We start from the raw sequence: 72089 nt of genomic DNA, 5'->3' as shown, positions 1-72089 counted from the left end.
ACCATTGAACCCCGTTGGTGCTTTGATTTTATTTTTATTTTATTTTTGGTAATCAACTACTTTGATTGTATTTAATAAAAAAACCACGAGGACAACATCTAGTCGGAGATGATGGAAGATAAGAAAGACAATGTGTAGCGCCCGATTCCTAGTATGTATTATAAATATGAATTTTTACATTTTTACTCTGGGACTCGGCGAGTTGGAGACCCCAACTCGTCGGGTCGAGGTGAAACTTAGGCACAGGTGGAAGGACCTACTCGCCGAGTCAGATGCCTCGACTCTACGAGTAGGTCTGTCTGGATGAAACCCTAATTTTAAGGGTTTGCACCCTACTTAAACACCCTAACTAGCTTCCTTTACAGCCTCCAGCACCCTCAGACCATCCTCACGAAACCCTAATCGATTTTTTAGAGTTCTTGAGCTCTTTGTGCCATTTTGTGTATGTTAGAAGCTTGAGAAGAAAGAGAAGGTTTGGGAGATCAAGAGAAGGCAAGTAGATCCAGAAGTTTTGGCACATTTCCAGCTTACTTAAGGTAAAAAGCTTCAACCTTGACCATTATCTCTTAGATCTCTAGTTAGGGGAAGTTTCTACCTTTACTAAGCTTTAGTAGAGCCATTTTCGGGATTTTGTGGTTGTAAGGGGGTATAACTTCAGATCTTGAACCATTGAGGGTTCCCATGGCATAAAGGTGCCAACTTTATGGCCATGGGAGTCCCATGCACCTTGTGGGCCTTATTTTTAGGTCTTTTGAGCTCGAAGACCCATGCATGGACGTAAAGTTTGTGACTTTACGTGTAATACGGACACTAGGAGGTTAGATATGTGTTCTGGATGCTTTAAGGCCGAATGAAATTGACTGAATAGTTTTGGACATGGAGGGACTCGACGAGTCGCTCACGCGACTCGGCGAGTCAGGTCGTAGTTTCCCCCAAACCTCTTGTGATAATGAGCAATTTGTTGACTTGGAAGAAGACTCAGCCAGTTGTGTTTGTTTATGGACTTGAAGATCATGGGACTCGGTGAGTTTAAGAACAAACTCGACGAGTTCAAGACTAAGTCCCAACTACATGAAGAAGAACTCGACGAGTTCATGGAGAACTCAGCGAGTCTAGGACTAAAAGTGTCAACTTGCATGAAGAGGGACTCAACGTCCCAACTAGCATGAAGACGGACTCGACAAGTTAAAGGATAAACTCGCTAAGTCATGTGCAAAGGGTCCCGAATCTGTAGGAAGGACAAATCGACGAGTTCTTAAAAGACTCGACGAGTAGGATCGAAACTTGTAGCATTTGTGGATTATGGAACTTGATGAGTTGGTGGACCAACTCGGCGAGTCGAGTCAACCAGATGTTGACTTTGACCAAGGTGTTGACCTACACTTTGACTTTGACTTGAGTTGACCCTTAAAAAGGGTTAAAAGCTTGAAGTGGTAATTAAGGAAGGTTGTTATGTGTAGGAGTTTAGAGGAGTTGACCCCGATATCGAGGATAGTTCAGACACAACATGAAATTGAGGTGAATTACCATCCCATAGAAGTGGGTCGAAGGCACCAATGTCAGCCCACTAGTAGTTTATTATAGTTAAGACAATTGTATGCATGATAATTGTCTGGTATGTCACTATATGTTATGAGTTATGTGTTAACATGTCATGATGATATGTGATAGTACTAGTAGGGGTGGTTAGACCCTAGTACCGGTTGTAAGGACCAACAGGGTAGGTCGGGCACCCCAGATAGGCCTAACAATATGTTTATGTTATGTTATTATGTGGTAGTAGTAGGGGTGAAATAGTCCCCGTAGCCGGTTGAGTTAAACTGGAGAGCAGGTCGACACCCCAGATTTGCCAGACAGGGTAGGTCGGCACCCCATAATTGTCGGACAAGGTAGGTCGGCACCCCAGAATTACCAGACAGGGTAGGTCGGGCACCCCAGAATTTCCTGGTAGTATGCTTGTTATGTGGTATGCGGTATGATGGGGGAACTCACTATGCTTCGTGCTTACAGTTTTCAGTTTTGTTTCAGGTACCTCTTCAGTGAAGGAGAAAGAGCTGGCGCGGTAGCTACGCATCACACACATACAGGATTTCCGCACTATGATGTTCTCGGGATTGTACTCTGACGATATTACTATATGTATGATATGGTTTTGAGACATGTAATTATGTTTTTTACAAAAGGATGTTAATTAGTGATGTTTTATTATGAATGTTTTATAAACCGCTTTATTAAAATGAAATTTTTGGTCTTGAAATTTAGCATGTTACACAATGAGAGCAATTTTGGTAGTGACATGAGAGAGGTGAAGTGGCTGCCAAAGATGATGAGTGGTGGTTTTTCTGATGTGATGTGGTGGTTGATGTTTGATGGTGGGAGATAACGACGGTAGACAAACTTAGTAGTAAGAAAATAAAAATAAGAAATTGTAAATATAGTCTTTTTACATACACATACCGGTTAGTTATCAATGAAATGATCCAAAAGGACCAACAATAAAATACTTTGAGAAACCATAAGAACCATCGATCGATGTCCTCAACGTGATACATTTTGCAAACCATATAGAACAATAGTAAAATTCTATCATTTATAAATAAAGCTTAAACCATGTTTACCTCTAACTTATATTAACCTAACAAATTTAGGTTTTTGTGTTTAATAGGTTTTCTATTACATAAGGAATCGTCGTTACCTCAAAATAAATACAATAATATTGTTTTACGGTATCTAATTAGAATTGTATTTTCCAAACTACAAAAGAAACTAAATGTGTGCAACTGAATTAACATGTTTTTTTTGAATCGTAAACAGATCCAAAATATTTTTACGAAGATTTTCCAAAAATATGAGGTCTACGGTGACTCTATTAATGAACTAAAGTGACAAAATGAAATTCAGCAACAATTAAGGGTTAAAGTTGTATATTCCATATAGTACGAGGCCTTTGCATGTATTATGTTTTTGACGTTGATGCCACCGACAAACGGCGAATTTATGATATTCCACAAACTCTTGGGATGCAAGTTTTGACCCCCTTTATTTCTATTATTTTTTCCTTTAATAACCGTGAACACGTATTTCTTACAAACAAGTCATTTGTTGGGAATCTGTTATAGCTCCATGTGGAATATATGGAAAGCAAGGAACGATTTAATCTTCAAAAAGAACCGGCTATCACCCATCAAAATTGCTGATATAATTAAATCGGTGGTGTTCTTGTGGGTAAAAAACAGAAACAATAGAGGAGATCTGTTAATAAGGAGAATGGCCACGATGCCTTTTCTTGGTGTATGATCTATTTTTTGTTTCCACTCTTTTTGTTTTTTTTTCTTCTTTGTATCTCTTCCCTGTCTAGCAGCTTGCTAGCAGGGGTTCTTCCTTTTATTTTATATATAATATATTGACTGGTGCAAAAAAAAAAAAAAAATCATTTGCTTAAACAATTATATTTCTTAATTCTTCTTTTCTACCACTAAATCATATTTTAAATTAAGTTTTTCATGCGCATGAGTGGATTATTAAACTCAGAGAAATCGTAACTAATGTTTTAAGTTCAAGTTTATTCATTATTTTTTATTTAAAATATTACAATTGTATTTTTCATGTTGATCATGATACTAAATAATAAAGATGGTGATATCTTCACTTGTTTTTTTTTTTTTTTTTTTTTTTTTATCTTTTTCTTTTAGTTTTTGAATAATAAAGTGGGTGATAAAGTTCTACTTGATTATGATATTTGGTGTGCATTTTACTACATTGCAACAAATACTTATTATGAGAAAAAAAAAATCGTCTTTAAGTTTGATTGAAAAGATGGCTTAATTAATTGCAATTATGTTTGACGCTTTGCCATCATATTAAGATTCATCATTTCTTCTTTTAACATAGAATGTTTAAGACTTCAACAAATAATCACTTATAATTTTGGAAACCTATTTTCTCCATTTATTTATAAAAGCATTTTTGTAGTAATTACAAGAAGTCCCATGTTTATAGTCATCAACGTTTTTGATCTCTAATTTTTTTTTAACACTTATAATGCTTTTTTTTCTTCTTATGATTTTCTATCCTCCCATTGTTGGAGATTATTAGCATCAAGTACATAACGCATAGGTTTTTGGAAAAATCAAAAGTTGATGTACCTAAGTGCACATGCAACTTAGAATTATATTTTACTATTATAGCAACGTGCTTTTAAAAAAAAATATTACTAACCTCACTTTCACTTGTTTGTGATCTCGTGTATGCGAGTTTGTTGCAAGATGAAGGATCCAAAAGAGAACCCCTCTAATGGAACCAATCCCACATACCAAATAACAGAAGAAAGAACCCACAAATTAGGGTTTATTCGAAAAAATAAGAACCCTAAAGAGGGGATGAGATTTCGAATTTAGAGATGGAAAGATAGAGTACGGACGATTTTGAGAGATGGAATAATAGGCTCTAGGTTTACCCTACCCGTTTATTTATAGGTAGTTGAATCTCATATGGATATAAACTCTAGGGTTTATCCTTATCTTATTCAATTTTGCTTTATCCCTATCCAAAGGATCTAGAAACCATCCACCTCTATGCATTCAGAGGTTTTAGAATATTCCAATGAATCCTTATGATTAATTAATACTCAATATCTTTAATTAATTAAATCCTTCTAATTAATTTATTAATTCCTCAATAAATTAGCACATTATTAATCTTCATTTTCTTATGTTATTTGGATAATGAGATCAATTTAAAAAGACTTTGTTATTATTAAAAATATTATCAAAACAGTTAATAACCATGAACACCATTTCCAACACCCATATGTATAATGAATGTCATGTCTTTCTAATTTTTAAAGCTTTTTTTACTTGTTTTGAACTTATACTAATATCCTTCCTAATAAATAAATAAAAATTCGCCATATGTCAACTTTCATTGATTTGATGATATGACGTTTTGTGGTTTTTTTTTTATTTTATTAATTTCCATATTATATTTAAAAATAATAAATGTAATAATAAATGCATATCAATTTCATTAATTGACTTCTTTTTAATTTAAAATTTTTCTAAATTAAAGTTTCATTAGTTTCTTTTATTTATTTATCTAACTTATTTGTTTAAATTAAAAGAAAAACAAACAATTTAATTTTAATAATTAATATTTTTCAATTTTTTTATAAATTTAAATTTCTCAAATGTTTAGAATTTCATATTTTTTTCTTTAAAATAAACTAATATAATATATAAATCTTACACCTAATTAATTAATATAAGACCCACCTCATTCTTTCCACCCACACCTGTCCTTTTTATGAAATTTTCGTCTCTATCTCTCACATTTCTCTCAAGTTGTGTCACTAGAAAATGAAATAAATCACCCTTTCCGTCTACATTGCAGTATCAGAAAGATGATTAGTTTTTAATCTTGGTTGGTACTAGAAACATTAAAAAGCGCCAACATTACTTTTATTTCTCAAATTATCTAGTCATGCTATGCTTTTCAACTAGACCCCGTTTTACTAATTAACTCTGCTCGAAACAAACTCTTAACCTAGATTGAAAAGTTGCATTACATTCATTACAAGTACTACTAGTAGTTTTTAATACTTGTAATAAGCTTGAAAGCACCAAAATATATGATTTTATGTTTACAAAAAATACAATCCAAATTAAGAACCGATTCGATGTTTTGTAAGCTTGTTATTTGTGTTTATTCATAAAAAATTAAGGATTCTATAAATCAACTAACTTTACTATAAATGGAACTAATTCAAGTTGTTATTCATCAACTAACTTTGGCTAAATTACACATGCTTGGACAAAAAGTTGCATTTTTTTGGCAATGTCATCTTAAATACGGGACCCAAACACTCTACTAGATCGATGAATGAAGAGATGAGACTAACTTATAACAAACAAAAATCCAAAGATTTACTGAAAACAAATTCTCGACATATTGGACACTCAAAAGTAAATGAAAGACGCCTTCTGCTGGCGTGTACATTACTACAGATGATGAACATGGAAAATACGCACGAAAATGATATGAAATGAAAGTATAGGAGGTATTTAGGTAATTACCCTCTCCCCGATTTATCCTTTCGATGCCATTGTCTTCTCATTGCCACCTCCATGATGGCATGATCCGTATCAGTATCACCCCAATTTAACATAAGAAAACACTACAACCTGTAACCTAATTTGTTAAAATTAATCACATATAAACTACTCAAAAGAGATCACTTCATTGATATCATCAGAATTACAAAAGTAAAACTTCTTAATATCATCATTTAGACTGGAATTCCTAGCAACATAAGTGCAGAAATTACATCAATTACTAAAAGCTAAACTGCTTCTACTATTTAAACTGAAACTACTGACTACATAAGAGCAGAAACTACATCAATTACTGAAATAGAAAGTAAGAAGTGGCTAACTAAGTGCTAGTAGGGTGATCATCGTTATCAACGTTTAAAAGAAAACCTCCTGGTCGCATACAACCGTTTCCCACAAACTTCTTATTCTTGTAGATCATGGCTTTTCCCGATTCAAAGCTAACTGCAAACCCTTCCTCAACGAATCGTCCAACCGATACGAAGCAGTTGATAAACGAAGGAATGTGAACAACGTCCTTGAGGGTTACCGTTTGGCCGGAGGTGAACCTCAGTCTCACCGATCCAATTCCAGATACATTAACTTTGCTATTATCTAACTGTGACACATGCTTTCCGGTGACCGGACGATAGTCAACGAACTTGTCTCTAGAGTTGCATACATGCACTGAAGCCCCGGTGGAGAAAACCCATCCTTGGGTAATTGGTTCTCCTACCAGCTGAGCGTATGATACGAAACCAATCTCTTCTGATGACTTTTTGGCCATTTGTCGAGATGAAGAAGAAGCGAAACGAAGACGAATAACGGGAAACCAAAGCAACGGCGCTGCAAACAAGGGATTATTTTATTAGATTTTAGAAAGTTTTTTTTGGACTGGCGACACCCCTATATTTATACTGGCAACTCTTGTAAGTTGTAACCCCACTTGTAGGCCCAGCCCACAAGCGATAAAAATAAATTTTAGAAATTAGAACCGCTAATTTGGTTGGTGATTTGGAAACGAAACGATCGCCGCGTTTTCTGCGATTGTAACGCTTATTTTTTAAATGATGAGGTTGCTTTTAATGCTTACAAAATCGTAGGTATTTTCGACCTCCGGTCTGATTTTTGTCGGGAAAAAAAAACGAAAAAAATAAAATAGAAGGGTGGGTTTCACAACTGTGTACAAGCAGTTAATGTATTTGTAATCATTTACTTTGTTTATTATTATTATTATTATTATTATTATTTTTTGATTGTAGCTTCTACACTATGAAATATAAGAGCATTGGATTGATTTTTATTCTAAAAAAACAAAATAAATAAAAAAATAAAAAAAGCAATCCGTAGGTTTTTGGAGCCAAATAGTAGTCAAAACAACAAAAATAAATAAATAAAATAAACTTAAAACAATAGGTTTTTGGTACAAAATAATAGGTTTTTCAAAAATTATTCTTTGGAAAACTATATGTTTTAAAATACCTACGATCTTATAATGGAAAATAAAAAATCAAAAAATTCAAAAAAATAAAATAAAAAATTTATACAAAGAGCCAAAACCATAGTCAACCTTACTATGAATTTTGATATATTTATCATTTCTTCTTTTTAATAATCCGATTATTTAAAAAACCTAGTCGATTATTATGCCCTCATTTATATTTAGAATGAAATTTAATTTTCACTTTATACACAGGCTTATTGTTAATACTTAATTTTTGTTTTTAATTTGTGTTGACACATCGTTTTAATACTTCGCTTTTAGCAGATTTTAATTTTTAGTCCATTGAAATTTAATCGTGGAAGAGTACTATTTTTCTTCATCCGATATTGCGTTTTATTGTTCTTTTTGTCAGAATAAGGTTTAGAAATATTAACAGTTATAGTTTTTAAAACTACAAAAGTTATAAACTATTGATGTGATTTTATTATAGGTTAATATTAGAAAATATACTAAGTTTACATTAAAATTTTAATCTTATATTATGTTTTTTTTTTTATAATTTGACATTTTATTTTTCAATTTGTTAAAATTCCAACAACTTGACCGGTCAACATGATTATCTGTTGATCTTGCATGCTGACATTACATGTTCACGTGTCAAAATTAATTTTTTCTCACAAAAGATACCAAGTTTTCATTTTTTTTCAATTTTGACACTAAGTTTATTTATTTATTTTTTTTAATTTTGACACTTTATTTATTTATTTTTTGTTCCAAAACAAATATTATTTTTTTAATTTTGTTCAATGTTGATAATTTTCAATTTGAAACCGTATAAATATTTTCTGTTATATTTTAAACTGTATAAATATATTTTTTATTTAAAAACCATATTTTTATATAAATAAAATGTTTTTTTTTTTGCATTCAAAGCATAATGTTATGTATAAATATATATTAGTTATATCATAAGAACCAAACTAACAATAAGCTTCAAATAAGAATAACAAATTTTATCAATTATCACATTTGAAATATTATTTATTTTATTTTTTGTTGTAGATTTTACACATATTTTTATTTACAATTATACAATTCTATTAGGTATATATTGATGTTGCATCTAACATTTGTTTGAAGCATTGAAAAAGAGGTGGAAAATATAAAACAAAATATCAAAATTTAATGAGGTCGGATTACTCCCTTTCAACTACTTAGGTGGTCTGATCAATGCCATCAAGAATCAGTTATTTATTAATGGAATAACCGGTTACCCATTACTATTTTTATGGAGACTTTCTCAAAATAAACTCTCGTTGATCATAAATTTAGCTCAAGGTGGAGCCATGGTTAGTTCCACAATCTATCCTATTTATTTTGAAAATGAAGAAGATCTTGATCACTTATTTTTGGAATGCCCCTCAGTTTTAAAAATTTAGGAACGGGTCTTTAGTTGGTGTGATTTAGGTGGGATGCGAGTTAAAAGCTTTCGTTTGGGTTCTTTTCTTATTGTGTATGTACAATGTGATGCGAGTTAAAAGCTCTCTTTGTTTGTCACATGTTTGACCTAACATGATTTTCGCTATGTGTGGAATGCTTTCCCTTGAAATTGGGGTTGGGTTAAGTAGCTTTTGATATATGCCACGATGTCTACAACATGAATACATTGAAAAAAGTTAACTGTTATTTTGATTCTCATTGTTGCTCATGAGCCTTCGATTTTCCTATTTTCTTTTACCGAGTAGTCTCGGGATGTTGTGGTATTTCGTTGCTGCTTTGTGTATGTATTAGTAAAGTTAGTGAAAGATTTTGGTGGGTTTGGTCTCATTTATAGACTTGGTATGCTTTTTGGTATGTTTTTTTTTTTTTTTTTTTTTTTTTTTTTTGCTATTGTTAGAACTTCATCATAAATTCTTTTCACAATTCGTTGGTCCTGATGGAGTTTTTAATTTGTTATTATGATGGTTCCTTTCTTTAAAAGTTTGGAGGTTTCTGAATTTTCTGTTTTCTTCGCAATTTTGGGTTGCTAGTGATGCTGGTCTTACTTCATTGCTATTGTGGGTTCTAGTTCTTTAGTATATGGCGCTTGTTTGTTTTATGTATTCTTGCTAGTTCCCTGCTAACATTTTCTTTTATTAAAAAATTTCCATTATATAAAAAATATAATCCATTAAAAAAATTCATTTTTAAAATTATATATATTCAGTTGATACTTTTTTATTTCTATCATAAAGAAAGACCCGAAAATTTGTAAGATTATGTTTTATAGAAAACTTGTTTTTACGACAAAAATACTCTGTCAAATTGAGTAATGAATTCACAAATATGAATTTTCGCTGTTGTGACTTTTAACTGACTTTTTTTTCTATAAAAATCACAAGGTTTAAGAGTTTTTTTATAGGGAAAGTTGCAAAAAAGTCGTTATATTACTACAAAATTTCGATTTTGACATCCAGTTTTTTTTCGCAATTATGTCACTATATTTACAATTTTGTTGCAATATCAACCAAACGATCGGTTCTACATGTTCTCCCGATAATCACTTTTCCCGAATTGCAATAAAGTCACTATGTTTACCAAAATTACGATTTTAACACCATGTTTTTTCTCAAGTATGTCGATATATTTACAATTTTGTTGCAATATCAACCAAATGACCATACAAATGACATGCCAAAATTGTGACGTGGAAGCCACATCACACCATCAATCAAGCATTGCGTGTACAAAAGAAAAAAAAATCATTCTAACACATGGTCGCGACACGACGAGACAAAAAAATTTCCCTATAAAAGAGGAATGGTAACGGAGTGGGTTCGAGGCGGGGCATGGTTTTCCAAACCCGCCCCGATATCTTTCGGGTATCTTATCGGGGCTTCCCATCGGGTTTTGGATTTTCTAGTTGGGCTTCGGGTATCTTATCGGGTTACAACAATTTATAGAGAAATCTTTATTCCGTCGTAGGGAAATACATGTTCTAGCCTTTGTTTTAAATTAAAAATATGACGCATAACTTTAATAAAATAAAATGGATGTTGTTGTATTACAAATTATTTGATTTTAGTTTAGTGTAATACGTCAACATATAAAAAACGATCAGTCAAACCAGATTGTTAATAATTAAAATGTAACATCCCAATTTTCCAATAAAAATTTTCATTTTTAAATAACCCAAAACATTTCCAAAAGATATAAAATTCCAAACACATTTGTTTTCAAAATCCATAATAACCGATAAATTATTTATAAAATCAGAGTGTCCAAAAAGAAACACTAGAGAGTGCATGTCGCGCCATCTCATCAAGCTCTTGCCCTTAGATCCTCAAGCACCTGAAACAACCAATGAACTGTAAACTAATGTTTAGTGAGATCCCCGAAGCATACCCCACACCATCCACATAATCACATAGGTCATATTAGCTATATCAGCCACATATAGCACATAAGTCTTGCATACAAACATATTAGGATGCCATGGAAACTCTTCAAGGTCTTACACCGAGTGCCACTGGAACCCCTACGTGGTCTAAACCCACTGTTATGGGAACCCCTACATGGTCTTAACTACCTGCCATGGGAACCCTAACATGGTCTTCACTAATTGCCATGGGAACCCCATATGGTCTTAGCTAACCAAAGAAATATCATGCAAGCTAAATAGAAACATACTAGGATGCCATGAAAACCCTCCACGATCTTACATCAAATACCATGGGAACCACCACATGGTCTTAATCTACTGCCACGGGAACCCCTGGGGTCTCCCATGCAAATGTCATTACCAACATAACACATAACCAACTAACAATCCATATATCAAATAATGGGTCGGCCTTGGTGCCATCGACCCATTGGTATGGTGAGAAGACTCACCTCTCAAGAAATGTTGAACCGGTAAAAATCAAATCCCAACTTACAACTCCGAACTCAACCGCCTACAACCACTTTGCAATTAACTTGAACAAAAACTTGAATTAAAAAAAAATACCCTTAACGTCAAACTTGGTCAACTCTAGTCCAATTCAAATTCAATAGTCAAGGTCAACAGTCCATGTTGACCCAACTTGTCGAGTGTACTTGCTGACTCGATGAGTTCCTTCAGTTCTCAGCAAAATCGGAAAAAACTCTAGTCAATTCGTTGAGTCATTACAGCAACTCGTCAAGTTTGAGCAATGTCTAGAAGATTGGGGAAACCATGGGCCAACTCACCGAGTTGGAGAGGTAACTCGTCGAGTTTTCCCAATCTTAACTCATTCCGCCACTTTCTACGCGAGTATAGAGCTCTAAACTATATATTTGATCCTCTAGTGCTGAGAGACCATGTAAAGTTGTTGAGTTTACGTCCATGCATGGTATTAAGGGGGCTAAAACACTCAGTCCTAACTTATTAAGGGATTTAGGGCATGAAGGAGGGCCAAGACTAGATAAAGATGGCAACTTTAAGTCAAAATAGGCCATGAGATGTCCAGATCTGAAGTCATAGCTTCATGACATGCTCAAATCCAAGAATGACCCCAAGATAGGTTAGAAATGACCATATACTTTCATAGGAGAAGATCTAAGCAATAAAAGGTCAAGGTATCGACTTTATACCTTAAAATGGTTGGCACAACAGAGTAAACACCAGATCTACAACCTCTCTCTTTAGCTATGCACCAACCACTTCAAGCTTCTTCACATAAACACCAAAAAGGTACTCCTTAAGCTCTCACACACTCAAAATGGTAGGAAAAGCACGAACTAGGGTTTCTATGGACAAAGGGGACGATAAAGGCCTTTAAATAGGGTGCAAACCCTGAAAATTAGTGTTTTCCTTTCCAGTGTATACTCGTCGAGTTGGGGCTCCCCAACTCGTCGAGTTGAGTCCTTAAACTCGCGTTCAAATGAATCTCTACATGATGAGTTGGAGCTCACCAACTTGTAGGGTTCCAGCCCAAAAACCCTAAAATATTGAGAAATAATTAATACCTAGATCAAGCATTGCATAAAAAGATTGTCCATAGTTAATATTTTATCTTTGAATGCATGCAGTTAATATCAAAAGGATTCGAACATATATATATATATATATATATATATATATATATATATATATATATATATATATATATAATCGAGGCAGGGTGAGTCGGGGCAAAGATAACCCACTTACTGCCTCGAACCCGATAAAAAACTCGATAATGACTCGTTACCCGACTATATAAAGAAGGTCATCCTTCCTCATTTCTTTCCACCAATTCTTCAAACTCTCTCTTTCCCTCTTGAGATTTTGTTCCATCGTGTTTTGATGTCTTGTTCTATAACCCGGTTGGTAATCCAATTGGCGAAGCTCTGGAGATTTTAGAAGGATAACTAAGGAAACGAAGTAAAGATCGAAGTTCTGCTCACGACTATTTGAACCTCATTAATCTGAGTACACTTACTCTTATCTAACTTACTTAATGTTTCAAAATATTTAGGTAAATTAGTCTACTCTTGTAACTCTATTCTGACAGTCCTCACATTTTAAGATACAAATGACATATATTGTCACACATGGTATAGTGAGATAACTCACCTAAATATTCTTGAAACAACTAAGTAGGTTAGATAAGAGTAAGTGCAACTTACTCAATTTGATGAGGTCTGAATAGTTCCGAGCAAAACTTCGAGGTTTACTTCCTTTCCTTAGTTATCCTTTCGAAACCTCAATAACTTCGCTAACTACATTACATAACGAGAAGTCAAATCATGAGGAACCGGAATCGAGAGAGGGAGAGAGAGAGAGAGAGAGAGAGAGAGAGAGTTGAAAGAATTGGTAGAAAAAAATGAGGAGGGTTGACCCTCCTTTTTATGGAGGTTTTTGCCTCGTCGCGTCACGCCTTATAGAAGGCCACACCACAACCATGAGTCAGACTGACTTTCTTTCGTGTACACAATGTTAGACGCGTGGAGTCACGTATATTATTTAATAAAATGTGATGCAACACATAGAGGTGTGATGTGACTTCCACGTCACAACATTGTTATGTCATTTATTTGGTAATGTGTTAGATTGACGGTAACCGATCATTTGGTTGATATTGCAACAAAATTATAAATATAAGGATATAATTGAGAAAATATCCCAGTGTCAAAATCGCAATTGTTGTAAACATAGTAATTTTATTGCAATTCGAGAAAAGTGGTTACCGGGAGAATAGAATAACCGGTCATTTGTTTGATATTGCAACAAAAATATAATGATATAATTACGAAAAAAACTTAGATGTCGAATTCGAAATTTTATGGTAATATTGTGACTTTTTTGCAATTTGCCATTTTTTATATACCAGATAGAATGCATGAGCATAAACATGAGCATGGCCGATGACACGAGGGTGTGGGTGAGTATGTATAAAATACGCGGCTAATCTGTTTATGTGGGTGAGTATGCATAAAATACGATGATAATCTGTTTTGTTTTTATAAATAACGAGTAAAACAAACAATAACGACTAAAACAAACAATATATACGAGGAGGATGTTTTGTGATTAAACATCAGTAGAATCTAAAATCTCTGTTTTCACCAAAAAAGCGACAATTATTTAAACCACGTGATTTAATGGAATTTAAAGATTTTCAATCCCTTCAATTTCAAACTCCTTTGAAATCAATGAACCAAACTAACACCAAGTTTTAGCATGAAGAAGTAAATTAAAAAGTGAACAAAAGACGTTATTACAGAATAGGGCTGATCTACACAGAAAATCTTAAAGTAATTACCCTGATCTAGAAAACAAACTTAGTCGGCTACCAAATTAAGTGCTAGTGGGACTATCGTTTTCAACGTTTAGGAGAAGGTCTCCTGATCGAATGCAAGCGTTTCCCACAAATTTCTTATTCTTGTAGATCATGGCTTTCCCAGAAGCAATGTCAATGGTAGCATCAAGCCCTTCACCCCAGAGTTTTCCAACCGATACGAAGCTGTTGATAAATGAAGGAATGTGAACAACATCGGTTAGGGTTACCTTTTGGCCGGTGGTGAACCTCAGTGTCACCGATCCAATCCCGACTACATCAACTGTGTTACCAGTTATCATTAACACATGCTTTCCGGTGACCGGACGATAGTCTACGAACTTATCTCTAGAGTTGCATACATGCACCGAAGCCCCAGTGGAGAAAATCCATCCTTGCGTAATGGGTTCTGCTGACACCCTAAGGTATGATACGAAACCAATCTCTTCTGATTCCTTGCATTCTCGGGGACGATGATCTGTCTCTTTGTTCATTTTTCGAGTTCACGATAAACTGAAACGGATTCCGAGATTTGAAGATGAAGACCGGAAAGCAAAGCAGCGTCGGCGCAAATTAGGGATTGGTGTATTTGGAAGTTTGGATTTTGGATGGGCTGCAACCCTTTATTTATAGTCCAAATCTCGTAACAAAATAGTATGGAAGAAGGAATTATAATTTTTTTTCCGGATAAAGTTTAAAGCATGTTAAATATATTTTAATAGGGGTTAAAGGATCGAGTTTAGTATCATTTTACTGAAATACCTTTTACTTTACCAACATATTTTCATTGCTTAAACTGTTTAAACTAATAAACTTTAGCATATTTAAACTAATAAATTTTAACGTTGGTTTGAGTTTTGAGGAACGACTTCAATATATTTTTTATTGATTAAACTAATAAATATTATCTATTATTATCTTATTAGTGGTTAGATAATTTGAATTTCTCTACTTCAATTCTTCAATTCTTGAATAATGGAATTATACTAAATTAATAAAAAGTATAAAAAAAAAAAAAGGTCATTAAATTCTATGACTATATGTTGTTGATATATACGAACCAAAAGGATTATCACCAAAACACGTTACTGGTAGATAGAAAATATATTTTTTCTTACTTTAGGTTATACACATTATTATTATAATCGATATTGTTTTTAATTTAAAATCTCATAAACTTAAACATAAAAAAATATTTATCCGTCTTAATAGTGGTGTAGAATATAAAAATCTAATGGTGTAGAAAAAAAAAATCAGGTGTAGCACATGTGATTTTGGGATAGCACGTCGGAAAATTTACACTATATCGTAAAATTTCTCAAATTTTTTAAATTTACAGCGTAGCACCGACCATTCGTGGAACCAATGGAACCCTCTTGGTTCTACCTTGCAAGATTTGTACATTGGTTTTCTATTTATCAAATACTCAAAAAATAGATTATAAATTTATTACGGTCTCATTGAGACGGGTCCAAGTAACTTGCAGTTTCTCAGAGATTCTCGTTGTGTTCCTTAGGGATTCACCGAAATCCTCCATGGTTGTAGAAAATTTATGGATTTGGTCAGATCCTAGGTGCAAAGTGAGTTGACGTTAGGTGTATGTTTTCAAGGGCGCAATGTTGTTCTCACCGAAGAAGGCTGATTGGTAAGGAACTTGTTGTAGCCAGTAGTTCCTTTTTGGGTAGCCCCACAAATCTGGACGAAGAGGCGTTGAATTGCTCTTTTTTGCATCGATTATGGGAAGCATGGTTAGCTCGCGGTATGAGCTGGTTATTCATGGCCGAGTATAGACAGTCATTGATGTGGCGGGCAACTTTAGAGTTCGATAAGAGTATTTTCGCAGGAGTTTTGTTATGTATATGTGGGGTCATCGGGTTTAGTTCCTCGACCCATTTTCGACCATTGATTGTTTCTTTTATCAGTAGCAATTGAGGTTATTCAAAGGATTCAATCTGTATCAACTAAGGGTGCAATTGATGAATCCTCCTCTAGTCAAGTTTAGAAAAGTTTGTATCTTGGTCTGGTGTTCTCTCGATTTATTGGTTGTGGAATTATTGTTCCTAGTGGGTTTAAGATGGTAGTTGACCTTAGTTAGTGGAAGATCGGATATTGGGGCAACAATGTTTGGTTTTCAGGTAGGATTGTGGTTGTGCAAAATTCAGTTTCGACAAGTCGCATCGTCTAGGTAGGTATCGGGATTGATTCGAGCAGGTTTTGGCCATATTTCTGATTAATTTTGAGAACCCCTTTCCGAAATTGAAAGTTTATGAAACATTCCAAAAATCATAGATAAAAATTCCATTTTTAATTCCACCCAAATCATCAAATAATTATATCAAACTATCCAAAAATATGTCATAGTAAAATAATTATTAGAGTACAATTCTCAAAATCATAGCAATGCGGAAACATGGGTGGATGCGCTGCGATCAAGCCGGTCTCTTCCCTTTCGAACTGGAAATACCTGAAACATAAACTTAAACCGTAAGCACATAGCTTAGTAAGTTTCCTAAATATCACATACCACACATAACATGCATACATACAATGTTAAAACATGTAACAGGTCTCTTTCACCCTTGTGTCGTGTGACAACTATCAATTTTGGATCCAACAAAAGTCAAGAAGTCAACAAAAGTCAACTCGACTCGTATTAAAATTTTAGGTAAATCTTGATGTTTCCTAATGTACAACCTGCAAGTATTAATATGAAATACCTCTCATTTCGCCAATTATTGACTAAAAATCATACTTTTGGATTAGCAATGTTATTTTTGATAATTCCAACATATATTGTTTTGGTATAAATAATCTTTTGAACACATTGTGCTATTATCTTTATTGATAATAATACTTCCTTTATAATGATTTGAAATTTTATAATTCAAATTAGGTAATTAGACATTAGTTTTACCATTTTTTTTTATAAAACACCCATCTTTTGATAAAAACTCTTAGTTTTTATAAAGGATAAAAGGTTGACTTTGGATGCACGGAGAGCCCCAAAACGAGTCAAATCCTACTTCAATTTCCCCAAAAAAACTAATGCACAACATACACCCAAGTATTATCCAACATGTACACCCCCCCTATTTAACTTGCGGCCGAGAGCTTCCTCAAACCCCCACCATCTCCATTTTTTCTTCAACTTACTCCATATCCCTTTAAGAACACAGCTCCTCCTTTTTATGCTAATTATTCAAAGTGGTTCTTGATATTTTGGTAAGTGTTTTCTTCATAATCTAGTGTTTCTACACACTTTCATACTAGTTTCATCTCATTTACACCCATTATCATGTGTTAAAATCCATAGGATAATATCATCTTCAAAGAGTTCTTCAACCACATTCAAGTGTTCTAAGCTTGAGGATCTTCACCATCACCTCTTTATCTAACCACAAACACACTAAATGTGAGTTCATACCCCGTATTTTCAAGTATTTCATGTTTTAGGGGGGGGGGGGGGGGGATACAAGAAATTTTGATTTATAACACAAATGTTTGCATGTTTCATTTCTATGTTGTGTATAAAGCATTATTCTTCATGAAAATTTGTTATTACTTATTTGTAGGACATTTATTTGTGGTATGTTAGTTGGAGATGCAAGAAAAACAAACATAAACTATGTTATATGTTCTTTAGAAAAAGTTATAACTACAAAGCTACAAGGATTAAGATTTTATGAACAAAATATGAGTTTTCTAGCAAAAATGATTATGATCTAGTTATTTTACCATTTTTGTGGGATATAACCCAAAATATATTGTTTTGAACATGTATTTTGAAACTAGACAAAAATACCAAGGAGTTAGCTTTACAAAAAAAAAAAAAAAAAAAAACTCAAAAATCTATCATTCTATGTAAAAACGGATTTTTAAACAAAAGTGGTCATAACAAGTTTATGACATCATTTTTATGGATTTTGACTAAAATTATATGGTTTCAAAACATATAAGGTTAACTTGAGTTAAAAACCACAGAAAGAGTAAAATTAAGTTTTACGAAGTTATATTTTTTCTAGTTACTGGTAAATATCATTAAAAAATGATAAAAACTAAAAATTGACTTTATCGTACCAAATGTTCTCATAGTTGTGTTAGATGTAAGTTTATATAATATAATCTTTTAAAACATCTAGATATGATAACTTATATATATATATATATATATATATATATATATATATATATATATATATATATATATATATATATATATATATATATATATATATAGAAGTAAGTTCATGCGAAAATATAAATATCCTGCGAAAACGCGAAAACAGATTTTATCTTATGAAAATTAAACACATGTACTATAAAAAAGTAATTTTATTAGCAATAAATTAAAGATAGTAAGTTTGAATTGGATGGTGTTATGGTAATATAGATTTAAAGACGGTTTTTATAATTATATTTTTTTTCACGTCTTTAATCATTTTTAAATTCATGTTTTCATAATAAAAATGTTAAAAATCATACTTTGCTAATATGAAACAGTTGATCATCTATCATCGATTATCATCATGTATTTCAAAGTTTGGATGAATTATTTTCCAAAATATAATGTTGAAGTGACATAATATCATAGGTTTTTATTGTTTTCGCGTTTTCGCAAATTATTTGCATTTTCGCATGAACCCTTATATATATATATATATATATATATATATATATATATATATATATATATATATATATATGTGGATTTAACAAAACATTCATAATAAACTATAATTTGTATAGTTTATGGGTCACAAATACTACTTTGTTGTTTTGTACGAAACATATAATTATTTAAAGTTATAATTAGTTTACACTATGTATTTACTATGGAAAGGTAATACTTCCACGTATTAAAAGGGTTTTCAATACACTATACGTAAATCTATTAATACAATTTTGTGAGACATAATCTTCACCGTACACACTTGAGTACATACTAAAGTCCTGAATTATAACCAAAGTCTCGGTAAGAGAGCGTGACACTTGTGTATAGATCTATACAGTACTAACAACCCCGCACCTAAGTTGTTAGCTACACTTAGACCGGCAGGTCTAGGGTGACAAATGTCTAACATTCCGACGCCTGAAGAACGTCGTAGCAGGCCAACTAGTCTTTAGCACGGTTATAATAACTCACATGAGGTATTAACAATACATTTGGTTTACGTGGCTAACATAAATTCAGTTAGTTTTATATAATGATAAAACTACATAATACTATTTTCCAGTACAACACTAATTACATTTTTGGTCTTTGGGTTTAAGACTTACAACTCATTTTTAAAGAGAATATTGGATTTTCTGAAAGCGCACACTATCCTTTTACAAGGAAAAGTTACCGATTTTTCTCATACAAAACTCTTATTGACTCACCAACTTAATTGTTGACACCTTTTCAAAACCACTTGTATTCTCAGGAAATCAATAGATAGGTAACCAAAAAGGTTTTGAGGATGGGGCATCACAACGTCACGTCATTTACTTTTGTTATATGTATTTGGTATTAAGTAAACAATGTTTTGAATACTATGTAAACTTCTTAATTATCAATATGATGTTTGTATGTCTTTGATCACTCTTATTCATTATGTTATGATAATGTACATGAAGTAATCCACCCTCAGATGTTTCCGCCGTCTGGTTTGGGGGTGTGACAAGTCCCTTCCGACTCATTCGGTATCTTTCAACCGGTACGGGTCTATTTCACCCCTACATCTAAGCATACAGTCATACAAGTAAGAGTCACAAAGACAACAAGCACATATAAACATACCAGTAAGTGTCACACATAACACTACTATCCTAATATATATTCCAGTGGCCCGGCATTGGTGCCTTCGACCCACAAGTACATTGAGGATACTCACCTCCAACTAAAGATAGACAAATCACACTCCCAGGCTGCTGCTACCACAACTCCTCACAATGAACATTCCAAATTAACCCTAGTAATAACCCATAAAAGGTCTTAACTACCATCCAACACGATAAGGGGTAGAAGAACATTTTACCATTCCCTTAGTGGCCCCCCTCAACCCATGACCCAAGCCCATAAGACCTAAGGCCCAAGAGACATAAAGCCCAACAATGACCCAAATAGGCAGAAGGCCTAATAATGGCCCAAACGACCTAATGTAACATTCGTATTCTGGTATGTCTCCTTTTAAACCATAAAGTGTAAATTCTTGACAAAATTGGTCCTTGGTTGGTATGTTGGGTGTACTCTTTGGGTACACTTAGCGTACTAGCCTTAAGTTGGTCGCGGACATCACCCACGTACACTGGGTGTATGTGGGAGTACACCGGGCGTACGTGTAGATTGAGCAAACCCTGGTTTTAGGGGTTTGCACCCTATTTAAACCCCATTATAGCCTCTTTTGGACATCTTTAACCAGCCTCCACCTTCCTTTGTCCAGAAATCGAAACCCTAGTGTGTTTTTGAGAGTTTTGAGCCATAAAGAGTGTTTGCTGGTGTTTTGTGAAGGAGAAGAGGAAGTGGACCACTTGGAGTTGTGCTTGGAGCTTGAGGATCTGCGATTAGCTCATCATTTGCTAGCCTTTTGAGGTAAAAAGCTCACATCTTGCTAATATTTGATGCTAGATCTAGTTATGTTGCTATGTTATGCTTTTTGAGTCCGTAGAGTGATTGATGAGCTTCTTGATTCACAATAGAAGTGATTGATGGCAGATCTAGGTTTCTTTTAGTCTCTTTGTCCATAAAAATGCAAGCTTTATGGTGTTTATGGACTCATGCATGTGTTAAGACCCTTTGTTAAGCTCTTTTTAGCTTTAGAGCCCCATTAAGCCATGCATGCACGTAAAGTTGCCAAATTTACGTGATAAGTCACCGTAAGGAAGTCAGATTTGAGAGTTAGGTCGAGGTCTTAACCAAATAAGAGATTAATGAAGAAGCAAGCATTTGAGGCATACGCTATGTGTACGAGCTGAGTACGCCCTGCGTACTTAGCATTGGGCTTCAGAATTTTGCGCTTTTCGGTATTGGGCCCATATTGGACCTTAGGAGTCCTGGGCTTTGTTGGGCCATCAAAATTCTATTTTTGGGTAGATGATATTTTATTGGAATCTTTTGGTTGAAGGCCCACGAAGGGATTTGGGCCCAATTTGGAAGATTAGGCCATATTTGGGCTTTGAGTGATCATTTTGGAATTGGGCCTTTTAGATAGTTGGCTTGGGCCAAGTTAAGTAAAGGGTAAAAAGGTATTTTACCATAGTTTGGACCTTTTGTGTGAGCTAGGATACAACTATTAATTGGATATTATTTTATGTTGATAGCGCGGGGATTTTAGTGGACAAGCAGCTAGAGATTTATCTGTGACATTCAACGGTCTGAGGTGAGTTTCCTTACTGTATTTAGTGGGTTGAAGGCACTAATGCCAACCCATGGTTTATTATGTAGGATTCTAGATGTCTACGTGACTCTTGCATGTGTACGCATTCGTATGTATATCGAGCGAGGCTCGATGTCGGGTAAGTCCCGATGACTGTATTGTATGTTTATTGTCTTTGTGATTATCGCATGTGTTAGTATGATTATATGTTTATATGCTAATATGTGTATCGGGAAGGGCATGGTGATTGACAGATCTGTAAACTGAGTGTGGTTCGATGTCGGGTGGGGCTTGAGGCTGGTTGAGACTTGATGTCGGGCGGGGGTCCATTATGTACGGTATGTTGTATTTTGTGGAAATCGCTAAGCTTTGTGCTTATGGTTTTCAGTTTATGTTTCATGTACTTCTGGTTTGAAAGGGAAGAGCCCAGGATGATTGGAGAGCACACACCACTTTATTCCATATTTTGAGAATTACTCTGATATTTTGTGATGTAGTAATACACTATGGTCTTTCTTGGTTGTATGACAATGTTTTGGATTACCGTTTTATAAATTTCAAAATGAAATTTTTGGGTCATAGTTTTGGGACGTTACAAGTTGGTATCATAGCCTTAGTTTGAGGGATTCGGACATACTCTCGAGTGTGTCTGAACTCAAACTGAGGATTTGGTAAAAAATTTCAAAAAGAAATGTTTTTAAGCAAAAGGGTTTTTTAATACAAGAAAGGGTGTGGTGCATGGAGTCGACCGAGGTCAAGTAAGTTTTCCCAAAATACTCATACATGTTATCTGGTATGATTTGAATTGTGAATCTGTGAATCGCATGCTAGTTAGGGCTAGGCATATGCTCAATATTCGCATGATAGAATGCTAGGAGAGGTGCCTTGTATGCCTATTGTATGAGCTTGTAGACTTGCATGCTAGTACTGACCAGTCACTGATAGGATTACCTGATTAGGTTATGCTTGGTTCTGGTTACTCAATTCTCGAATGCTGACTGCTTTGTGCTTCTTAGGAGTCCTCACTAGTTTCAGCTAACCAGTAAGTGAATATATTAAGTTACATATTACTGAGACTGGATAATTTTAGAAGGTTAGGCTTTAACTCTATTGTAAAACTCTTTTTTGAGTCCAACCATTGTAGTGTGAGACCTCTCATTCAAAGAATTATCTAGTTTTGATGATATGTAATTGTATTCGCGAACAAGTTAGAGGATGTTAGTAGGAGTTCCTTCTGCAGTTGATGGCAGAGAGTGGTGTGGAGTTTTCCCTAGGAAGAAATTTAGTGCTGGGAGCTTTATCTTGATGAGGTTAATTGTATGGATATAAAGTGACTTGGCGGATTGAAGGAAATCATTGAGGAAAGTACGGATATATGTGGAAGGTAGTATGGGCCCATACTACTGGAAGCAGAGGGTCCGTACTCAAGTCAAATGAGAGTTCCAATGAAACCAGGAAGCTTGTAGAGTTGTGATCCCTCAATATATTTTGATACATATTCTGATAATTTATATGGTCTATTTTCAGTATGGTAACTCTTCGAGGAAAACCGATTGGTAGTTCTAGTGCTGGTGAGAGCTCAGGATCAGGTTTTGGAGCCGGGCAGTTGGATGCTCAGACGAGGGAGTTCATTTCAGTACAATCAAAGAGGGTATTATGGAGGTGTTGGAGGAGTGTTTGGGCTCTTTCCATTCTTAGATGGTGGCCTTGATACGGTTGTGTTCATTGACCTTCAGGGAGTTTTGGGCATGCGGGGCTCCGAACTACTATGAGGAGAAGGACCTGATAGCAAGCAAACAATGATTAGCATATGTCGCTAACGCATTCCGCACCAATAGTTGTCTTGAAGGGGAAAAGGTCAAACTTGCTTCATGTCTTCTGAAAGACGAAGCTTGAGACTGGTGGGAGGAGGTTGTGCACTCCGTTGGTGATGAGGATGTTGGTTCGATGGAATGGGATGATTTTACGACTAGATTCAGGACTAAGTTTGCACCAGTAATTGAGGTGAAGCAGTTGGCATGAGAGTTTCAGGATCTATGCTAGACTATTGAGATGACGAACGAGATCACCATGATGTTTCGAGAGAGAGTGCTTTTGGTTCTGCAATATGTAGCGGATAAGGAGATGAAGAAGGCGAGGTATAACGAGATGTTGAGGAGCGATATTTGGCAGTTTGTGAGCCGATCCAGTTTCAGGACACTGGAGGATATGATAGCAAGATCCTGAGAGAGGGAGATTGATATCGAGATGGAGAGGAACAGGAAGTCGAACCAGGCTCAGGTTTTAGGGGCATCGTGCAAGATGCCCAACGTTTAGGATTTGAGATCGAGGAACTAGCAGGGTCGGAGCTGCTGTGGGAAGTGCGGCAGGATGCACGAGGGACCGTGCAGGGTGGATGGTTCGGGCTGCTTCAAGTGCGCCTAGACGGGTTATTTTAGCAGGGATTGTACTGCCACCACCATTACCCCAGGATATGATTTGATTTGCTTCCATTGCAATTAGAGGAGCCACAAAAAAGCCCAATGTCCGAGTTTGGCTGCAGCAGGGCCGATGTCAGCACCCGCTCTTGTGACTCTACGGATCACTGACGGCCGCCAGGTCAAGGCGGATGCACTTGTTGTAAAGAGTAGGGCTTTCCAGTTGATGGCCAAGGAGGCTCACGCGACATCTGATGTGGTGACGAGTATGTATCTTCTCTCTATCTCTTTATTTATATTGAATTGTTTGTTTCTTTTCATATGTTTTATTTTAGGATCGTTCCTTGAGAACGATATTTCTGCTTTTGTATTGTTTGATTTGGGGGCTACCCAAGCCTTTCTATTGCTTGCGCTTAGAAAGAGGTTTGCGGAGATCTGGGGGAGCTGGATTGTCCTTTAGATGTTGAGATTGCAGATGATCAATCTGTTCGGGCAGCGTGGGTTCACCGGGGATGTACTCTTTATATGTTCAGCGAGCAGTATCCAATTGATTTGGTTCCCGTTCCTTTGCGTGGGAACAAGGTTATTGTGGGTATGGCTTGGTTGAGCCCTAATGGGGTGGTGATCAATTATGAGCAATAATTAGTTTGGATTTGAACCCTAAGTGGGGGAGAGTTAGTGGTTCATGGAGAGGGCCAGACACTATATTCAACAGGGTTGTTCCGGATTTTTGGCCTATGTTATAGATACCCAAGATAAGGGTAAGACTATAGATGATGTGTTGATTGTGCGGGAGTATCTAGACGTATTCCCAGATGATTTTCCTAGGTTGCCTCCGGAGAGGCAGGTTGAGTTCAGGATTGATCTAGTCCTGGTGCGGCTCCGATAACCAAAGCACCGTATCGGTTGGCTCCTCCCGAGATGCAGGAGTTGTCTACACAGCTGCAGGAGCTGTTAGACAAGGGATTCATTTGACCAAGCAATTCGCCATGGGGAGCAACAATCTTATTTATGTAGAAGAAGGATGAGTCTCATCGTATGTGCATTGACTACTGTGAGATGAACAAGGTAACGGTGAAGAACAATTATCCACTCTCGAGGATTGATGATCTATTTGACCAACTTCAGGGTGCATCTTAGTTTTCCAAGATTGATTTGTGTTCGGGTTATCATCAGATGAGGGTTAGAGACGAGGATGTGCGGAAGATAACTTTTCGGACTCGTTATGTTCACTACGAGTTCGTGGTGTTGCCTTTTGAGCTCACCAATGCTCCAGTCACGTTCTTGGATCTCATAAACCGCATATGTAGGCCGAAGTTGGATCGGTTTGTAATTGTATTCATTTATATATCTTGGTCTATTCGAAGACCCATGAGCAGCGCAAGGAGCACTTAAGGGAAGTGATTGAGACTTTGAGGAGGAAGAGACTTTTCGCGAAGTTCTCTAAGTGTGAGTTCTGGTTGCACGAGGTGCAATTTTTTAGGCACCTTGTCAACCATAATGGTATTCTGGTCGATCTGGCGAAGGTCGAGGTTGTGATGTTGCCAAAGAAGATGGTCACTTTTCGTTGGGGGCCTGAGTAGCAGACAACTTTTGAGACCTTGAGAGAACGGTTGTGTGAGACACCAATTTTGAACCTACCGGAGGGTCTGGTGGATTTTGTGGTTTATTGTGATGCATCGATCACGAGTTTGGGGGTTGTGTTGATATAGAAGGGCCGCGTGATCGCTTATGCTTCGAGACAGCTAAAGCCTCATGGGACGAGGTATATGATACTTAGTGAGGAGCTAAGTGCATATTTAAAGAGTTTCATAAAAAGGAAAACATATATGTATGCGTGTCTGTGTATATGTGCGTGCAGATGTGTGTGGGTGGGTGTGAACACGTGCGTTAGGACATGCGTTGTTGTGGGTGGATTGGTGGGTGGTATAAAAGTCGATGATAATTTGTTTTTGATTTTATGAATAGTGACTTAAATAAAGAATATATACATGAAGAGTTTTGTGCTTTTAATAAAAAATAAGTAAAAGCATTAGGTATGAGTCACGTTATAACACCAAGTTCATATGCCACCTTATCTATAACACCACCATAACACCAAGGGGAAAATGGTGTTTCCCATGTTATAACATGTTAAAAAGTAGAGAGAGAAAGAAATAAAATGATTTGATTGGTTGATAAAGGCAACAACCAATTAAACTTCCCGATGCTTCTTGTGCTCGTCACAACAAGATATGCCATAACATCCTCTTAACAAGGAGGAGTGGTGTTCATCTTGTTATGACTAGGTTATGAGGTACCACATCAGCAAAAATTACAGTTCTCGTTGCCCATACCGTATACTCTAATAGAATCTAAAGTCTTTGTTTACACCGCAAAAATTTAAACCACGTGATTTAATGCAATTTAAATTCAATTCCACGGTATATAATTTTTTGATTGAAATTTGCATTCTAACTTATTTAAATTCCTTGAAATCCATGAACCAAAGTAACACTAAGTTTTAGCATCAAGATCCAAGAACATTATTCCTGAATAGGGATGATGTACAATGTTCACAGAAAGAAGAAATTATTGGTTTTTTATTAATTTTTTTTTTTAATTTTTTTAAATTTTTTTTTACAATGTAGTCTACATTTCCATAAGGCCTAATTTCTAGGGAAATATATGTTATATTTTTTGTTTTTTCTTCAATACAAAAGTAAAAAACAATTATGCTTAGTTTGTTTTTATTCCTCTAAATAGATACCTACTTTTAGTTAGTTTTTCTTTGTTTTCTTTCGGTTATGATCATATTTTTTAATGTATATTATGATATAAATCTTACATAGATATTATATATATCAAGCATGAAATTTTAATGTTTTATTACACAGCTCTTTAATATAACATTAGCACATTTACAATCAATCTATTACAGCACGTCAATAGTACGATTACAATCTAAATACTGATTGTAAATGTTTATTCAACTCGTATTTGAGGTAGCACAACAGTTACCTAAAGATATTGAAATGCTCCACTTCAAACTAAAATATCTAAAAATGTAATATGACTACTTTAAAGCAATGAGGATACCTATTTTAGGCATACTCATTCAATATTCAATCCGTGTGAGTGAATTGAAGAAAAACAATAGATTGTAAACATGAAACCGGTGTTCTCCAAACCAAAGGCCAAAGCACGAAAAGGGAAGGATGATATCCTCTTAAAGACGGGGTTCACAAATCCTATTAGATTATTGAGCACAGGGGGATTAGACAATATTGTAGCAAACAAAAATCCAAAGATTTGCTGAAAACAGAAAGATTCTTCATTCTTGACATATTCTGACATTTATGTTATGTGACAAACACAAACCAAGTTTCAGTAGCAACAACAAGAACACATTCATTCTTATGACACGTACATTATTTAGGTAATGTACACACACGAAAAAGATGCGACAGAGGGTATTTAGGTAATTACCCTCTCCAGTTATCTTTTCGTTGCCTTATCTCACGCATTGCTTCAACAGGGGACTTGCATCCAACTTTCTCCTGCATCATAATTGAAGTCAAAACAAGACCTTTCTTGTGCCAAACTATATGAAAAAAAAGTCAAAAACAGCAAGAGTACCTGAATTTGAGGTAGATCAGATCGCATGAAAGGATTAGTTTCTAATTCCTGTTCAATGGTTGATGGAATAGTTGGAAGCCCAGATTGCCTCTGCTTCTGAGCCCATGATAACTTTTCTGATATCTTCTCATTGTCTGGTTCAACTGTTTGAGCAAACTGCAGATTCTTCACCGTATACTGACATTGACATGACATGTATAAAAAATGACATCTACTGTTAATTAATTTTATTACAATCTAACAAATACAAAAACAATATACTGAATTAATTTTACCTCATGCCCACAGTAAACTTTAGTTGGTTTTGGCAAAGAAGCCAAAGTCACACACAGTGACTCATGCATCTGTTCTGCTGTCCCCTCAAAAAACTTGCCACAACCAGCAACAAACTAAAAAAAAAAAAAATACATCATAAGAAAAAGAAAATGAAAGTAGCATTTAGCCCAAAATATACATGAAGAAATTACAAGATACACCCACCAGTGTGTCGCCTGTAAACACAACAGGGTCCTCTTCTTCTTTCCCAGTCACATAGTAACTTATGTGTCCCTTTGTGTGGCTGACAAACCAACAAACCACATTAAAAATATTTATTTAATTCCTATTAGAAGAATGGAATTTAACTAATAGTTAAAAACTTTTATTAAACTATAATAAATGTTCGTTTATGGGAAAGAAACATACCATGGTGTGTGGAGAGAGAGTATATTGATAGAATCACCAAGAGATAACTTATCACCATTCTCCAGCTTATTAGTACACCCTTTTACATTATCAACAGAACCTCCATAAACTTTAATCCCTGGAACCAACTCTTTGATCTTCTCATTGCCACCCGCATGATCCCTGTCACCAATTTATCATAAGAAACAATATCTGTTGTTTAGAAAGGTTGCTTTCACATTCATTTGATGAATGAATAATATAATCCCTCTTTCTTGCTGATACCAGTTGTTTCATCAATGGAACATGAAGTATATTTAGTAGGGTTAGGGTTTGTCAGTGGTCAAACTTATCTATATAGTCACTGAAGCTCCATAGGCCAAAAACCATAATAACCTAATTATTATCTCATTAGCACCCATAATCAACCTATAATAACCTAATTCACCTAAATAACTAGCAGAAAGTATACTTCTCGCTAAAAACCGTTAATTATCAATAGAGTTTTCGATGAAAGGTGAACCAACCAGTGGTGATGAGTGGTTAGGACAAGCTTAAGCTCAACTCCATTTTCTTTAGCAACTTCAATAACCTTCTCCGGCTCAACTGGATCCACTACAGCTCCTTGTTTCGTGTTCTCATCAATCACCCTGCAAAAATACAAACACTGTAAAGCGCACTAACGGTAGATTGTAGAGTCAATAGGAAAACCTAAATAAAAAACGATTAACTAACTGAACTTAAAGAATGATCAGAATCGAGGTTCATACAGGTAAGAATAGTTGTCTTCCAAACAAGGGATATGAATCACCTTCATCTTCAAGGTGTGACCGATTGATCTGATCAGTAGGATGATCCTGCGAATCAAAATTTTAGGCCGGTGCTCGATCACGTTAACGCTTGGGTCTTGAGAGTTGACTTCCATGGACCATGGCCCTCGTATCGTATCACTTTTGATCGGGCTGTTCTAACGTAAGCCCAACAAGGCGATAACAATAGCAATATTTCCATAATCAATAAAATAGTTATTATTTTGATTTTTTTTTAATAAATAGTTATTTGATTTTGCAATAAACGATTACAAAATTATTATAAGGGACCGATTCAAGTTCCCAAGTGGTTGTGTTTTTATAAGAGATATTGACAAAAATAGACATACTTTCAATCAATAAAACAGCTATTGTATTGTTTTTTTTTTCTATAAATAACCATTTGGTTTGCAATGTGACAGTTGCAAAGTTTAAAAGGTGCTTTTTTAGTCTCTATTTCATTCCCTAAACTTTTTTTTTTCTGGGAAATTGGTTTTGAAGATCCCAACAAAATTTAACAAAAATCTATAATTTTAATAATATTAATACGAACAATTTTTTGTAGTGTATAAAAATGTTTTTACTATTCTTTGTGATGGTGACTGTTAAAACAAATTTTATAGTTAGTTAACGGTGATGATTATTTATTGGAGAAATTTACTATTTTGTTGAAATTCTCCTTCCCTATATCAGATAGTTTTTGTAGTTTTGTTATTTTTTATAATATTATAACTGATTACATATATGATAAAATCAAAGTTAATAAATAATAGGTGAACTACATATTGCTTCCATTTGGCTTACATTTAAAAGAACATGACCAACGTGGCTGCCTACATATTTTTGTAATACGTGGCGTTTCAATTCATCTGCAAGATCTCGACGTGGAACAAACCCACAAACCCACTCACTGTCTGTGATTCAAAATTCAACAATCAAAACCTCATGCAAAAAACCACCGGCTTTGAAGTTCCCCTTTCATACAACCCACCGCCCCTTCCACAAATCGACCTTACGATTACTTTCACAGTGGAAAATGTCTTCACCACAAAACCCAGCGACTATGGAAAATCTCTCCGACGATGTTTTCTCATACATATTCATCCGATTACCGGCGAAACGCCTTGCTCAGGCGAGATGCGTCTCTAAATCTTGGAATGCTCTGTTGTCTCGGTCCTCCGTTGTAACATCCCACCTTCATCGATCTATTCGTCACAACGATGAAATTTTATTCGCTTTTTCAGACTTACTTCCTTTTGACCCTAAACCATTCACAGCACACCCTTCTCAATCTCCCCACCAAGAAGTGGAACTCACTAATTTGATCAAACTCCCGATCAATTTCCATTTAAGACATGCTTCTGGCACTCTAATTGGATCTGCTAACGGTTTAATATGCTTTCGACACGAAGATTCTCACGCTCTTTGCATCTGGAACCCTTCTCTCTCCGCAGTGTTGTCTCTTCCGCCATATTATATGCCCTCGAGTGCTTATAAAACTTTCACTGCTCTGTTCCGGTTTGGGTTTGATCGCAAAAATGACGATTATAAAGTTGTTAAGCTTGTAAGATTCATATATGGTAATGATAAATACTTCTGTAGAGAGTGGCTGCAAGTTGAGGTGTATAGCATGAGAAAGGGTTCATGGGAGTCGATCACCCAAAGGTTTCCATCTGAAGTCGAACATATTTACGGTGAAGATAATGTTTGTGTTGATGGTCACGATGGGCATCTTCATTGGCTTGGTTACACTGATGAGATTATAGAATCGATAGTAGCCTTTGATTTGGGTGCAGAGACATTTCGTGTGATACCTCTTCCAGATTCTATACAAGATGGCCACAGTGGACACATCTCGAATACTTTAGGAATTTTGGGTGGAAAAGTTTGTGTGATGTCATGCGTTATGGATGAGGAATGTGAGGTGTGGATGATGAATGAGTATGGGGTGGTTGAATCATGGGTGAAAAATCATGTGTTCTCGGGGTTTAGTGGCAATATAATTCCATTTGGATTCACATTACGCAACGAGTTTCTTTTTCAAGTTTCACAACATGGTTTTGGTTTGTATGATCCTGTTGAAGCCAAGACTAAAATCTTTAAGGTTCGTGGAAGACCATATACCACACGTAAAGTTGTTCATTATGTTGACAGTCTTGTTTGGCCAAGGGTGAGATGAGCACCTGGTGAAAAGGGCTACAAAACAAAAGCAAGAGGCAAGGGTCAAGATTGAATGTTTTGTTATAAGTACTAGTTTGGATGATGATATGCTTCTTAATTAGGTTTATGTCAAATATGATTAGTTGTTGCTTTTAACTTTTTTCCTCTGCTTTATATATATAGTTTATTGGAAATCCAGAATATGTCCAAATGTTAAACAAGGTAAAACTTCTCAAACTAAACAACAATGCCAAACAACTAGAAAGAATGTATGTATCTAATGCATTAACTACTGATACTTAGAAACCTAATTATGAAACATGGCATCATCCAAACCAGTTATAACAAAAGATACAACTTGTTATCTTCAAAATTGAAATTGTGAGAATATGGAAGAGGCACCTCACCTCACGGATTGAACATTGCATGTTGTACCATTTTTGCCGATTCGTTTTTGAAGTCCTTCGAATTGTAACATGATCATCTCAATCCATCAAAATAGCAACCAGGTCGTCATAAATCGCACACTAATACTGTGGAAAATAGGCTAATTTGTTATTAAGGGAAAAATCAAGTCCATTTTAATTTGGGCGTTCCATCAGTAGTTTCAAATTAATCAATGATCATCAAAACTTCTGTAATGTAACAAGTCATAACATTTCTTTTCTCATCAACTAAGATTTGATATCATTACAAAATTTTGATATATAAATTTGGTTCAGGTTATTTTCTTGTTGTCACTATAAAGTATAAATAGACATTATAAACATTTAATGCTTATCAAGTTATGTGTTTAGTCATCATGATAATCTTGTAGACCAATCGAGCAATTTTGGGGATTCCAATGGGGAAAATTGTTTACCTTGTGTATCTATCTTTCACTTTTCATTTTTGGCATCTCACTTTTCCTTCATTCTACTTTCAGTTTTTAAAACCCAGAAAATGGTCGACTTTTATTTACTTTCACAATAAACTAATTTTAATTTTAGAAACCATAATTTAAAAAATAAATATAATTTTAAATTGAATAAATTACTGAAATCGTCCATATGGCTTGGTCAAAATTATACGTTTGGTCCCTAACATTTTTTTTGCACTCGGATCGTCCCTATGGTTTGATTTTGTTGTGCTTTTCGTCTCTATGGTTTGGTCAAAATTGCATGTTTGGTTCCTAACTTTATATATGTAAGGGACAAAAAACACAACAAAATAAAAAAACAGGGACGATTCGAGTGCAAAAAAAAGTTAGGGACCAAACATGCAATTTTGACCAAATCATAGTGACGGTTTCAGTAATTTACTCTTTTAAATTATATTATAAAACATATTAGTTATATCTTGAATTTTAAGAGGTATAAATTATAAAGATTTTTGTACAAATCAATTATGCATAAATAATTCATTAATGCTTATCAAAAGTTTGCAGACTTGAATTAAAAAAAATAATTATGAAATTCAGTTTTGAACAAATGAAAATTTCAAAATATTCAATTCATTATATAAAAATTAATTTACATTTCTTAAATAAACATCAATATTATTTAATTTACATCAATAATATAAACATAATATAAATATAAGGTATAAACATAAATATTTTATTTAAAAGTAATAATTTTTTTGTTACATAATAATTGACTAGAAAAGTATCCCATGCTTCGCATGGATCGGGTGGGGGCGGCGGGATAAATATTAAATATGGTCGTAGATAATAAGCAAAAGATGCGAAACACATTTAAATAATATTCAAAAAAGAAGTGTAGAATTGGGTTGGCTGCATCAACCGTTGTTAATCTGCCCTTTGTTCTACAACCTGAAACTCAAAATTCCATTTCAGTTTTTGGAAATCTAGAATGGAACTGTTACATTAACAGGTGAAAGAAAGTTGAAGAAAAATTAGCTGAATCTTGATGGTAACTAAATTTTCTTAATTTGATTAATAGTAACCTACTTTTTTGCTTAGGTGTTGTTTGTTTTTCTATAAAAACATCTTCAAACCACTTATTGCTGCGCAGCGCAGCACACGCGCAACACTTTTCCTCTCGCAGCAGTTTGTTTTTTGAAAGATTTCAGACTACAAAACCTTTGCGTGTGTGCTGCGTGGCGCAACACTTGACTTGCCTCTTCTAACTTCTTCAGCTTTCATTTTTTCTAAGTGTTTCTTTAAGAATTTTTGTATAACTTTTTTTTTATTTTTTTTTAAACTTTGATTTTCTTAAATTTTTTATTTACGGATGTGATACAATTTATTTTTATAATTTCCACGATTTTTTTAACTTGATTTTTTTTTTTACAGTTTTATTAATAATATTTTCAATTTCAGTTACATCTTTTTAACGTATGTAATTTTTTACGAACTTTGTAGATAAAGTTTGCAATACTTTCTTAATTTTTTTATTATTTTCTTTTTTAATGTTTTTTAAAATTAGTTTTTTTTTTTTTTTTCTAGAATAAAACTATTAGCTTCTTTTACATTTTTTTAAAGTTTTTTTTTTAAAAAAAAAATTATATTTTTGTTTTTTTACATGTTCTTGTTATTATTATTTCAATGTTTAAGACTAAAATTATTAAGTTTCACTGTTAAGAACTATTTTCAGTTTATAAAATTAGTTTATTAAAATTTTAGTTTACTGCAGATGTTAAAAAACAAACATACATCTTATGATAACTCTGTTGAAGACTTGCCACCCAAAAATCACATGTTTTTCAATTACTATAATAAAAAAAGCAATGTAAATCTGAAAACTAAAAAACCTTAATATGCCTAAAAGCAAAAGAGTAATAACAGCAAATAAGAATATTTTAAGATAGAAAATGTTACAGGATCATTATATAAGTTGCACTTAAATTAATAGTAATTTTTTTTCAATTTTGGTCATTATTTGATATATATGTGATGTTTTTGTTCATGTTTTACGCAAAATGACTATATTACCCTTTTATTTATAACAAAACAGAAAAGGGTAATTATTTGAGATATTTGTGATGTTTTTGTTCATGTTTTAAGCAACTGACAATATTACCCTTTGATTTAAAATAAAATAAAAAACCAGAAAAGGGTAATGCATCCATTTTACTTTGGAACATGACCAAAACCATTACAAAAAAGAAAAACTTTTGTAATTTATTTTTAAATTAGAAAAAAAAAAAACAAAAAAGAGCACGTGGTTAAAAGTTGTCTTCAAACGTGATGAACTTACAAAAGTTTAAGCAGACCCCTTTCATAATTCAACTGCTACAAAGAGAACAAGAGGTGGGTGGTCTTCAGTCAAGAAACATAAAAATTGAAGTTCACTGTAGAAATTGATTTTGCAGTTTTTCAATTTGATTAAGGTATATCAATTTCTTCAGTTTTTATGGATTTTTTTCTATTGGGTTGGAATTTTTACATGGGATTCTTGGAGAGCCACTGGTAATTATTCTTATAAGGGCATATGTGGAAGCAAAAAATCAAAATATGTATATCACCTGCAAAATACAAACAAAAAAAGAACATGACAACACAAAGTACATCATAACTTCAAAAATTCAAAATATATATATCACTTGCAAAACACAATTTTGCCTTTTTATCCCTTTTGTTGAATTATGGGTTCTGGAAAAGAAGATTTCTGCAACTATGAACAATGCTCCACCAACGAATCCATGGGATCACAAAGTGTATCCAAAGTTTTAAAGAGCTAATTTTTTTAATCGGGTTGGTTTACCCACCAAAACTTATCTTGCTGATGAAATTCAGAAGGGTTAACGATTCGGTTTTTTTAAATAGCTAAGGGGGCGTTTAGTTGCGGAAAAATGAGCTGTTTTCCGGAAAAAATTTCCAAGAAAAATGAGAATTTTGAAAATGCGTTTAGTTCGTCTATTTTTCTAAATTTTTCACGGAAAATGAAATTTTTCCGTTTTCTAAAATTACAAAGAAGTCGGAAATTTTTGGAAAACTGATAATCATTGTTTTTCACATTTTTCTAATTCCAAAATTTTTCTATAAACACACACCCACTTCACCCCATCCACCTCTACCTACCCTCACCTTAACACCCCCACCCACACACACATATACATACCCACCCTCACACACACACTAACCCACAAACACACACACACATACATACCAACTAACACACACACACACCAACCCACACACACATACATACATACCCACCCCCACACACACACCCATCCACAAACACACACATACATACCCACCCACACACACACACCCACCCGCACATACACACACACACCAACCCACACACACACATACATACTCACCCACACACACACACACCAACCCACCCACAAACACATACACACATACATACCCACCCACACACACACCCACCCACAAACACACACACACATACATATCCACCCACAAACACACACACATGTACATACCCACCCCCACACGCACCCACCCATAAACACACACACATACATACCCACCTATACACACACACACCCGCACACACACACATACATACCCACCCACCCACACCCGCACACACACCTACCCCCACCCCCACCCTCACAAACACCCCCCCCCCCCCCCCCCCCCCCCCCCCACACCCACACACACACAAACCTACACCTACACCCACTCACCCAACACCACCACGGCAATCACCGATCCACCATCACCACCACCACCACCACCACTAACCCGTCACTAGCACCACCATCATCGTTGCCGCCGACATCACCACCACTGATACAATTGCCGCCGCCACCACCATCGCATGTCATCACCACCACCGCCGCCGACCCGCTACCGTCACCGCCCCCACCCATACCCTACCACCGCTACCGTTTTCTAAAAATGAAAATCGATAGAAAAATACACATCTAAACACGTTTTCTAATTTTCTAAAACTGAAAATGAAAAATGAATAAATTTAATTAAACGCGTTTTCAAAAAATTTCAATGAAAAATGAAAACGGGAAACGAAAATCAAAAAAGGAAAACAAAAAATGAAAAGTGTTTTTCTGTAACTAAACGCAACCTAAATCTTTCAAATCCTGCAATCTTATTTCATCACCATCGTTTCTACAACTACCAACAACCTGGAGGTTAAGTGTAGGAGTGTCCACGTTCAGTTTCTTGATGAAAATTGCAAAGGTCTGAAGCAGAACAGCACGCGCCTGACTTAAAGTTTTTATTTAAAAAAAAAAAAACAAAATATTAGGTATCAAAGATCTTGCAAATTTTTAATGATTTTAACGCCTTTAATAAAAAAAAAACCACACCTTCATGGGCAAAATGTGAGCCACTGAAATGATTTTAGGTGGTGTTGTTTCTCTTTCCGGTAGAAGTTCCTGTTAAGTAATTTTTTAATATTAGTAATTGATATGATTATGATCTTATAAAAATGAGTACAAACTAAAAGTATATAATTAAGCATGAGGCATAAAAAAAAACACTGCAATCAAGTGTTGGTTTTATTGCATTAAAATACTTTCTTCATTAGTCTCATTCTCCCACAAATCCATCCCACAAATTGGATAGATGATTCCATTCCTTCCTCAATTCCATCCAACCAAACACTACAAACATAATAAAAATAACAGAACCATGTTTAAGTAAACCTTATCATTAAGCATTTGATAAAAACTGAATATGTAATTGGCGATATTTTGTTCTTCTGGTCCGCATATTTTAACAACACAAAACCATAAATAATATGAACCAAAAACAATGAAATATGACTTTTGCAGTAATGTATAATTTTTAACTTCAAAAAATTATTTTATTCAAACCATTCATAAGGCATGATAAGACCTTAAAATTATACAAAAAATCCAACATTTAAAGATCAAAGTAATTGCTAACCTTACCCTCACAGAATGAAAAAGGTATTGCGCTTTGAAATTTTGTGATAATCCTATCCAAGCTGCAAAAAATTAAGAAAAAGTTAGTAAATTATCTGATTTTGATTATTTAGTTACTTTTTTTGAAAGAAAGGTATTTAGTTACTTTTTTGTATTTAAATTATTTTGAATGTACCTTAGCAGCTCGTGTTCTTGCTCTGACCCAACATATAGAGTTGGGTACATTTAGGGTGGAGATGCTATAAAAGCAACATAGCCAAAAATAGTAGTCAACTTCAACATGGTAGAATTCATACAGCTTCGTTTGTGGTGATGCAGGAGCACATCACATATCTTCCACAAATTCTGAACTAAAGTCACATATCGATCATGAGTCTGAAATTGGTAATTCGATCTTCAGTGACAGCAAAAAAGATGATGAAAATCTCAACCAAATGATGAATAATCATTTTTTAAAGAATTAGGAGATGAGATACATCGAGATTCCAAATCAAAACAGCCGAGAGCTGGAAAATGATGTATCAATTCTTAAATAAAAATTAAAAAAAAAATGTGTAGAGATTACCAATCAAGCACAATCAATCTTCGATTAGTTGTTTTTACGCATTACTTACCTGCAGAAAAGAAATTGAGGATTCTAAAAAGATGATATGGAGGTGATGATGGATAGTGGCGTCTTCTTTTATCTCAACTATGTAACCCCTCTTGACTCTTGAGGTTAGGGCTTTTGTTGGGAATGAACAGAGAGGCCATCGAAACGCCTACATTTTCGCCGGTGACCAACAGAGATAGCAGAAAAAGACGAAGCACCGGGGTCAGCCCCCCTTTTTCGCGGAACATCCATCACATAATAAACACAAAAAGAACCAAAAATACGACAACAGATGAAAGAAAAGAACAATAACAGAGTAAATTACATGGGACAGAAAGAGGGAGGAATGCAGAGAAACAGAAGGAGACGATGAAGGATCAAAATAAAAATCTACAAATAACCAAATACAAAAGTAAAAAGGAATAAAAGACACACGTGGGATTAACCTAGATTTGCCACGAACAAGCAAGTCCATTAAAAAAAACATTATTATATACATTATCTCTCAGTAACCAATGTAGCAAACAAATAGAAAGAGAGAAAGAAAGTGGAACATAAAGAAAATGACAGGGACATAAAAAGAATATAAGCTGAAGGACGAAAATAGACAAATGTTAGGCACCTTTACTGTTCCTTTGATACAGAACTTTAATATATATATATATATATATATATATATATATATATATATATATATATATATATATATATATATATATATATAATAAAATCTAATAATTATTTCCCGTAAAAAACTATTTGCCAAAAATAATTAATAAACACAAAAAATAATAACAATGAAAATATTTAATTAGTTAAAAATAAAAATTGCACAATAAAACCTAGAAAATATAATCAGTATTACATAATACAAATCACTTTAGGTTGTCGTCTCAATCCTCGATCTGAATTTTCAGCCGATTCATCTAATAAAACATCGTGTAGGAGTGTGGGTTTGTTCACCTCTATATAAAAAAAATACAAATAGTATTTTATGTCGAGTCTTATTTTAGTTTTTACATTAAAAGTTATACTTTAGTATATTTTTTGTTTGAACTTATATAAGTTGTCAAAAACACTTTCAACTTTATTATTATTATTATTATTATTATTATTATTATTTTCTTTTTATAAATTTATTTACTATCTTTCATATAATAATAACTTTATGTATCATTACAAATTATAGTGAAATAAAATTTTATATATTATTAATTAATATAGATTTAATATATAGAATAATATTATAATTAATAGTTATTACATTTTATAGTATACCGAGTCATATTTTATAAGTTAGAAATAAATACACATAAAATTGATTGATTAATATTGTCATTTAGAACTTTGACATCATTTTCAAGTGACATCAAATTTGGTTTTTTAGAACCGGCAAATATTATGAGGGACGACCGCCTAGCAAGGTACTAGGCGGGCCTAGAAAAAAAAAGGAATTACAATTGATTTTGGATTACAAACATTTCAGCGGGCAAGTACACCAATCAGCCCAATTATACTGACAATTGATTCTCCTGTGTCTAAGCCAAACGAGGACAAGAGACTTAATATTATCTATAATCTGGAAGGGGGTAGATTGAATGCTCCTAAACACCCAGTCACATCTCATTTTCCATAGTAACCATATGGCACCATAACAAACACTAATTAGGTTGTTTCTCATTCTCTGACATCTTCCCCAAGTTTTTACAAATCTGATGAGTTCTCCGATGGTTTGGAATTGTGGATTCGGAATATCGCACCATTTAAACATCAGGTCCCATATTATGCTCGCCGTTGGGCAACGAAACGGAACGTGCTCCGAATCTTCTTCCTCAAGATGGCATTGGGAGCATGTTGAGTGTAATATTGTGACTCCTCTCTTCTTTAACGCCACATTTGTTGGGATACGTCCCGGACTAGCTTTCCAAATAAAGGTATAGACCTTTAAGGGAATATCATGGATCCAGGGGATGATTACTTCGTTGTTTGCCAGTTCTACATTATCAATCTTGAGTCTGATCGCCTCTACGTGAAACGTACCATCCTTCGATAAGGGACAGTTCCATGTATCAGGTTCCGGGGTTGGCTGGTGTTCTCCAATGACATCATACGGCATCCTAAGACTATGAATTTGTTCAACAGATGCAGGGATTGATCTCCATTCCCAAGTGTGGCCCTCTACTTGTACTCTTTGACTAACCCTGCAAGTCTTATGTCTTTCAAGCTGATAGAGTTCTGGGAATTTGTCTTTTAATGACTCACTATCGCACCAACTGTCCATCCAGAAGAGGGTGTCGTTACCATTCTTCACCTGTTTCTTTAAAATGTCATGAAAGTTTATCCCCACCTTAGTTAGGTCAGTCATCACTTCCGTCATGTTTTTCCACACACCTGGAATAGTTCATTTTGATAAAAGGTTAGCGGGTTTGTTATGCAAATTATGAATTCCCATAATTACACGGCTCCATAAGGCTGTTCTTTACTTTAAGATAATGCAAGAAACATCAAGATAGTGCAAGAAATGGGGTGGGTTGGAGATGATTTACAACATTTTCATGTAAAATAATAGGAGATGCACCCGGGTTGGGGAAATCGGTGTTTGAAGAGAAAAGTCAAGGTTTAAATACTTTCAAAAACCGAGTAAAACTATAATGCAATTATATCAACACCACAAATACTCATAAACTCGGGCTTTTATTCCAACTACACAATTTTAAAAACATACTGGGATTACAAAATAATAGAATTACAAGATACTCCTCTAGGCACAAAATAAAGGATGTTACATACAAACAAGGTGAAGTGCATGATTATTATCCATGTTACGTCACTGTATCCAAGGACCTCACATGCCTCATAAACAAACAAACATAGGGGAGCAAATATACCATGAGATAATTTGCTCCTTCAGGAATAAAAATTACTAACACGTACTTATGAACTTTCCACAAAAAAAAAAAAAAAAAAAAAAAAAAAAACTAAAATAATGTTTAAGGATGCATCAAGTAATCACGCCACTTGTCGATAAACGCCAACTTGTCTTCAGTCAAGTTTGGAAGTTCACGATGTTGAAGGGTGTTGATTATATTTGTAGTCTCACCGAGAAGTTGAGCTGCTGCATGGACACTCGCCTCCCTTTTCTCTATCTCCCTTGCATGGCATTTCATTGCTATGGCTCGGGGTAAGTTGGTGAGACACGCAGCCAATATGTCAGCGATCATTGATGATAATTGCTTAAATATTTCATCTTGACTAACCTGGTCAATGTTCCTTTGATTGGAGAGAATGAGTGTTTCGGTGATCCGATACATTGAATTGGCAGCAATAGACCTGTATTTGGAGTCATCATTTTCCAACTGATTATTGACCATGTTTCTAGATATGTCCCTCAAGCTTTTAAGAATCTGTCCAGCTGTATACCCAGGTTTTGGCAGCTTGTTTCCTAACCATTTCCGGCGGACTTCAACTTCTACACACAAAGTTTTAGCGACCTTTTGAATGCATTTATCCTCATCGGTGACATTGAGGCTTTCTTCCACATGTGCGACATAAACAAGACCTTCATCCACACCACTCAACAACTCATCAATTTCACCTTCATCTTTCAAAGAAATGGCAATTTCACCTTTATCTTTCAAAGAAATGGCGATAGCTGTCAGTGTTACCAACGGTAAGCTCCAACAATTGAGATATTCTTTTGAACCTAAAGATGGAACAAGAGGGCTGTCAAACTCTTCAACTCCTTTAAAACCGTTGGATCCCTCTAAAAGCTTCATAAGATTTTTGGGTTGTTTTTTTCAGCCTTTTGGATTAAGCGATTCACCGATTTTGATATGCCTTTCAATGTTCTCTCTGCAAACTCCGTGTCGTCTTCAAGCTGCAAAACATACCTGCTGTCATCTTTTCCTTGATTCTCTGGATTTCGTTCCGACACACAGCTGTCTGGGGAGCTAAACATGGCCTTCAACCGCTTCCAGCAATAGGAGACACATTTCAAAGAGAGAAGTGAGCTAAACATGGCCTTTAACCACTTCCAACAGTAGGAGACACATATCAAAAAGAGAAGTGGAATAACCCCTATCATCTTGCAAGCTACCACGAATGTCTCCTGAAATTTTATGCAAATGCTGAGAAATAGGATTTTTAATTTCTCAATGACAATCTTCCCTCTGAGGCCGGGGCTTCTGAATGGGATATTTGGTACCCTTCTCTTTTCCCAATCTGATAACTTCTGAGTCCAGTAGCTCTCCACTTTAAAGACCTTGATATGGTTCCTAATCCACTGTGGGGACAACTTAAAGCTTAAGGCTGCAAAACATCTAGAAATAGGGGCAAGTGCTCCCAATATGACTCCGATAAACTGTATTATGAGAATCACTAACATTGACCACTTATAATCCGTATCATATTCCATCATATCTTTATCCTGTTTTGGTATGATAATATAAACGTGCAATGCAGTGCTTATAAGACATATTACCCCAGAAGCAGAAGTTGTAGCAGAGCAAACCGTCATGAATTGAGGGCTTCCGGTTCCTGCCATGATCCAGTAGTTTCTCACATGATGCTGTAACTTTTCAACAGTTAATCTTCCTCCGTTGAGTGCTTGCTGTAGATCCTTTGAAGCTTTTTGATGAGCCGCTTGGTATTTGGATTCTAGAATCTGTTTGGTCTTGAGAATTGCTAAACATGAGCATGCATATATCATGAGCAACAGGAGTAACATAGCTGCATAAATCGTTGCTATCAACTTTGGGCCTGTTAGTAATATGCCTAGCGGTGTAGATCCTATTTGAGTCTCAAACGGCTCCTCAGACGTGTTGTAGGAGACAACTCCCGTGCTTATTTGAATGCAAACGTTCACAGCCAAGGTGATCACCAGAATACCTAAACCTATCATGTTTGAGACAAGTTCGTTGCTTTCCATGGTTGCTAGAGAAGGCAATAGATTCGCCATAATAGTACACATGAAGCTCAACCCTCCAAGCTTTGCAATGCGGTCCACATGACTTGGTGTTAGATCGGTCAGACCATTGGGTAGCTTTATTGCGACACCTATCACAGTAAGAGAAGCAGCATTCAAAGTGAAATACTTACATGGAAACCAGAACTTTCTGTTACGCAAACCATGTAATAAATCAGCCACCATTACAATGATGCAAAACAGAGATGCTAATGCGATATACATCCCAATCCACCACATAGGTTTTCCGTAGTGCTCTTCCTTATTCAACTTGTATGCCAATTCCATAAAGCGAAACTGGCAATAATCTGGAATATCCCCGCAATCCACAATAACTTGATCAAGCGACTCATTTTGCTCGGATCCCATGTTCAAGAGAAATCAAATGCTGGTAATTAACTAATTAAGGGGGTGTAAGGAGATGCAAGGGGGATGAAGGCCAGGGTGCAAGCCAATTAAGGAGATGACAGATGATCAGAAAGACTTAAAAAGGAGCTATGTTGTTGCTTCCAATAATCCCTACTTTAATTAAGAATATGAACCATGGAGGACCACCATGCATATTTAGGTGAAAAGGTTAAGTAAGACATTTAGGTGAATACCGAGATTCCACCAAAATATATATCATCAAAAAAGCAGATAATACAAAAATCCTCAACTAAGTATAAAAGAACATTAAATCAAATTCGTCCAATCAAACTTCAAAGCTTTAATCCTATGAACATGATTGATTTATTCGTAGATAAATTGACGAATGCAAATGTTATATAAAATAATTCGATTATAATTTATGTTGTATGTATTAGTGTTAAAGGTAAATCGTAAAGGCAAATTGCAAATGTAAAGTAAAGATAAACGACAGATGCAAATTCGCCAATGCATCCTGCTCACTGGTCCCTCTGTCAAGTCAACTCGTTTGCTTGTTCTGCATTTATTTTTTAAAGGCCATAAGATATAGAGTAATTTACACCAATGGTCCCTATGGTTTAGCGTAATTTGTGTATTTGGTCCCTAACTTATTTTTTTAACTTATAAGGTCCTTATTTTTTGTTTTTGTTACGCGTTTGGTCCGTTTCTTACCTAAAAAGACTATTTTACCATGATTTTTTAATGTATTTATATAATCACACCCCAACCCCATCCCTCTCACCTTACCTTACCTACCTTATATATCAGTTTTTCCTGTTTAAATGATAATGTTTTTAGGTAAGACTTGGACAAAGCGCATAACAAAAACAAACAATAGAGACTAAGCGTGTAACAAAAACAAACAGTATGGACCTTTCGATTTAAAAAAACAAGTTAGGGACCAAGCACACAAATTACCCCAAACCATAGGGACCATTCGTGTAATTTACTCTAACATATATATCAGATAATAAAATCAATAATATATGGATCAGGAGTTACTATCAATGATTAAAACGTATACATTGGTGGTAAAGGATTACACATAATTGATCAATTGGGAAAGGAAATTCATGTGATATAAACAGCTCTATTATGATACCAGTAGCATTAGTCAATTCACTTGGGAAGCAGATTCCTCAGACAAGATGCAGATAGTGGTGTACAATTATGTTGACGAGAGCATTGTGTAACAGAAAAGGATTGGAGATAAGAAGGAAAGTATTGTAATCCATAAATATTCCTAGGTTTTAGGCTAATTCTTTGTAATGCTGTTGTATTTCCCTTGTATATATTGTATACGCCTGTGAATGGAATGCTAACTGATTCCTTCATCTTAAATTTCTCTTATTCTGATCTGATCCATATTTCTACATGGTATCAGAGCATACCAAACTACACTGAATCTGAAATTCTCGAACTCTGATCTTGAACTTGAACCCGAATCGTACGAATGGCTGATAAGGGAGGCTCACCATCAAACATAAACCCGGTGATTGTCCAGAATGTTCAGGACGCACCGTTTCCGACTGGAATCACCCTCGATAATACGAACTACCCGCTGTGGTCTCAACTCATGGAGATGCGCATCGGGGCTCGCAATAAATCAGGCTACATCACTGGTAAAACACCTAAGCCCACCTCCGACAATGAAAAAGAACTCGAAACCTGGCTCATTGATAATAATCGAGTCAAAAGCTGGCTAATTGACTCAATGCAACCATCCCTAATCCGGCGTTTTATCAGACTGCAAACGGCGGCGGAGATCTGGGAGGCTGTCGGAAAGACATTCTATGATGGAAGCGACGAGACCCAACTATTCGAACTGAACCGGCGGTCCTTCAATACCCGGCAAAACGGACGTGCATTACCGACTTACTACAATGAATTGGTAAGTATTTTTCAAGAAATTGATACTAGACTTACTGCACAGGAAGAAACAGTGGATGAGACTGTGACTGTGAACAAAACTATAACTCGCCTGCGTGTGCACATTTTTCTAGCTGGACTAGATCCCGATTTTAGCCAAGCTAGAAGTGAAATATTGAGAAAGGATCCACCACTAAGCCTAGAATCCAGTTATGCTTATATCAGAAGAGACTTTAGCCAGAGACAGACTATGGAGGAAAAGAAGGTCGAAGCCGACAACATGGTTCACCTGGCCTCTCGTAACATACCACAAAAAGGAAAAAATACGACTGGAAAGAAGAATAATTTCTCATGCACCCATTGTGGAGAGGAAGGTCATTCAAAGCAAAGGTGTTATGAGATAATTGGCTATCCGGAGTGGTGGGATTTTACGAAAAAACCAAGGAAGAAACTTAGCCAAGCTGCTGCAGTAAATGCAACTCAACATCCAGATCCTCCAATCGCTGCTCATACCTCCACTCCTGACTCGGGTACGTTTTGTAAAACTCAACAAAAACAGACTAACTGGATTATAGACACTGGTTCCACCGACCACATGGTAAATGATAAGTCCTGTTTAACAACATCATGTAACTCTAAACAAAACATAGTACAAACCGCAAGTGGTGACTCAGAAAAAGTTACATGTGAAGGAACTGTACACATATCGAACTCTATGAATCTTGATTCAGTTCTTGTGGTCCCATCATTATCATCTAATCTTCTATCAGTTAGTCAAATCACTGAAACCTTGAACTGTTATGTAATTTTCTAGCCAACCTACTGTGTGTTTCAGGACATAGTAACACACAAGATACTTGGTTATGGTACTAGGCGAGGGAGGCTGTATTACTTGGAGGACAATCATGAGAGTCAGGCGTTTCATACTGGAGTAAAGGAAGTAAATAAATCCATGGCGATGTTGTGGCACCGTCGTCTCGGGCATTTGTCTTTTGGTTATTTGAAAAAACTGAAACCAAATTTATTTCTGAATTTAGTTGAAAGTGAATTTAAATGTGATATTTGTGAGTTGGCAAAAAACACAAGGATTTCGTATGTTCCTAGCAATAATAAAGTTTCTACTCCTCTTATTAAAATTCACTCTGATGTTTGGGGACCTGCCACAATCTCTACTCCTAATGGTGCACGTTATTTTGTGACTTTTATTGACGAGTGTACTAGAATGGTGTGGGTTTCGTTACTTAAAACCAAAGGAGAAGTGTTGCTTGCATTTAAAGAGTTACATCAACTAATCAAGACTGAATATAGGATAGATATCCAAATATTACAATCTGATAACGGTGGTGAATACATAAACTATGAGATGGATCGTTTTTGCCAGGAAAATTCTATTAGACAGCAGACCTCTTGTGCCGGGACCCCGCAACAAAATGGCCTAGCTGAGAGAAAAAATAGGCAATTATTAGAAATTGTTCGTGCCTCCTTATTCGACATGAATGTACCACGGAAATTTTGGGGAGAAGCAGTCAGGTCTGCTGCATACCTCGCTAATAGAATGCCATCTCGCGTACTTGACTTTGCCACACCTTTACAAAAATTACAAGAGCTTGTCAAACAACCAATTAATCTTGGACTTGAACCAAGAATATTTGGTTGTGCTGCATATGTTCACAAAAACGAAGGTAAACTTGAACCAAGGGCTGTAAGATGCATGTTTATTGGATATGCACACCAAAAAAAGGGCTATAGATGTTATGACCCACTCGAAAATAAAACCTATGTATCTCGTGATGTGTCATTTCATGAAAATACTAAGTTTTATGGGGACGAGACTTCACTTCAGGGGGAGAGCGTCGGAGAAGTAAAGTCTCACGATGATGTCTTTGAATTCAACATTGAAGAAAGTAACTTAAGTGACAGTGATGGTCAAACAGGAACCTCATCGGGTGAAGCCCAAAATAGCGAGACACAAATGGAGGCAGAAGTAGCTGGACCAGAAATGGAGGCCGAAGTAGCTGGACCAGAACTAACAAATGAATTGTTTTTTTTGATAATAATGTGCAGGAAATCGAAGGTCAGACCCAAGATCATACACCAGCCCAACAGAACATACCTGGCGCTGATTCTGAAGCCCACGAGGATGTAATCGGCGTTGAACAGGGGCGACGTTTTCCGATCAGGAGCACACGAGGAATTCCAAAAACACGTTATCAAGCTGACTTAAATGCAAAAACAAAATATCCGATCGGGAACTATGTGTCACACCATCGACTCGCAAAGTCACATGTGGCTACAATCAACGAATTATCCACAGTAGCAATTCCACGAGATATTCACGAAGCACTACAAGATAAGAGGTGGAAGAAAGCCGTAATGGAAGAAATTGAGGCATTAATGAAAAATGGTACGTGGGATTTTGTAGATGTGCCCCAAGATAAAAAATTGGTTGGCTGTAGGTGGATTTTTACGGTCAAACTTGATGCAAATGGGAATATTGATCGATTCAAGGCGAGACTTGTAGCCAAAGGATATACGCAAAAATACGGCATAGATTATGGAGATACATTTGCTCCGGTGGCAAAGATGAATACGATACGTATATTGATCTCCATAACTGCAAATGAGAACTGGCCCTTAAAACAATTAGATGTAAAAAATGCTTTTTTAAATGGGCATTTAGAAGAAGAAGTGTACATGGAGTCACCCCCCAGTATGAACTGTAATGGGAAAGTATGCAAGTTAAAGAAAGCGTTATATGGGTTGAAGCAGTCACCTCGTGCATGGTTTGGGAGGTTCACAGGTTTTATGAAGAAGATCGGATACAAACAGAGTGATGCCGACCATACATTATTCGTTAAAAATGTGAACAAGAAAATCAGATCCCTTATAGTATACGTTGATGATATGGTGATAACCGGAAACGATGATGTTGAAATAAAGAAACTCCAAGACCTACTTGCTACAGAATTTGAGCTGAAAGACTTAGGCCCACTGAAGTACTTCTTGGGTATTGAAGTGTCGAGGTCAAGGAGGGGAATTACCATGTGTCAGCGAAAATATATCTTAGACTTACTAGCTGAAACAGGAATGCTAGATTGCAAACCCATAGACACTCCAATCGAAACAAATCACAAGTTGTATATACTCCCGGATCAAGTACCAGCAAATAGGGAGAGGTATCAGAAACTCATTGGAAAACTCATATATTTGTCACACACTAGGCCAGATATTGCTTATGCGGTTAGTGTTGTAAGTAGATTCATGCATGCACCGAGTGAAGAACATATGGCAGCGGTATACCGAATTCTGAGATATTTGAAAGCTACACCTGGAAAAGGACTCTTTTTTGGAATGAAACAAGATCATAGCATAAAAGGATATACAGATGCGGATTGGGCTGGTGACCGTACGGATGGTAAATCAACTTCTGGGTATTTTACCTTTGTTGGTGGAAATTTAGTCACTTGGAGGAGTAAAAAACAAAAGGTGGTTTCTAGGTCGAGTGCAGAAGCAGAGTATAGGGGAATGGTGCATGGCGTGTGTGAATTATTATGGATAAAACGAATCTTGCGAGATATTGGCGTATCTGTGACTAGTCCTATTAAATTGTATTGTGATAATGAGTCAGCTGTGAAGATAGCTAACAACCCGGTCCAGCACGATAGGACTAAACATGTAGAAATCGACAGACACTTCATCAAAGATCATCTTGAACGAAAGACTATAGAGTTACCACACGTAAGTTCTGAAGATCAACTGGCGGACATGCTAACAAAGGCGGTATGTGGGAGAGTTTTTGAATGCTCTCTTGACAAGCTGGGAATGTTAGATATACATTCTCCACCTTGAGGGGGAGTGTTGACGAGAGCATTGTGTAACAGAAAAGGATTGGAGATAAGAAGGAAAGTATTGTAATCCATAAATATTCCTAGGTTTTAGGCTAATTCTTTGTAATGCTGTTGTATTTCCCTTGTATATATTGTATACGCCTGTGAATGGAATGCTAACTGATTCCTTCATCTTAAATTTCTCTTATTCTGATCTGATCCATATTTCTACAAATTATTGTCCACCATGTGTGGACCAGAATTCACGAACATCCTGCAATCAAGATAACAAACGTGAAAAATTCTACACAAAAAATGGGAATTCAATCACATTATGTTCATGTGGACCATTATACAAAATCCTTATCCAGCCAAAAGGGATTTATGTACTAACATCTAGAGCCTTCATTCGCCTTTAGCAGCATTTGCTTTGTGCTCTAATCAACTCTTTTCAAATACTTTTTTTTTTCCGATTTGATGCATTATCACCAATATAGTGTTGAAAGTATAAGCTAGATTCGTCTTAAAGAATATAGTTTAAGTTGGTAATTATGATAGGTAGTTAGTGCCAAGAAGTTATGGCAGTTAAGATTGGTTATTTAGGGATAGTTAGTTAGTTATAGTTTGTTATGGCCAACCACCAATTTATGAAGAGTTGCAATGGTTACAAAGGGTTGAGATGACTCTCTCTCTCTCTCTCTCTATATATATATATATATATATATATATATATATATATATATATATATATATATATATGTATGTATATGTGTGTGTGTGTAGACATGGAGTTATTAATGAAAATATGTGTTTGTTGTTTAAAGAAAGTTGCAGCGACTTTCCTACAATGTTTTATTTGTCTAATTAGCACCAACAAACACATAGCATGAATGATAATCAAATTATTTTCTATCTGTTTTGGGGAGATTTATCATTTGCATGCCTTGGTCAAATTATGGATGAATACATCGATCATAATATTAAAGCTTTGAAGTTTGAGGATTTTATATTATCTACTTTAATTATTAAAGTTTCATGAGCAGGATAATTAAAGTGATAGATATAAACATGATAGTTTTCGTTTTAAAAATTAGACATCCAAAAAACTAGAGTTGGCAGCAATAGCCAATAACAAAAAGATAATTTCTAGATGTTGGATGATGCTAAATTACATGAATCCATGTGTCTTGGATTAATTTGTCTATTTGGTCTAGCTTTTTGTTTTTTTTAACTTGGATCATCCCTATGATTTGTTTTTGTTTTGAATTTGATACCTAACCGAATCAAAATAATGATAAAATTACCATATATATATATATATATATATATATATATATATATATATATATATATATATATATATATATATATATATATATATATATATATATATATATATAAGGGTAGGTTCATTGAAACCACTATATTTTGTGAGACGGGAAGACGCAATTCTAGCACTTATTTTGTAGATAAAAAAACATTTTTAAAATGTAAATAATTGAAAACTTTTGAATTTTTTTAAGACAAAACTACAAAATTGGTCCTTATGGTTTGCGAAAAACTTTGGATAGGGTCCAAAAAGTTTTCAACTTGCATAGAAGATCCAAAATCAAAAAACTTCCTGTGATTTTAGTCCAAAAAAACTTGAAAAGACGATTATGCCCTTTTTTGTGTTTTTTTTATATTTATCCTAATATTATTTTACTTTAATAATAAAAAGAAAAAAAATTATCCCCTTACCCCCACCTACCCCCACAGTTCTCTCTCTCTCTCTCTCTCTCTCTCTCTTTCCGCCCCCTTCTCTCTCTCTCTCTCTCTCTCTCTCTCCGTCTCTTAAACAAATGGTCAAAAACTTAAAACACAGGACCTTAATCCACCACCACAGGACCACCACTGCCCTGAACCCACGACTATCGTCACCCTAAAGCCACCACTACCGCCACCCTACATGTGTCTTACTTCTTCAAATTTTTTTCTTGACCAAATTGCAGTCATTTTCACTATTTGAAAATGGAAAAATTGTGATTGGAACAGATGAAATCACCCAGTCGAGTGATTCTAGGTTTCCATCAATGGTGGTTCACAACAATGGAATAGGAGGAGACAGTGTTTCAAGTTAGTAAAATTTAGAATGAAGGTTATTGGGTCGACTTTCATCACTAACAACAAGACCTGTCTTCTCCATTCACTATGATTCAAAAGGTAACCTTGATTCTGTCATTCCAACTATTAGAATCAGGAGAGCAAATAGGGGATCAAAGATAAAATCAATCTTCCAGAAATCTCTAGTGATGTTCTGATCAATTCTGGAAGAAAGCAACTAGAGAAAGAAGTAGCGATGTTTCGATCATTACTCCAAAAACCGGTAAATCATTACTCTAGAAATAGGATGGAAAGGCAACTCCAGTGTCAGGTGAAGGTGCAAGGGCCATCGCTTGAGCAGACACGGTGGCTGCCATTGAGATTTCCTTGAGGGAAACAACGAAAGCCTTCACCACACCCGTCAGAAACCTAAAATACTCAAGAAACCTGATGGGTTTTGGTCATAAGAACATCCTATGTGCTCATACAAACCCTAATGCTTGGATCTAGGTTTCTCTATTGTACATGCAAGTTATCCAAGACTATAAACCCTAGATCTAGCATATAATAATCAATATAACTTATAATTAGGGTTTAGATCATACCTTGATTGTTATACAGCAATAACAATCCCAATTCCTCCTTGTATTGACTTTAGAAAGCTTAGAGTCACAAATGTCACTCCTCTAATGGTTCACAAACACCAAGAGCAAGTGGATGAAGAGGAGAGAGGATGGAGGCTGCCCAAAAACGTGTGAAACCCTAGAAGGATGCTTAGCCACGTTTTTGGGTCATAAGGGGTCTATATATAGTGAGGCTATTAGGGTTATCTAACAAGGAAACCCTAATTTGGATGCTTAAGCCCTAAGCAACCCATAGATTCCTTTCCTTAAGGCCTTGGACGATTTCCTCATGGGTTTCCCCATAGAATTCTTCCACTCCTTAATATAAGGCAATCCATAGCCCAAATTGCAATTATCTTATAATTACAATTCCAGTCCCTTAAGTTTAATTAATCTCTTTTAGTCACAAAACTAATTACTAATTAATTATTGACTAATATCAATTAAACAATATGATTTTTCCTTTAATATATTATTCTCATAATATATTAATAAATCATATTTAATCCTTTCTTTCCATAATTCATCCTATCAAGTTGCTTTGGTGAAGGCAACCTAAAAGGACCATGCACCATCGGGTCAAGTACATACCAAAATAGATATGGACTTAGACACTAATCCAACAGTCTCCCACTTGGATAAGTCTAATAACTATTATGCATATGACTTCAGATCCTGATCTGCAATCGCAGCTTTCCAAAGCCGCTGTCAACTCTGATCCTATCAGATACGCGTGTCCTTTAGATAAGGGATCATATATTCCTCCATTCTAGATATTGTAAGACATGATTTCTAATCATTCTCTTTGTACTATTTCTCGAATTCTGATTTATGACGACTGACTAATTGAACAAATCAAATTAGCCCTAGCCCGGCCGAGCATTTACGTTTGTCATCACTAAATCATCGAGGGGGCCCAAAGATATCGCTTTTATCTTACTTTGGATAAAAGGAACGGATAAACTTTGATACAATGCTTGCTTGCACTCACTCACCGAATTACACACAACAATATGTTTTATAACACCAAGTTACTAGTGCGTTTACATATTATCAATGTGCAACCGATTTGCAAGATACAACTCACACATCTCGGTTTCAAGAATATAAGATGTTATCGTCTCACCAATCACTCATGATACAATTCATGAAGTGATCCAAGTGAGCGTGGGTTTAATCCAATGCTCAAATCATATTCATAAGCACTCATGAACGTTGCAGCAAACATTTGCTTATGTCTAATACTCTTTTAGACAATCCACACACCAATTCACAACAGTCTTCCTTCATACCTACTTCCAACATATGAACGACTGTGGCATGTTCGAATAATTTTACTATTCTAAACCAATTAAATTATTCAGGAAGTCAAAACATGCAAAGTGAAACACAAGAATAATACTAATCCCATATGGCCTCAACCCTTTGAGCATAAATAAAACACCTTTTATTTATCACCATGTCGATTACTGATTATTTGTCGTTTCGGGTAATCAACTTCTTACTTGAATTATTACACTGGTCCCATGCTCTTAGCATGCACACAATGTTTACCTATGGTTCTTACTTTGTGAAATAGATCAAATTGAACACATTTCCAATCATTCTCATTTCACAACTCCTAATCCCTTTCCATAAGTAAAAGAATATCAAATTCTTGCCACTTACAGAATATATTAGATTCTAAAATTTTATGCAATGATCCTTTCGTAATGTCAATGCACTAAAGTCACAAAGACTGTTGCCAATGATATTACAAAGTCCTCTATTGGATATTGTTACAATACAATTCCTTAGATATGATGTCTCTCACTCAAAGTACATTCCTTTGAACATCCTTTTGCATAAAAGTTTCTAATCTAGTCATAGATTTTCAATATTCAATTCCCAATATGGACACGTTTCCATAATTTTCATATGACAACTCATTCTTAGTAGAATCTTATCTATTCATAATAATGTCGATATGGTCCATCCAATATGGAAACATTTCCATATTTTCCAATACTATACTTTTAATTACTCACAAGCGACCAATCCTCGCCGAACTTTGGATTGTCCTTTGATAGTTGTTTAATTATTTTAGTCAAAACCGATTCTTGTCCTTTTTCCCTCTAAATACGCTAGACATTTGGATAATTTTAGAATGGTCAAATATTATAGCATTTGCAATCGATCCTATACCCGAAGCGTATGGGACACGATGCATAATGTCTTACATATTTTATTTGCTATGTTCTCAAATATTCGAATTGTGAAGAGGAATGTCGTAGTCATAATCGAAATTTAAGAACACACTATGTACATTTGACTAAATTATTAACATTCCACAACCTAAGCCTTTAGATTTGAAATGAAGCATAATATTATCTCCCTTAATTATAGCAAAACAACTATTCAACCCTTACAACTTTGCAAAGTATGAATCTTGTTTTCTATAATTAATATTGCTACCTTGCAATACTTGCCATAATAATCATACAATCATAACTTTTATGCTCCCACTATCATGATGATTATTATAAACATAACACTTATGCTCCCACTAGCTTTGCTATGTATTCATAAACATCTTAACTTTCAGAAAAACAATACTTATTGAATTTCTTAAGTCCATGTTTCTAATACTTAATGCTTTGATAATCTTTTATCAAGGCTTTTTGAACTTATACGCCTTTGCCTTAGATAGCTCATATGTGTGTCTAAACAATTAAGACTAATTGCCAAACCTCACAATTCAAATCATGGAAAGGGATACTGTAACCATAATCGAATTTGAGAATGCAATTTTACAATCACTATCTTCTTAAAATCTTTCGTAGTGAAAGCATTTCCTCACAATCATTTTTCATGAAGGAGGAAATCTTATGACACTTAGATTTAAACGGCGTATGTGTTCCTATCCATGTGAATTTGTTAAAACCAAAGTTTACGACAAATTCAAACTCATATGGACCGAACTTTCTTAATCTTGATTTCTTGCCTTATGGTAGCACAGCTGCCCACCATGTCTTCCAAGTAGTTAAGCAGTTCACCTTTTCCCATCAATGTACTTTTCATTGACCAAGGTCCTTGCCTTTTATGCATTCAAATGAGAACTCATAGGGCTCACATGCATAATTAACTTAATTGGAACAGCACAGAAACAAAATAATGTCAACACGATAGGTTGTAAACCTCAACTCGTGTGCTAATGATGATTGATAAGGTTTATTTGATTTGTTCTTGAATCCTTTCAAGACCATTAAGACTCCCACTGACTCCTTGACATATACGATTCTCTTGTTAATAACCATTTCTTAACAAACAAATATTCAAGAGTTAGTGTAGCTTTTATCAAAAACACTTCATAAATTGGTTCTAGTTGGTCTTTGTCTTATCCAAGACATCACAACTTTCCACATTTGATGAATTTTATAAACCTTCTTAATACTTTTCACTCATTGTCACAATCTTAACTCTAAGACTTGTCTTGGAACGAAGTATGATTGACTTCTTGATTTAACCATTTCTTCAATTCTTGATTCCTCTTCTTAAACATACAATTGTACTAAGACTTACTTAGAGGATCAATTGAGATATGGTCTTAATCATTAAGACTTATCATAAAGCATAAAAGCTACTCTCCCTTCTTCTTAGAATGGAGAAACTTTTATCTTTCTGCCTACTTGATTCTTCTTATTCGTTTTGCTATTGATTTAAACCTTTTTAATCAATTCAGAATTACACTTAATCTTATAAGTATAATCATATTTACTAAACCTTTAGTACATCATGACGAATATCTTTGTCACTATTACGGCGGACTTTGATTAACACATAACTTTGTGTACTTGATCTCCTAGTCCTTTCACTTGACACTTTGTTAACGAATTAGTCTAATTTCCAAATATGAAATTTCTCATTCATCATGCAACCAAGTTGCATGATTCCAAGTTTCTGCCCAATTGAACCTTGGGCGATGAGAAACTCTCCCTATTTGGTAAATTCTTTACTTTTCCATAAACACCATAAATAAGAATCATATCCACTTTGTTGTAGAAATATGCAAACATCAATTTTCATAACGATTTCATTGCAAGGAAAAAACAAATAAATAAATAAGTCAAACCAAAATTTATTTTATTTATAAAAGCAGCGGAAAACATTTGTCCTTACAATACGAAATCCATTGAAAACTATGTATTTAAAAAAAAGGAAAATTTCTAACAACTCTATCATAACTATCTAAGCTCAAAATCTAATCTTCAAGTCCATGCGATAAAGATCCATTTCTTGTGATTAGATTCATCTTGCTCTTTCACTAAGCTTCCTTTCTTTTCACCGATCCTGCAAAAGATTCAAATGCAATCTTATCACATCATGTATTAAGAAATAATGAATAGGAACTTAACGGAGTTAGATAGTGGATTTTACCCGAAGCACAGCCATACTCTTTGACTCTCCCATCTTCTGGAATCTTCAGGCTCCTTGGGCAGACTTATATCCAACGCCCTTTCTTTTGGCAGCAAACGCAGGTCGGTTCTCCTAGAACGTCCTCGGAAGCATGGTCAGTTGACTTTCCCAACAAATACGCTCCATTGCTTTGCCAAATCATTTTTGATTCAGCAGTAATGAGCATGTAAGTTAGGTCAATGAGGTTGTCGTCATGATCCATCATATAATACTTTCTTTTGAACTCATTATATGATTCAGGAAGTGACTGCAGAACCCAGTTCACAGCCAATTCATCGGGGAATGACACACCCAACATAATCAACCTATCGATGAGTGATTTCATTCCTAGAACGCGTGCCCACACGGATTTACCATCTTCATGTTTCATTTCTAGCAGGGCTTTAGTGATATTGAACCTTTCAATTCTTCGATCTTGTGGGTTAGGGAGAAAAATTAGAGGAGGAGGAAGTGAAGCATGATTTCTTGTTCCTCGATCGAATCGTGGAATACCATCTTCATGTGGAATGCTTGTTCCACAGGATTTAGGAAGACCATAGTTGTCGAACTTTGACATCTACAAAACGGGAGAAACGAATTCAAGTTAGTTGATTGATTGAGTCCTTAGTAAATCACCCAAATGAGATACTAAGGCTAGGACCCAACACAATATGTTACAACCTAGAAAAGGGATGCCGTAATCTAGTTGCAGAATATTTGAAGGTAAGTGAATGACAATTCACTAATTTCCACCATGAAAAACGAAAAAGAAATTTAAGTTTTAAATCTATGAAAACTCCTAGATCCTTTGAGATTCATTGAACATTTCAATGGCATGTTTAAATCTCGATATGCCCCTCTTGTTTGTGACTGGGATGCCGAGGATCACAAAGCGGGTGTGAATAACCATGCAAACTTACATGGTGCCCTCACATGTTACAGTCACCTATTCGATGTGCCGGTAAACCACACACGCTCCACCGAACTATGAAAAACATTGAGTCACCCTTTGCCACCTTTGCTTAGAACCATTTAGTGTGCCGGTAAACCACACACGCTCCACTAACGTCTTCGCAAGGGCACAAAGTGTAATTTCATGGAAGTGCATCAATTCACTTTTGCCTAAGTAACTAAGATTGGGAATTTGAAAAACATTTAGTTACTTTTGTACTTCATTATACTTATAATGGAAGGTTTCATCCTATCCTACCTGTTCGGCTAATGACCCTCCACTAGTCAAGAGTGCGGTGGGTAAGAGTGGATACCCATTCAATCGCCATTTTATAGGCAATTTCCTTAAACACCCCTTATAGACCAGCTTCGTGAATGAGGCCTACTAACGGTAAGACTGACTTTTACTCATTCATATATATATAATGTTAGACTTTTAATGTTATATATAGTATAGGGTGTATTTTACATTTTTAAAATACTAGGTGGTCAAATTTAACAATTATACTTTTAATTCAATTAAATTGTAAATTTAAACTTTTATGGATTTATTAAACCTCTTTTAATTATACACCTTAATTAATTAATAAAACCATAAGGGTGTGGTTTGAACTTTTTAAAACAAAACTAGGGTTTTAGAATTTAACATTCCTAATTAAACCTTTAATCAACTTTTAAATTCCAAAACTTGAGGGCAAGTTTTGAAACATTTCAAAATATTAGGGTTTAGAATTTAAATATACATCAAAATTAAACTATTAATTCAAAATTTAAATTCCAAAACTTGAGGGCAAGTTTTGAAACCTTTTTCAAAACATTAGGGTTTCAACTATTTAAATTTTAAAACAACAAAACTTTTGAGTTCAAATTTAAACTATAAAACCTAAAGGGGAAAATATGAAACTTTTTATAACAACAAGGATCAAATAACAAATAATCTTAATTAAAATTTAATCACATAATTATCCATATTTGATTTATTTAATGATTTCTTGCAAAACAATTTATCAATTTAATCAAAATAATTAATCAATTATCACATAAGGAAACAAATATTTTATTAGTTGATAAATATCTTCAATTAGATCAAGAATATACTCATATATATCAAAAAATCGGATTAACATTGATCTAATATGATATGGAAACTATCCTCAAGCAAAAACAGCAAGAAATCCTGAAAATAGCTCCATCTGACACTTGAACTCGCCGAGTACCCCCATGGACTCGTCGAGTAGGGGAAACTCGCCGAGTCCACAGTGGGACTCGCCGATTCCGTGATGCAGAACCATAAAAATTGAATTTTTCCAACATACAAGGTATCAATACAATAGAAACCAATCAAGGTTCTGATACCACTGATGGGTTTTGGTCATAAGAACATCCTATGTGCTCATACAAACCCTAATGCTTGGATCTAGGTTTCTCTATTGTACATGCAAGTTATCCAAGACTATAAACCCTAGATCTAGCATATAATAATCAATATAACTTATAATTAGGGTTTAGATCATACCTTGATTGTTATACAGCAATAACAATCCCAATTCCTCTTTGTATTGACTTTAGAAAGCTTAGAGTCACAAATGTCACTCCTCTAATGGTTCACAAAAACCAAGAGCAAGAGGATGAAGAGGAGAGAGGATGGAGGCTGCCCAAAAACGTGTGAAACCCTAGAAGGATGCTTAGCCACGTTTTTGGATCATAAGGGGTCTATATATAGTGAGGCTATTAGGGTTATCTAACAAGGAAACCCTAATTTGGATGCTTAAGCCCTAAGCAACCCATAGATTCCTTTCCTTAAGGCCTTGGACGATTTCCTCATGGGTTTCCCCATAGAATTCGTCCACTCCTTAATATAAGGCAATCCATAGCCCAAATTGCAATTATCTTATAATTACAATTCCAGTCCCTTAAGTTTAATTAATCTCTTTTAGTCACAAAACTAATTACTAATTAATTATTGACTAATATCAATTAAACAATATGATTTTTCCTTTAATATATTATTCTCATAATATATTAATAAATCATATTTAATCCTTTCTTTCCATAATTCATCCTATCAAGTTGCTTTGGTGAAGGCAACCTAAAAGGACCATGCACCATCGGGTCAAGTACATACCAAAATAGATATGGACTTAGACACTAATCCAACAGTCTCCCACTTGGATAAGTCTAATAACTATTATGCATATGACTTCAGATCCTGATCTGCAATCGCAGCTTTCCAAAGCCGCTGTCAACTCTGATCCTATCAGATACGCGTGTCCTTTAGATAAGGGATCATATATTCCTCCATTCTAGATATTGTAAGACATGATTTCTAATCATTCTCTTTGTACTATTTCTCGAATTCTGATTTATGACGACTGACTAATTGAACAAATCAAATTAGCCCTAGCCCGGCCGAGCATTTACGTTTGTCATCACTAAATCATCGAGGGGGCCCAAAGATATCGCTTTTATCTTACTTTGGATAAAAGGAACGGATAAACTTTGATACAATGCTTGCTTGCACTCACTCACCGAATTACACACAACAATATGTTTTATAACACCAAGTTACTAGTGCGTTTACATATTATCAATGTGCAACCGATTTGCAAGATACAACTCACACATCTCGGTTTCAAGAATATAAGATGTTATCGTCTCACCAATCACTCATGATACAATTCATGAAGTGATCCAAGTGAGCGTGGGTTTAATCCAATGCTCAAATCATATTCATAAGCACTCATGAACGTTGCAGCAAACATTTGCTTATGTCTAATACTCTTTTAGACAATCCACACACCAATTCACAACAGTCTTCCTTCATACCTACTTCCAACATATGAACGACTGTGGCATGTTCGAATAATTTTACTATTCTAAACCAATTAAATTATTCAGGAAGTCAAAACATGCAAAGTGAAACACAAGAATAATACTAATCCCATATGGCCTCAAACCTTTGAGCATAAATAAAACACCTTTTATTTATCACGATATCGATTACTCATCAGTTTTGTTGATTTGATAGTCTATGAAGGAGCAGAGCTAGAGAAAAATGGAGAAGATGAAGGGACAAGGAGGTTTCCAATGGTGGTGGAGGGCAGCGAGGACCAGACAGAGAAATGGAGAAAATACAATCTCACATCTGAATTTGCTTCTTGTATAATCAGTTTCTTATGGATATGGTTATGAATTGTGTAATTATTGAAGTAGCGGAACCAGAATTAGTTGAATATCAAGGAGGCAAACTGGTCTAGATCCTTTCCCTCTATCTTGATTATTTATTAGAATTGACTCAGTATCTGATACCGTCTCCACCTCTTATGTATACGTGTGTTATGTGTATGTGTTGGTTATAATGATTTGAAGAGGGAGCAAGTACTAATTTTGGACAATTTGCAAGTACTTGAAACCCATAATATCTAATTAAGAAGGGGAAGAAGAAGATGGATCGGGGGTTTTCTTGACTTTATCTTTAATAGATAGATAGATAGATAGATAGATAGATAGATAGATAGAGAGAGAGAGAGAGAGAGAAAGAGAGAGAGAGAAATATGGGGGTGGGTGGGGGTAAGGGGATAATTCTTTTTTCCTTTTTATTTTTAAAGTAAAATAGTATTAGGATAAATATAAAAAACACAAAAAAGAAAATAAAAGGGCATAACCAACTTTTCAAGTTTTTTTGGATCAAAATCACAGGAAGTTTGCGAATAACTTTGGATAGGGTCCAAAAACTTTTCAACTTGCATGGAAGATCAAAGTTTTGTCTTTTTTTTTTTTAAATATTATTTTCGTCTTTTATATTATCCAAAAAGAATTACCGTTTTTTTTTAAATACATGTGAAATACTCTATTAGAATATTAGAATATTTTACAATCTAAAATAAATATTTTGTTAATATATTATAAATTGAAATAAATATTTTGTTAATATTTATAAGAATAATATACTGATTAGAAATAGTAATATTTAATTGATATTTAATAAGAAATTAACTTGAATTAATTTTGTGATTAAAAGAATTAATTAAAAATACAGGGTTTAAAGTGTAATTGTTCAATAGTTGAACAAAAGGCTCCAGAACCTTCCTAGGGAAGGCATTAGCGGTTTCAACAAGGATATTCTAGGGTTTCTAGAATATCCCATATGGATTAATATGGAGCTGGATAATGACCAAATTTGAAATATTATTGTTGGGATTATTATGTTACGTCAATGGGCCATTTTGTTTGTTTATATTGTACACGGGTTGGGCCTGTCCACCCATCGTTATTGTTAGGGTTATAGTATTTAAGCTGAATGCATGCATCATAATTTGGTAACTTTGGATAATATTTTGTAACCCTAATCACGCCTCTACAGTAGCATTCTAAATGGAGTTCTTCTGAGGCAGTGACATTTGAATCATTAAGCATACTTTGATTCTTCCATTGTGTTCTTATTTCTTTACTGTTTAGAATGTAATCGATCTTTAAGGATTAGCATCCTATCAATTAGTATCAGAGCAGGAGATTGTGTAATTCATACGCATCTCTTCTGTTTAAAGAGTCATTAGGGTTTCCGTTAATATTGGATCTAGCTTGGCCATCACCTCAAAATTCTTGACGTGATTCATTGATGTCAATATTACCCTAAATCTATCTCCGTTTCACACGTCTAATTCTTAACAGGTTTTAAAGATCTTATCATCATGCAACATGACGAATCTCACATCAACTTCACCAATCTACATAGCGGTATTGGATCAACCACAAGGATTCCTATCATGTTTCCCACTGAATATGAAGTTTGGGCGCTTCACTTTGAAGATTATGTTCTTGGTTTGGAGGATAATGGTTATCTTATATGGGAAGCTATCACTTTGGGTGCTTTTGTTCACACTGGAACTAGAAGAGTCATTAAGACTCATAATGATTACAACAGACTTCTTCTCGAAGTAAAGGATGCCCCTCAAGATGAAAAGAACAAGCTGATCAGTAATGTCAAGGTAATGAGAATCATTCGATTTGCTTTGCCTTCTGATACCTTTCACCTGGTTAGTTCTTGGGACACAGCTAAAGCGATTTGGGATAGGCTTAAGGAACTCTACTCCACTGATGCAGATCTTGAGCATTCTACTCAAACACTTCTACTTTCAGAGTTTGGTGCCTTTGTACAGAAGCCAGAAGAGAGTCTAAGTCAATCCTTCAACCGCTACAATCATCTTCTTAGCAAAATGTTGAAACATGGCATTGGATGTGAAATAATCGAACAAAAGGTCATGTTTATGAATGGACTTCGATCGAAGTGGAAGGCAGTGGTGTCTACAATTAAGACACATGAGCAATTCAAGAACTATACATTAGCCAAGCTTGTTGGCATCCTGAAGTCACCCGAAGATGAAGTGACTAAAGAAACAAAATAGTCTCAGGGATGGGATCATTGGCCCTTATCGCAAAGGGTAAGAAGGTGGCTGAAGATGATGATTCAGATTTTGAGCTCTCTGATTATGAACTGTCTAAAGAAGATTTTGCAATGATGGTGTCGAACCCAAATAGGTTCGCAAAGAAAAACTTCAACCAAAATAGAACAAAAATTGGCAGGTCAGTTACAGCTCTAAAAAGGTGAAAGAGGAAAATGCGAACGATTCACATAAGGATGAAGATAAGAAAGAGAAGAAGCTCACAGGAGACTCTGGCTATGATTACAACTATTGCCACAACAAAAATCATTTAGCCAAGGAGTGCATGCTGCGAAGATTGAATGAGAAGAAAGAGGGAGAAGATGATGAGGCTTACTATCTATGAAATCTTGAAGAAATCAAGAAGAAAAAGAGTGCTGATAACTCTATGCCTACTTTAATTGTGTAGGAAAATGAAGCTGATGATGAATTTGGAAGGGTGGAAGTTGTTGGATTAATGTCTAAGTCCATAACTATAATTGGTAAGACTTGACCCGACCCGGCATGGTCCATTTGGGTTGCATGGCATCATGCACTTGGATAGACTATAATGAGAGAAATAAGACACTTATGGTTATTAATATATTATAAGTTCTAGTATATTAATAATAAGAATAATAAGATTATTTAATTAGTATTGATCAAGAATTAATCTAAGATTAATAAAGTGATCAAAAGAAGACTAATTAAATATATGGGTTGATTGTGTAAATCATCCATACTTGTATAGTGGGCTAATGCTCCATGGATTATCTAGTTGGGCCAAAACTCATATGATGCTCCATGGTGTATTTGAACCCATGGATCCAAGGAAATGGAAAGTCATGACAATTAGGGTTTACCCTAATTGTATAACTATATAAGCATCTTATTCTTGAGGAAAATCGGTCACTAGAACTAGTATTATTCGAGAGAGGGCTAGCCGATTTTCATGAAGTGTAGAATTCTCTCAAGTTATTCCAAGTGTATTTGGTGTTGTGTGAACCATTTGAGGTGTCACACTTGGGGCACTAGGCACTCAAGCTTCATGAAGACATTCTACATCAAAGAGGTATGTATTCTATCTTGTTATATTGTTAGTTTTGTATGCTAGATTAGGATAATACCTTGGATGTTCATATTTGCATGTATAATAGAGAAAACATAGATCCAAGGTATTTAGGGTTGCATGTACACTTAGGAGTGTTAGAATGCTCATAACCCAACAGTGGTATCAGAGCCATGGGTTGTTTTCTATTATATTTGATGCAAATGTATTTTTTTTCAAGTTGAAGGAAAAAAAACATGAAGTTTGTCAAATTTTAAGATAATTTCTTGTTTTTGTGAAAAACTAATTATTTGTAAAATTTGAATCATTTGCTATATGAGCTGAATTTGGTCAAATTTAGTAAAAGTTAAAACGATATGATTATTTTATTAGTTTTAAAAGGTTGATCTAAAGAGTTTTTTGAAACCTCCATAAGTTATGGATATGAAAAGGTTTTAAAAAATTGATTCAAAGTTTTTTATGGAGTTACAAAAACTTGGTCTTAATGTTTTAAAGAATTCCATAACTTGTTCTTAAGTTATGGAACATGAAAAGTTTTTTTGTGTTATCTTGTTTTATGAGTTAATTTAGATTGATGAAAAATATTATTTGTTAGTTGGTTTTAATCCAAATTAATCTAAAAGAAGTTCATAAAATGTGTTCATGTAACATAGAAGTCACATTTATGAATCTTAAAACTCATAAAGTTGGCAATGGTTACAAAAAAATGAAGAGTCTTGTCCTTAAGTTATGGAGGTTCAAGAGTCACTTCATTATGTAAAAAATATGTAACCTTAATTAATTCCATAAGTTACAAAATAAAGAAAAAGTTACATTCTTTAAACAATTTAAAGTCTTCCATAACTTGTCCTCAAGTTATGGAACTTGAAGAGTTTTTTAATTAAAACTACTTTAAACACATAAGTTATGGAATTAATTAGTTTTGAATAGTTTCAAAACTTGCCCTCAAGTTTTGGAATTTGTAAAGTTTTCATTTATGAATACTTTAATTCCAAGTTAGCCCTTAGAATTTTAAAAGTTAAAATTCAACCCTTATACTTTATAATATTATAAGTTAATAATATATATATATATATATATATATATATATATATATATATATATATATATATGTATGTATGTATAAGAGTAAAGTCGGTCTTACCGCTAGTACGCCTCATTCACGAAGCCGGTCTATAAGGTGGGTATAAGGTTGTTGCCTATAAAATGGCAACTTAATGGGTGTCCACTCTCACCCACCGCTTGCTTGACTGGTGGAGGGTCGTTAGCCGAACGGGTTTGACAGGACTATAATTCTCCCTTCATAAAAAGTATTAATGATAAATACTAAGTAACTAAACTATTAATAATACCCAATCTTAGTTACTTAGTAAAATGTGAATAAGGTGCTAATCCATGAAATTACACTTTGCACTTTGTTTAAGTCGGTTAGTGGAGCGTGTGTGGTTAACCAGCACACTAACTCGTATTTAACAAGGTAGGCAAAGGGTAACTTAATGTTTATCATAGTATCGATGGAGCGTGTGTGGTTAACCGGCACATCGATTGAGGGGTAAACACTTAAGGGTACCAAGTAATTTGCATGGTTACTTCACACCTTGTTTTGTGATCCTCGGCATCCCAGTCACAAAACCTGAAGGGCACACTCGAGATTGAAACATGCCATTGAACAGTTCAATGAATCTCAAAGATCTAGGAGTTTCAAATCCAATTAAAACCTAATAATCTATTTCGTTTTTCATGGTGGAAATTGGTGAATCGTCAGTCACTGACCTTCAAATTGTTTTATAGCTTGGATTATGGCATACCTCTTCTAAGTTATAAAATAGTTTGTTGGGTCCTAGCCTTAATATTTCATATTGGGTGTCATATTAAGGACTTTAGGATCAACTATCTTGAATATCTCCCAAAAGATGTCTGTTTTAGACATTTATGATCTTCCCAAATCTCTTGAAACAAGCTTTCATAAATGAAGATGATGTCCCTTGGAAATCATACTTCATTCACCTCCTCCAATTATTCTCCTTAACCCACAAGTTCTTAAGAAAAAATTTAAGGTCACTCGAACCCTATTGGCAAGTGAAGGTCTAGGTGTGGTCACATCTTGGAGATGTAGTCACATATTGACAAGCCGGGAGAGTTGGGTGTCAAAGTCTTGAAAAAGTGGTGGTTCAATCACTTTCTAAGTTACATAGTGAGTTCCTTTGGGACACCTGTGAAACAGACTATGACAATAAGATTGACTCTAAGGGTGTCAAAGTCATTAGTTGCGAAGCTGCCAAATTTACCTAAGGATGTTAAAGTCAATAAGATTGACTCTACTTCAGGTAAAGTCTACTAATCTAACTCTGTTAAGTTTCTATTCTGAGATTCCTGATACATGATGTGACTGGGTCACATGGTAATGTTTTAAGAATCAAAGAAAAAGTAAAGGAACTTAAAGAAAGAATATGCTGAATCTGATCGCATTGATGGATTTCTATCGCGTAGTTTGAAGATCGGATTCTTGAGCTACTTCTTAGGAGTTATGAGGTATTGCTTAGGAATAGATAACAACAAGTTTTCATATGGATTGTAAGGATAAGTTTTTCTGCATAGTTTTAAAATAAAAGAAAATTTTGATTTTATTTATTTTAAAATATCCTTACAATGGCATTTGAGGAAAAAAAATTGTTACTTATATGATTCCATTAATAGCAAGAGTGGAAATATGAAATTGATTCCTTCATTTGTGGTAATGTCTAAATTTACCAAATAAGGAAAGATTCTCATCACCCAAGTCTCAATTGGACCGGAACTTGGCATCTTGCAAGTTGTATAGCATGATGAATGAGAACTTTCAAGTATTCGAAAATTAAGACTAATTACTTGTTCACATGGATGTGTGAGTCAAGTAATGGACTAAGGGGATCGAGTACATAGTCATGTGCACTGATTAAGTCCACCACAAAAGATATAAGGCTATTCGTCATAGTTTACTAAAGCTCAGTAAATATGATTATACTTACAAGCTTAAGTGTAACTCTGAGACATTGGAAAAGATTTCAATGCATAGCAGAGCGGATAAGAAGAATCAAATTAGGCAGAAGGATAAAAGTTTCTCAAATCTGAAAAGATGGGAGAGTACTTTAGTATCAGCTTTGTGATCATCTTAATGATTAAGAAACCATATCAAAATTTGTTCTCTAAGGAAGTCTTAGTGCATTCTTATGACTAAGAAGAAGGGATCTTGAAATTGTTGAAATGGTTAAATCAAGAAGATGAGTCATACTTCGTTCCAATACAAGTCTTAGAGTCATACTCCAAGATTGTAATATGAGTGACATGTCTTAAAGAAGGTTTAAGAACACTTATCAAATGTAAGAGTAAAAGTTTTCTACTCTTGTACATTTGAAATTGGTAAGTTGTGATGTTTTGGATAAAACAAAGACCAACTTAGGCTAATTGTGTGAAGTGTTTGTCTTGATTAGAATCTGCACTATCTCTTGGATGTTTGACAAGGGAGTCTTATAGGTCAAGAGGATAGTGGGAGTCTTAAAGGTCTTGAAAGTCTCAAGAACTAATCAAGAATAAAACCTAAAGTTCTTCACCAGCACACGACTTGAGGTTTATAACCTATCGTGTTGACATAGTCTGTGCCCATTCCAGTTAAAGTTGATTTCTTAGAGTTCTTAATTGGTTGCACAACAACTTGGAAGTAATGGTAGGCCCTTGAGATGCCAGGTGGCAAGAAATTAAGATTGAGTTCAATCCATATGGTTTTGGATTTGTCATTATCTTTGTCTTGTGACTATGGTTTTGACAATTCACATGGATAAGAACACATACACCATTAAATCTATGTGTCATAAGGTTTCTATCCGATTCATGAAAATGATGGTGAGGAAACACTTTCACTAAGTAGATTTTAGTTAGATAGAAATTGTGATATTTGCATTCTCAAAGTCGATAGTGGAGCGTGTGTGGTTTACCGGCGCACTAACCTGGACTTGTGAGAAGTGGCAAAAAGGTCTAACCATTATGATTACGGCATCCCTCTTCATAATTGTTTAGACACACAAGTGTGCTATCTAAGGGAAGGTGTATGATTTTGATAAAGTTCTATCAAAACAATCCAGTATCAGAAATCTGAACTTTGGTAAGAAAGTCAATAAAGTATTGATTTCTAGAAGTCGAGCTTTCTGAATACATGTCAAATCTAGTGGGAGCATAAGTGTTATGTTAATAATCATCATGTTAGTGGGAGCATGATAATTATGATAAGTATTGAAAGTTAGCAATGTTAATTATAGAAAACAAAAGGTTTCAATTGGGAAAAAGTTGTTTTGCTATAATTAAGGGAGAGGAAATTATACTTCATCTCAAATCTATAAGCTTAGATCGTGAGGTTTTAATTATTTAGTCAAGGATATATATGAATTTCATGTTGGAATGGCTCAACATAAGGAAATTCTGTATTTGGGTCCATTATTTGCGTTCTAAAATTCGATTATGATTACGGCATCCCTTTTCATAATCTGAATTATGAGAACTTGGCAAATAGAAATGGAAATGTTATAGCAAAAGACTGGTTTAGTCTTTATGTGAGACATCATGAATCGTGTCCCATATGCTTCGGATATAGGATCGATTACATGTGCTATATTCATCCTTTCTAAAAGTTTCCAAATGCCTGGGGCATTAAAAAGGGAAAAGCTTTAGAACTGAATATGACTAAAAGGATTAAACAATTGTCGAGGACAATCTAAGTTTTACCAAAGATTGGTTGCTCAAGGACAATTGGAAGTATAGTGATAATTCTGGAAGGACCATATTGACATAATCTGTAAGGAGGCAACTCTTGTTCAGAAGTGATAGTCAAAATGGAATCTGGAAATGTTTCAAAGTTAGAATTTTCAATCTGTTTAAGATTAGGAAACTTAATGCAAGAAGGAAGTTTCCAAGGATTTGATCTCGTTTGGAATGCTCTGTAATGGTTGTTCTCAAGTCTTTATGACTTTGTGCATAATCATTACAAGAGGATCAATGCATATAAGTTTAGAATCTAACAGATTTCAGTAAATGACATGAATTTGGATTTCTTGTATTTACAGTAAGGATTTGGGAGTGTGAAAAGAGAATCATTGAAGTTATCTTCAATTGATCTAGTTCACAAAGTAAAGATCATAGACAAACATAGTATGCATACTTGGTGTGTGGCATGACTAGTGTTTAGAAAAACATAGTGTACATGCTTGGAACATGGGGCAACTATTGTTTTAAATTCAAGAATAAAGTTGATAGCTGAAATAGTATACAATGAATAATGTGTAATCATATGGTGATAAATAAAAGGTGTTTTATTTATATTCATAAGCTCTGAGACCATATTGGATTCAATTATTATTGTGTTTCACTTTGCATGTTTTGACTTCCCAAATAAACTAGGTTATTCTTCCGGAATGACTAAGTTATTTAAACCATCCACAGTCGGTCATATGTTGGAAGTAGATATGAATTAAGACTGTCATGGGTTAGCTTGTAGAGGTCTAAGGTGTTGGACAAATGGCTACAACACTCATGAGTGCTCATAAGTTCTGAGTATTGGATTCAACCCGCGCTCATTGGAATCACTTCATGGATTTTATCACGAGTGATCATGAGACGATAATATCTTATATTCTTCAAACCTAGAGATATGAGTTGTTACTATGAGTTGGTTGTACATTGATTGCACGAAACCGCATTTGGTAACTCGGTGCTATAAAACGTGTCTTTGTGTATGATTCAACAAGTAGTAGAACAAGCCATATGAGTCGAAGTTTATCCATTCCTTTTACCTTCGGGATAAAAGCGATATCTGTGGGCCCCTCGATGATTTGATGATGACAAATGGAAGTGCTCGGCCGGGCCAGGACTGATTTGATTTGTTCAATTAGTCAGTTGTCATAAATCGGAAATCGGGAAACAACAAATGGACAGAGAGAATGATTATAACCCATGTCTCAGTCCATATGATATCTAGAACAGAGGAATATATGATCCTTTATCTAATGGACAAGTCATTGACAAAGGTCAGCGTTTATCGACAAGGTCAGAGTTCGACAGAAGCTTTTGAGAGCTACGATTTCCAGTTGGTTCCTGAAGTCATACGCAATAATAGTTTTAGACTTATCCAAGTGGGAGACTGTTGGATCAATGTCTAAGTCCATAACTATAATTGGTAAGACTTGACCCGACCCGGCATGGTCCATTTGGGTTGCATGGCATCATGCACTTGGATAGACTATAATGAGAGAAATAAGACACTTATGGTTATTAATATATTATAAGTTCTAGTATATTAATAATAAGAATAATAAGATTATTTAATTAGTATTGATCAAGAATTAATCTAAGATTAATTAAGTGATCAAAAGAAGACTAATTAAATATATGGGTTGATTGTGTAAATCATCCATACTTGTATAGTGGGCTAATGCTCCATGGATTATCTAGTTGGGCCAAAACCCATATGATGCTCCATGGATGCTCCATGGTGTATTTGAACCCATGGATCTAAGGAAATGGAAAGTCATGGCAATTAGGGTTTACCCTAATTGTATAACTATATAAGCATCTTATTCTTGAGGAAAATCGGTCACTAGAACTAGTATTATTCGAGAGAGGGCTATCCGATTTTCATGAAGTGTAGAATTCTCTCAAGTTATTCCAAGTGTATTTGGTGTTGTGTGAACCATTTGAGGTGTCACACTTGGGGCACTAGGCACTCAAGCTTCATGAAGACATTCTACATCAAAGAGGTATGTATTCTATCTTGTTATATTGTTAGTTTTGTATGCTAGATTAGGATAATACCTTGGATGTTCATATTTGCATGTATAATAGAGAAAACATAGATCCAAGGTATTTAGGGTTGCATGTACACTTAGGAGTGTTAGAATGCTCATAACCCAACAGAAGTATGGTCCACAGATTTTGAAGATGAGGAGGCTCGCAGGCCTACTTATGGTAGAATCTTTGTTGCTAAAGATGAGGATTCACATCTTGGAGGAAAATGTTTTATGGTGACAAATGATGTGTCCCAGATGCGAGGGTATGTCACTGACACTGGATACGAGAACGCTAGCTGTTTTTTTGCAAAGCCGGTGTATGAGCAAATCAACGAATGTGATCAAATGATCAACAAGTTAAACTCCATTCTCGAATCTCTTAATATTCCTATGTCCAGATATGAAACTGAACTAGTTAAAATTCACATTTTCTAGTATTAGTAACAGTTTGAAACAAACTCGATTGAAAAATTCTGACTTAACCGATCAAATTAGCAGGGTTTTGTCAAAGAGTGTGGAGCAACGCATTTGGATTGAAAAGTTGGAGTCGGATATTTCTAAGTCTAGGGATGAACTTATTTATTTGCAAAGAGACAATTTAATGCTTTTGAAACAGCGTAATATTTTCTGTTTAATTGCAAAAGGATTTATTTTAACATTACTCAATTGCATCTTGATTGTGAGATTGGTAAGAAAATTCATAAAATGATTTTACCATTCCTTGAATTAAAGGAAGATGAAATTGATGCTGATTGCTACAAATGTGAGTCCATCGTCTCATCTAATGAGGTTTTGGATGCCTATAGGGTAGGATTGAGACGATGGCCAGGATCACCACGATGTTTCGAGAGAGAGCACTTTTGGCTCGGCAGTATGTGACATACAAGGAGATGAAGAAGGAGAGGTATCACAAGATGTTGAGGAGCGATATTTGGTAGTTGTGAGCCAATCCAGTTTCAATACATTGGAGAATATGATAGCGAGAGCATGAGAGAGGGAGATTGATATTGAGATGGAGAGGAAGAGGAAGCCAAACCAGGCTCAGGTTTCAGGGGGATCGTGCAAGATGCCCAAGGTTCAAGATTCGAGATCGAGGGGCCAGCAGGGTCGGAGCTGCTGTGGGAAGTGTGACAGGACGCACGAGGGACTGTGCAGGGTGGGTGGTTCGGGCTGCTTCAAGTGCGCTCGTACGAGTTAATTTTACAGGGATTGCATTGCCACCACCACTACCCTAATATTTGATTTGTTTACTTCATTTGCAATTAGAGGGGCCATAAGAAGGCCCAATGTTCAAGTTTGGCTACAGCAGGTCCGGTGTCAACACCCGCTCCTGCAACTCTACAGATCACTGAAGGCCGCCAGGGCAAGGCGGATGCACCTGTGGTAAAGAGTGGGGCTTTCCAGTTGATGACCGAGGAGGCTCACGCGACACCTAATGTGGTGACGGGTATGTATCTTCTCCCTATCTCTTTATTTATATTGAATTGTTTTCTTATGTTCATATGTTTTATTTTAGGATATTTCATCATGAATGATATTTCTGCTTTGGTATTGTTTGATTTGGGGGCTAACCGATCCTTTGTATTGCTTGCGCTTAGCAAAGAGGTTTGACGGCACACGGGGGAGCTAGATTGTCCTTTAGATGTCGACCGGGGGAGCTGGATTGTCCTTTATATGTCGAGATTCCAGATGATCGGTTTGTCCTGGCAACGAGGGTTCATCAGGGATGTACTCTTTATATGTTCAACGAGCAGTATCCAATTGATTTGGTTCTCGTTCCTCTACGTGGGAACAAGGTTATTGTGGGTATGGATTGGTTGAGCCATAATGGGGCGGCAATCAATTATGAGCAACAATTAGTTTAGATTTGAACCTCAAGTGGGGGAGAGTTATTGGT

General features: G+C 35.1%; 5 protein-coding genes and 1 long non-coding RNA gene across 11 annotated transcripts; 1 reads left to right on the top strand and 5 right to left on the bottom strand.

Annotated features, from left to right (window-relative positions):
• Nucleotides 1-6429: 6429 nt before the first annotated feature.
• On the bottom strand, nucleotides 6430-6873 carry LOC145030476 (uncharacterized). The gene has a single exon (XM_078978841.1). It carries the CDS (start codon nucleotides 6871-6873, stop codon nucleotides 6430-6432), a length of 444 nt encoding a protein of 147 aa, XP_078834967.1.
• Nucleotides 6874-27181: 20308 nt separating this feature from the next.
• Nucleotides 27182-29296, bottom strand: GLY2 (Metallo-hydrolase/oxidoreductase superfamily protein). Of its 2 annotated transcripts, XM_078977116.1 has the most exons (8): nucleotides 29115-29296; nucleotides 28872-28994; nucleotides 28366-28527; nucleotides 28162-28240; nucleotides 27957-28070; nucleotides 27682-27858; nucleotides 27532-27602; nucleotides 27182-27293 (listed from the first exon to the last, which is right to left on the bottom strand). In XM_078977116.1, the coding sequence occupies exons 1-8, from the start codon at nucleotides 29267-29269 to the stop codon at nucleotides 27272-27274; spliced, it is 903 nt and encodes a 300-aa protein (XP_078833242.1). In that variant the 5' UTR covers nucleotides 29270-29296; the 3' UTR covers nucleotides 27182-27271. The 2 variants fall into 2 exon arrangements, with proteins under 2 accessions (XP_078833242.1, XP_078833243.1); XM_078977117.1 differs by lacking the exon at nucleotides 27182-27293 and having other exon boundaries at nucleotides 27354-27602.
• Nucleotides 29297-30087: 791 nt separating this feature from the next.
• On the top strand, nucleotides 30088-31369 carry LOC145028429 (F-box protein CPR1-like). The gene has a single exon (XM_078977115.1). It carries the CDS (start codon nucleotides 30190-30192, stop codon nucleotides 31330-31332), a length of 1143 nt encoding a protein of 380 aa, XP_078833241.1. The 5' UTR covers nucleotides 30088-30189; the 3' UTR covers nucleotides 31333-31369.
• Nucleotides 31370-32890: 1521 nt separating this feature from the next.
• On the bottom strand, nucleotides 32891-35555 carry LOC145029411 (uncharacterized). 2 transcript variants are annotated; one of them, XR_013676524.1, is made up of 3 exons: nucleotides 34703-35555; nucleotides 34514-34607; nucleotides 32891-33126 (listed from the first exon to the last, which is right to left on the bottom strand). It is a non-coding gene; the product is annotated as an uncharacterized LOC145029411 (long non-coding RNA). The 2 variants fall into 2 exon arrangements; XR_013676523.1 differs by having other exon boundaries at nucleotides 34514-35555.
• A 338-nt stretch (nucleotides 35556-35893) lies between these two features.
• LOC145029410 (GDP-Man:Man(3)GlcNAc(2)-PP-Dol alpha-1,2-mannosyltransferase-like) lies at nucleotides 35894-38099 on the bottom strand. Of its 4 annotated transcripts, none has more exons than XR_013676521.1 (5): nucleotides 37757-38099; nucleotides 37318-37517; nucleotides 37149-37204; nucleotides 36561-36629; nucleotides 35894-36459 (listed from the first exon to the last, which is right to left on the bottom strand). XR_013676521.1 is itself a non-coding variant. In XM_078977951.1 (5 exons), exons 2-5 carry the CDS (start codon nucleotides 37365-37367, stop codon nucleotides 36385-36387), a joined length of 255 nt encoding a protein of 84 aa, XP_078834077.1. In that variant the 5' UTR covers nucleotides 37368-37517; nucleotides 37757-38099; the 3' UTR covers nucleotides 35894-36384. The 4 variants fall into 4 exon arrangements, 2 of the variants coding, with proteins under 2 accessions (XP_078834077.1, XP_078834076.1); XR_013676520.1 differs by having other exon boundaries at nucleotides 35894-36455; XM_078977951.1 differs by having other exon boundaries at nucleotides 37144-37204.
• Nucleotides 38100-41506: 3407 nt separating this feature from the next.
• On the bottom strand, nucleotides 41507-43066 carry LOC145030475 (uncharacterized). Its single transcript, XM_078978840.1, has one exon. The coding sequence runs from the start codon at nucleotides 43064-43066 to the stop codon at nucleotides 41507-41509; it is 1560 nt and encodes a 519-aa protein (XP_078834966.1).
• Nucleotides 43067-72089: the final 29023 nt, after the last annotated feature.

The sequence above is a fragment of the Lactuca saligna genome, chromosome 2, assembly GCF_052625555.1.
Source record: "Lactuca saligna cultivar CGN05327 chromosome 2, ASM5262555v1, whole genome shotgun sequence".
In the NCBI taxonomy this organism is placed as follows: domain Eukaryota; kingdom Viridiplantae; phylum Streptophyta; class Magnoliopsida; order Asterales; family Asteraceae; genus Lactuca; species Lactuca saligna.
This window is presented reverse-complemented; position numbering and strand designations above follow the sequence as displayed.

Bases quoted from the DNA above. Each gene is read 5' to 3' on its own strand.
- LOC145030476 (XM_078978841.1), bottom strand. From the start codon at position 6,873: ATGGCCAAAAAGTCATCAGAAGAGATTGGTTTCGTATCATACGCTCAG.
- GLY2 (XM_078977116.1), bottom strand. From the start codon at position 29,269: ATGGAAGTCAACTCTCAAGACCCAAGCGTTAACGTGATCGAGCACCGG. The intron at 28,241-28,365 runs GTATGTTTCTTT...TTGGTTTGTCAG, and splicing joins CTCTCTCTCCACACACCATG to CCACACAAAGGGACACATAA. The intron at 27,603-27,681 runs GTACTCTTGCTG...ATTATGATGCAG, and splicing joins CTGATCTACCTCAAATTCAG to GAGAAAGTTGGATGCAAGTC.
- LOC145028429 (XM_078977115.1), top strand. From the start codon at position 30,190: ATGTCTTCACCACAAAACCCAGCGACTATGGAAAATCTCTCCGACGAT.
- LOC145029410 (XM_078977950.1), bottom strand. From the start codon at position 37,367: ATGTACCCAACTCTATATGTTGGGTCAGAGCAAGAACACGAGCTGCTA. The intron at 37,205-37,317 runs GTACATTCAAAA...AATTTTTTGCAG, and splicing joins CAAGAACACGAGCTGCTAAG to CTTGGATAGGATTATCACAA. The intron at 36,630-37,143 runs GTTAGCAATTAC...ATTACTTAACAG, and splicing joins TTTCATTCTGTGAGGGTAAG to GAACTTCTACCGGAAAGAGA.
- LOC145030475 (XM_078978840.1), bottom strand. From the start codon at position 43,066: ATGGGATCCGAGCAAAATGAGTCGCTTGATCAAGTTATTGTGGATTGC.